Consider the following 72,089-nt stretch of genomic DNA (forward strand, 5'->3'; position numbering starts at 1 on the left):
ATATTAGAAGAAATTTCCCTGAAGTTCAGAGTGCCCAAGGTATTTGGATCAGACAATGGCCCTGCTTTTGTCTCTAAGGTAAGTCAGAGATTTGCAGAGAAACTCCATTTTCTCCATTTCAGAGCTCAGGTAGGTAGGGAGAATGAACAGAACCCTACAAGAAACCTTGGCTAAATTGACCATAGAGACTAGTTGGTGCCCTTCCTCTTGGCCCAGTTCTCAGCCCAGAATACCTCCTACCATTTTAATCTGACCCCTTTTGAGATCATGTTTGGTACTCAAACTCCCTTGGTGTCCACTGGGCCCGCCCAGGAGGTATCCTACAACATAAGACTTGTCCCAGAATGTCTTCTTAAATTCTCCTGGGATGTCAGAGGCCCCTCACTGCTTCCAGACTGGTGACTGGATCTATGTAAAGAGGCATTGGCACAGTCGCTGAAACCCCGATGGAAGGGGCACTTCCTGGAGCTGCTAGCCACTCCCACAGTCTTCAAGGTGGACCATATTGCAGCCTGGGTGTGTGCTTCCCATGTGAAACCTGCAGACACCCTGCTCCCCAGGGAACCCTGATGACAGTACAGAAGACAGTACAGAAGATGGACAATCTGCTTAAGCTCATGATCATGATTGCCTGGTGGTACCTTTGGATTCTGGTTCCTTCTCCTATCCTATGTGTCCATCCACCAAACCTGTTACAGAACTCACTGTCTCCCTTCTCTTGGGGTTGGGGATAGCTGGGGCAGCCACTGGGACCTCTGCTTTGGTCTTAGAAGGGAAAAACTATGACAGTCTGAGGGCAGCCATTGAATTAGACATAGAGAGAATAAAGTTTCCATCATTCATCTCAGAGAATCATTGACTTCATTACTACAGAATAGGAGGGGATTAGACTTAACTTTTCCTCTAGCAAGGAGGGCTATGTGCTGCCTTAGCTGAAGAGTGTTGTTTTTATATAGACCATTCTGGGGTTGTTAAATATTCAATGGCAATAGCTTCAGGATTGAAGCATGCACAAAGAAAAGGGGGAAAATTAAGAGGTCAGTTCAGGATCTTTGGAAAATTGTACCAGACACCTCCCATGCTGGAAGAGAAAGGTCACGGATCACTTAGGCACCCTTCACCTCCGGAAGGGAGAAGCTTAATTACATTACTCAGACCAAATAGGAGGGGTGACAAAATATCACTAGCAAAATATCATTAGTAGTATCAGGGGTTTTCTCTCTCTCCCATGGGATGGGTCTCAATTTGGGCAGGTCATTGGTTGATCATTCCCTCAATCTTTGCTTCATCTTTATCCTTGCACATCTTTTTGTTGTTGTTGTTGTTTTTTGTTTTGGGGTTTTTTTTGTTTTTTGTTTTGAGACAGGGCTTCTCTGTATAGTCCTGGCTGTCCTGGAACTCACTTTGTAGACCAAGCTGGTCTTGAACTCAGAAATCTGCCTGTCTGTGCCTCCCAAGTACTGGGATTAAAGGCGTGTGCCACCACCGGCTATCCTTGCACATCTTATAGGTATGGAAAATTTGGAGTCAAAGGTTTTGTGTGGGGGTTGGTGTTCCCTTCCCTCTCTCTCTCTACTGGCCATCCCACCTGGCTACAGCAGGTAGCCATATCCACTTCTCTATTCCCCCATCCCTGCTGCTATATCTTATCCTCACACCTCATTCATCCACACTGCTAGGAGTCTCATCTAGGGTCAGCCCCATAGACTCCTATGATCCTCCCCAATCACAGATCTCCAGCTTATCCCAAAGATTCCTCCTATAAATTTCCTTAGTCCAGTCCCCTTGTCCTCCTCTTCCCACACCTGATTTCCCCCCCCCCCAGCCCCTGCACCATTCAGTTCTCTCTGTCTCTGGCACATTCTATGTCCATTTTATTTCCACTTTTGAGTGAGACTCAAACATCCTCTCTTGGGTCCTCCTTGATATTTAGGATTCTTTAGGTCTGTGGATTGTAGCATAATTATCCTTTACTTCATGGCCAAGTTCGTATATACCATGCATGGACTGGGTTACCTCATTCAAGATGATATTTTCTAGCTCCATCCATTTGCCTGCAAACTTAGTGAGGCCTTTGTTTTGGGGAGTATACTTGTATTCCAGTGTGTAAATGTACCAAATTTTCTTTATCTATTCTTCAGTTGAGGGGCCTCTTTGCTTTTTCCTATTTATGACTATTAAGACTAAAGCTGCTATGAATATAGTTGAGCAAGTGTCCTTGCTCAGGAGTAGTATAACTGGATCTTGAGGTAGAATTATTCCCAGTTTTTCTGAGAAACCACCAAATTGATTTCCAAAGTGGTTGTCCAAGTTTGAACTCTCACCAGCAGTGGAGGAGTGTACATCTTTGTTTTGTTTTGTTTTTTGTTGTTGTTGTTGGTTTTTTAAAAAAAAAAAAAAAAAAAAAACATGAGCAGCCGTGCGAGGCAGTATGGTGCCACTGGACGTTTGAGATATCAGCAAGTGTTTTGTGGGTGGGGAAGCAGGCTATCATTATTTTTGAGACAGAAAGTCAACTCTGGAATGATGGTGGCTAGGGATGGGAAGATGAAAGACAAAGTAAATGGGAATCATCCACTCTGACGGTGGAAAAAGTGGCATTCATATCTTCCTTCCCCAACACATTAGCACGGAACCTCATTTAGCCTATGTTCTCTTTGTTCAGTCCCTGTTCATTGGTTTAACCATGATGTGAGAAAATGTGAAATTGTGGATATCTATTGTTTCTGACTGGTCCTCCCTCAGAGGCATTGTAGCCACACATACATCAGTATCTATACAGCAGATGCTCCACATCTGGAGTCAGTGTGCTGAGTGAGCAAAAGAGTGTTTCAGTGTGCTCTCTACCTACCACCAAGATCTTCTGATTTGGATTAACACATTCTACATTCTTTTTCCATATTACACCAACATAAGAAATGCTCACCTTAGCCCTTCGTCGGCAGTTCCATAGTGGTGGTGATTTTATCTATGACATGGGATTGAAAGTGACATTTGTCAGGTGAGTTATCTGAAAATTGGATTAACCGCCCCGGGCTTAATCACTTTCCAAGGAAAAACATTGTGCTAGTTGGTGTTCTCTTTACTTCCTTTCCTTGAATAACTGTGAAATGGCTCCACCGTGTGGTTGAAGTGTGCATCTTAGTCATTGAAACCCCACAGCAGTAAGGCACCACCACAGTCGATGCTAAACAAACACTTACGTTCAGAATGGGCCAAACTATATTTTCTGTAGTAGATATTCTGCAACCAAAACATACAACTCTTCAATCCCCTAATCTATAACCATCATTCAAATTTTCTAAGGCTAACCAATTCTTTGGCACATCAGACTAAATACAAAGCCAGACTTGATGACATAGGAGAAGTTGAAGCAGGGGAATTGCAAGGCCAAGAATTGTTTGTCATTTGATGGGATCCTATTTTAAAAATCTGAAAATGTTGCAATGTAAGGAGTTTGTCATTAGAGTACTTCTCTGCCATGTGAGGCCCTAGATTTTGGTAGTCAGTGCCATAAAAGAATGAGTGAATGAATGAACGAATGAATGAATAAAGTAAGTAAGTAAGCTAAAATTCCAATTGTTTTTAATAGAAATTATGTAAAATGATAATTAAGTTTTAGCTGTGTCATTGATGTATAAGAATACTTAGATGCACTGTATAGATTCTAGTTTTAATAGTTTTTCCAAGTAAGTGATCCGTAGCTTAGTAAACATATTAAAACCCTGGGATAATTTTCTCAAGAATTTCAAGTACCTATACTAACACATCCTGAGTAGAGGACTGTAGGCAGAGGAGAGTGAGATGCAGCCTTCTTGTGTATCATCCACAACCCCTATGTGTCTTATAGAGGAAAAGAATTGCACCTATGCTATTGGATTAAATCACTTCTAAGATCCCCTCAAACCATAACAAATTTTGAACTTGATGATAAGAAAACAGTTCATAGTCTGTCAATATTGTAATCTTGGAAGGAAAGTTTCATCACTGCCTTAGATTTACATCTTTAACTGTCAGAAGGCAGGACTCTCTTTACCAAGTGACAGTGTGACCTAACTGGTTTGAACAGATGGTTCGATAAGTGAAAGCACAATAATGCTTTTGCAGAGAGGGCAAAATTCCAGGAGAAATTTGTTCATTACAGCCTGCAACTCCGATTCTTTGGGATCTTTTGCCCTCTTGTGGATTGTGTGGGTACTGCATTCATACGCAAACCACTGAAATCTCCCAAGGCACATCATTATAAATAAAATAATTGTTTTTAAATGTGACACATTAGGAGGTGGTGATGCTTGCCTTTAATCCCAGCATGTGGGAGGCAGAGGCAAGGGAATATATATAAACTTAAGGTCTGCCTGGTCTACAGTGCAAGTTCCAGGATTGCAAAGGCTCTACAGAGAAACCTTATCCAAGAAAACACAGGAATAAATAATCCCAGACCCCATCAATCAAGAAAGGGAAACACACACACACACACACACACACACACACACACACACACACACATACCACTACCAACACCACCACAACCATCACCACCACAAAAATAAATAAATAAAAAAAACACTACTCGTTGGTATCTCTTAGCACCTCTCAACTCCTCAATAAAAAAACACAGACTAACAGAATGGATTGGAAAATAAGACTCATCCTTTGCTGCCTCAGAGAAACACATCTTAATATCAAGGATAGACAGCAACACCTCAGATTAAAAAAAAAATTTTTTTAAAAAGGACATACAAGCAAATAAACATAAGAAGCAAGCTAGTGTAGCCATTTTTAATATCTGACAAATACACTTCAAACTTAAACTATGGAAATATGGTAGGACACCACCTATTCATGGAAATTTCTTCAAAATTGACCACATACTTAGACGCAAATCAAATCTCAACAGATAGAAAACAAAAACAACAACAACAAAACCCTGAATTATTACTCTGCATCCCATCTAACCACCACAGATTAAAGCTGGATTTCATCAGCAATAAAAACACCAGAAACATTAGGTGGAGCTCGGGGAGTCTTGTGGAAGAGTTAAAAGAAAAACTGAGGGACCTAAAGAGGGCAAGAACTCCACAAGAAAACCAACAGAATCAACTAATCTGGATACTTGGGGGCTCTCAGAGACTGAATCACCAACCAAAGAGCAAGCATGGGCTGGAACTAGGCCCCTGCACATATGCAGCAGATGAGTAGACTGGTCTTCATGCAACTGGAACAGGCCCCTGCCCATATGCAGCAGATGAGCAGACTGGTCTTCATGCAACTGGAGCAGGCACTCTGCCTGAACCTTTTATCTGCCTGTTGATCCCCCACTGCTAAATGGACAGTCTTGTCTGGCCTCAGCTGGAGAGGATGTACCTAATCCCACAGAGACTGGATGTGACAAGAAGAAGGAGAAATAGGGGAAGGACTCGCATGATGGGCTAGTGGGAAGAGAGGAATGGTTGATATTGAGTTGTAAAGGGAAGAAATCAGTTTAATTAAAAAGCCAATAAATAAGTAAATAAGTATTTTTGTCTGTTCAAATAAAGAAAACTAGAGATATTGTATACTAGGAATTTAACAGCACACATGAAAGCTCTAGAACCAAAAGTATGAGCCCAGATGAATAGACAACAAGAATTAATCAGACTTTTTATCTATCATTTTTATTTTATTTTATTTAGATATTTTCCTTTTTTATCTTTTGCCCTTCAGGTCGCTTGCATATATAAATGACTCCCATTTTCGTATTTCTCTGGGATTCCTGAGTGAGGGAATTAGTCTCTGATTCTTGTGCCTTCTCTTTGGCACTTTTTCTGCTGTTTGTTTGTTTTTTTTTTCTTCCAGCAAGTTAAATATTATATTTTTATATTTGTATCTCTTAGATGCCTGTCTGTTTTGTTATAAGACAGAAATGGTATAAATATAGATGAAAGGGCTGATGGGGAGAAACTGGGAGGAATGGAGGTGAAAGCATAGTCAGGATACATTATATAAGAGAAAATTATTTTTTCAATACAAGGAAATATTGTAAAATGTGACACAAAAAAGCAATAATCTTTCCTGAAAATGATTATTTATGTCTAAAGAGGTAAGGGAAATAGAAAAATGGTGATTTGTCAGAAACAAACAAACAAAGGCTTCATTTTATTCTTAAGTTTGACTTTTTCAGCACTTGATTTATCATTTTTAAAGATGTACTAACATCCTCAAGCTTTGAATTCAACTACTCCCTGAGGCAGAGTGTTTTCTGTTACTATAACTGAATACTGTACACTGGGAAATTTATAACAAGTTTAGATTGTATTGAGCCCATGTTTCGATGTGCTGTGAATTCATTTCGAAAGCTGTGAATTCCAAGAACATGGTAAGCACATCTGTTAAGGGCCTCACTTCTTCTTTACGATATGTATTTGGAATATTTTGCTCTAGATTTTTAAAAAGTACTCTCTTTCTATTTTTAATAAAATGTAGTGTAAAATGTCTCTGTGCATGATGTGTGTGTGTGTGTGTGTGTGTGTGTTGGTGTGGTATGTGGTGTGTGTGTCTACATGAGACAGACTAGCATAAATATAGGTGTCCAAAGACATCAGAGACATCAAATTACCTGGAGCTGAACTTACAGCTCAGATCCCCTGAAACAGCCACAAGGACTCTCAACCTCTGAGCTGTACTCCAATTTCCCATAACTGCATATTTCTAGTTTTAAAGCCAAAACAACTGAAAAATACCACGTACAGTGTTTTGAATTGCCCCATAGTTCCCATAGTTTCATATATCTTAATGCTTGGTCTACAGTTGGTGGAACACTTGGGGAAGGAATGGGAAGTGTGGCCTTGTTGGAGGATATGGAGGTGTATCACTAGAGGTATGCTTTGGAATTTCTTTTTTTTTCTTTTTTCTTGGATATTTTCTTTATTTACATTTCAAATGTTTCCCCTTTCCAGGGCTCCCCTTTGGAATTCCCTATCCCACCCTCCCTACCTCTGCCTCTGTAAAGGTGCTAACCCACCCACCCACTCCTGCCTCCCTGCCCTGGCATTCCCTACACTGGGGCATTGAACACCCTCAGATCCAAGAACCTCTCCTCCCACTGAAGGCCATCCTCTGCCACATATGTGACAAGTGACACAGGTACACCACTTTCAATTTTGCTCTCTCTCTCTCTCTCTCTCTCTCTCTCTCTCTCTCTCTCTCTCACACACACACACACACACACACACACGCACACACACACACACACACTTTTAAATCAGATGTAAACTCTAAGCTACTCTTCCAGTACCAGTCTGCCTGTTTGCTGCAGTGCAAACATGATATTCCTGATATTTATGATATTCCTGAACTCACCCCCTGAAAACATAAGTTCCCAACCAATGCTTTCTTCTGTAAGTTCCCTTGCTCATGGTGCTTTGAAACACCAGTAGTGGAATAACTAAGACAAGCACTTAGAACTTTTCATTATATATACCAATCTGAAAATGTTAATTAAAAGTACATTGAGATTTTGTATCAGTCTAATGACCAAAATTAACAAAACAAACCACAGCAGAAAATAGAAGGGATTGAAAAAAAGGGGAAGGGGACATGTCAAAGATCAGCTTTGACATCCCGGGCAGGAGGGGAGGCACTGAAAGACCTGCAAAAAATTCCTTGGAGGCTGGTAAGAAACTCTTTAGGAGCTGGAAAAAAAGCAAGAAAAAGAAGGAAAAAGAAGGGGAGGAAAGAAACATAAATACCAATACCCTGGCTGAATGAAGCTCCAACAGCTTCAAAGATACCACACACACACACACACACACACACACACACACACACACACACACGTACATATGGCATCATCAGAACCCAGTTCTCCAATCACAGCAAGCCCTGGATACCCAAACACACCTAAAAAGCAAGATTCTGAATTAAATTCACATCTCATGATGATAGAGGACTTTAAGGACATAAGTAACTCCCTTAAAGAAATACTGGAGAACACTGGTAAACAGTTAGAGGCCCTTAAAATAGAAATACAAAAATCCCTTAAAGAATTACAGCAGAACACAACCAAACATGTGAAGGAAATGAACAAAACCACCCAAGATCTAAAACTGGAAATAGAAACAATAAAGAAATCTCAAAGAAAGAGAACCCAAGAGATAGAAAGCCTAGGAAAGTGATAAGGAGTCATAGATACAATCAACAACAACAGAATACAAGAGATAGAAGAGAGAATCTCAGTTAAAGGGCCAGTAAATATCTTCAACAAAATTATAGAAGAAAACGCCCCTAACCTAAAGAAAGAGATGCCCATAAACATACAATAATCCTACAGCACCCAAAATACATTGGACTAGAAAGAAATACTCCCTTCACATAATCGTCAAAATACCAACTGCAAAAAAGAAATAAAGAATATTAAAAGCAGTAAGGGAAAAAGGTCAAGTAACATACAAAGGCAGCCCTATCAGAATTACACAGTACTTCTCACCAGAGACTTGAAAAGCCAGAAGATTTTGGGCAGATGTCATACAGACCCTAAGAAAACACAAATGCTAGCCCAGGCTACAGGCTACTATACCCAGCAAAACTCTCAATTGCCATAGATGGAAAAAACAAGATGTTTCATGACAAAAACTAATTTACAAAATACCTCTCTGCAAATCCAGCCCTGAAAAGGATAATGGATGGAAAACTCCAGCACAAGGAGGGAAACTACACCCAGGAAAAAAGCAAGATATTCCTCTTCTTTCAATAAACCCAAAAGAAGATAGCCACACAAACATAATTCCATCTCTAAAAACAAACAAACAAACAAAAAATAACAGGAAGCATCAATCACTATTCCTTAATTTCTTAACATCAATGGACTCCATTCCCCAATAAAAAGACATAGACTAACAGACTGTATATATAAATATAATCCAGCATTTTCCTGCATACAGGAAATGCACCTTAGTATCAAAGACAGATACTACCTCAGAGTAAAAGGCTGGAAAAATTTTTTACAAGCAAATAATCCCAAGAAACAAGCTGGAGTAGCCATTCTATTAACACATAAAATTGACTTTCAACCTAATGTTATCAAAAACGACAAGGAAGGATATTTCATACTCTTCAAAGAAAATCTACCAAGATGCACTCTCAGTTCTGAACATCTATGCTACAAGTTCAAGTTCAGCAACATTCAAAAAAGAAACTTTACTGAAACTCAAAGCCAGCCTTGCCCCTCCCACAATAATAATGGGAGAGTTCAACACCCCACTCTCATCAATGGACAGATAGGAGAAGAAACTAAACAGAGACACAGTGAAACTAACAGAACTTAGGAACCAAATGGTTTTAACAGATATCTATAGAACAATTCATTATATATATATATATATATATATATATATATATATATATATATATATATTCCTTTTTTTCAGAACCTCGCAGTACCTTCTCCAAAACTGGCCATGTAATTGTTCACAAAACAGGCTTCAACAGATACAAGAAGATTAAAGTAATCTTATGCATCCTAACAGATGACCACAAACTAAGGCTGAACTTTAATAAAAACAGAAACAACAGAAAGTCCACATACACATGGAAGGGAAACAATTTTCTACTCAATAATAACTTGGTCAGGGAAGAAATTAGGAAAAAATATTAAAGACTTTTTAGAATTTAACGAAAATGAAGGAACAATATGGCCAAATTTATGGGACACAATGAAAGCAGTGCTAAGAGGAAAACTCATAGCTCTTAGTGCTTCCATAAAGAAATTGGAAAGAGCCTATACTAGCAGCTTGAAAGCACACCTAAAGGCTCTAGAATAAAAAGGAGCAAACACCCCTAAGAGGTGTAGACAGCAGGAAATAATCAAACTCAGGGCTGAAATCAACTAAGTAGAAACCAAAAGAACTATACAAAGAATCAACAAAACCAGGAGCTGTTTCTTTGAGAAAATCAACAAGATAGATAGACCCTCAGTGAGACTAAGCAGGGGGCAACCAATTCTACATCTGATAGATGCCTAATATTCAAAATAATACAAAGAACTCAAGAAGTTAGACTCAAGATAACCAAGTAACACTATCAAAAATGGAGAGCAGTGCTAAGCAGAGAATTCTCAACTGAAGAATACCAAATGCCCAAGAAGCACCTAAAGAAATACTCAACATCCTTAATCATCAGGGAAATGCAAATCAAAACAACACTGAGATTCCACCTCACACCAGTCAGAATGGCTAAGATCAAAAACTCAGGTGACAGCAGATGCTGTTAAGAATGTGGAGAAAGAGAAACACTCTTCCATTGTCTGTAGCATCACAAGCTGGTACAACCACTCTGGAAATCAGTCTGCTGGTTCCTCAGAAAATTGGATATAGTACTACCTGAGGATCCCAGCTCTACCACTCCTGGGCATAAACCCAGAAGATGCTCCAACATGTAATATCGACACATGCTCTACAATGTTCATAGCAGCCATATCTATAATAGCCAGAAGCTGGAAAGAACCCAGATGTCCCTCAACAAAGGAATGTATACAGAAAATGTGATACATTTACCCAATTGAATACTACTCAGCTATTAAAAACAATAACTTCATGAAACTCACATGCAAATGGATGGACCTGGAAAATATCATCTTGAATGAGGTAACTCAGGCACAAAAGACCACATATGGTATGTACTTCCTGATAAGCAGGTATCAGGCAAAGAGCATGGAACGCCCACTATACAATTCACAGACCACTTGAAGCTCAAGAGGAAGGAAGACCAAAGAATGGATGCTTCAATCCTACTTAGAAGGGGGAACAAAATAATCAAGAGAAGTAGATGACGGGAGCGACTTGGGAAGAAGAGCAGGGGGAACAGAAAAAAGAGAAGAATCAGGTATGTTAGGAGATGGAGGGGATGTACAGAGGGTCAGGAAGTTGAAGAGAGTTGTGTAACAATGGGGGATAGTGAACTTGGGGTAGCAACCAGAAAGTCCCAGATGCCAGGAAAGCAAAAGCCTCCCAGGACACCATGGGAATGACATTAGCTGAAATAACCCACAAAGGGGAGAAGAACCTGTTGAGCAGGTAAGGGGGAATGGGATAGGAGTTTTGCAGATTGGAAACCAGGAAAGGGGATAACATTTGAAATATAAACAAATAAAATATTTAATTAAAAAAATGTGTAAAGGGATATCAAAAAAGAAGAAGAAATAAAACTCTCCTTTGACTTAGTTGGGAGAATCATGAGTTCAAGATAAGCTAGGACACTGTCTCAAAAAAAGAAATTAAAAAATGATGAGATGAAAGAAAAACAAAAAAAGAAAAGAAAGAAATTAATCATCATCTTGATCAGCAGCCCAGCTTTAACAAGAGAGTCATGTTTGCCAGTGCTATTTGTTCTGCCATTATTCTTGTTCCTGACCTTAAAAATCCCTAGCTCAACTATTAAGAGTGTTCCTTTCTGAATGTCTGATTGTTTTCTAAGGTTTTGTACACTAGAGTCACTGACAAAAACATCTTAACCTAACTTTACTGACAAGCTACTTCTACAAATTCTTTCAAAGGATGGGGCTCATTGCTAACAATCTACATTTCTAAGTTCTTTCCAAGGGTGGTGAGTGAATCATTAAACTGCTCCAACAGCAATGCTTGAAAATGATAAAGTACTATTACTGTGAACGCCAATGATAGGTCCCAGAGAGGGACTGGAAGCCCCTTCAGAGTTTACACACAGCACATAGACTAAGAAGGATATAAGTGCTGGGAGTAGAACAAGCAGAGGGATGCTTCATAGCAGCATGAAGTCTTCAGGACACACAGCACTCAGGACTCTGTGATTGGGATAACTGATGGGCTGCATTCCACAAGTTCTAAAGCTGTTTCATTGTTCTTGTATAGCCCTTGACAGAAACATTTATTCAATGCTGACGGTAATACAAACAGGCACAGCCATTGTGGAGTCAGTGTGGAGACTCCTGAAAACCGTGAAAGAGATCTACCAGAAGATCCACTTATACTACTTTTGGGAATATACCTCAAAGACTCTACATCTTCTACAGAAACATTTGGTCATCCATGTTTATTACTGTCCTACTCATAAATATCCGTAAGTTGGAAACAGCTCAGATATTAATCCACTGGTGAATAGATAGTCAAAGTATATGTGTAACTAGATAGCAGGAACGCAAAACCAGTATCCTGAGTGAAGTTATTCAAGCCTGAAAAGTCAAACATTGTATGATTTCTCTTATAGGTGCATTGTCTTTTAAGTTTTAGATGTATGTGTTATATATCAAACATCTAAAGAGCTTAGGTATCTCATAAGGGACAGGGAAGGGGAACAGGGTAAAGGGGGAATATGGAGAGGGATAATATTAAAAGCCTTTTGAAAAGCCACATGCCAGGTATTATTCTTGAACCTTCTGAAATCTATATAAGATAATTTTAAATGGAATTTATATATAATAGGGAAGAGATTGTCCCACCTAACCATCATATGCTATGTTATGAAGCTACAAATACCAGGAGTGGGCTATATCTGGGAGTTGTTGGCCAAAAGGGAACCATAGTCTCCTCAAAACACTACAGTCTATTGGCAACGTTATTTATTGCCCTCTACAACCTATGCTAAGGCAGTACTACTGAATGCACCACTTATGTCATCAAACATAGAGATATTCGCCCAACTAGAATATTTAGCCCTACTGACTAGCGTTTATAGTTTGGGAAGGTACGATACATGCTGCCATAGGAGAAGGATAACCATCAATCTCATATGAATCTCCAGACCTACAGCAGTGACCCAACCACAAGATATACTGGTACAACAGTGGTATAAAGTTTATGGGTATAACCAACTACCTTTAAAAAATTGGCCTAAGGCCCACTCTATTAGACGGAACTTACACCTAATGCTGTTAATGAGGCTAAGACACTGAGACAAGATAGGACGTTGGCCCTAGGGTAAAACCCGTAACTGTTGTTCTATTAAAGAATCATAGCAATAAAATGACCCTAATCACATATGTCTATACCTAGAGATCAGTGCATTGATCTACCATCATCAAACAAGTTTCTTCTTATAATATACAGTACTTAACAAAGAGACTAGCAACTCCACAATGTGTAAACAGAGAAAAGACCTTGGAGCTCTTATCTCTAAATGGATTGATCAAGGCTAAGGGATCTAAGTGGAAAAGGGGATGAAAAGATTATGAGAGACAGGTATTACTTGACTCCAAGGAAACATTTTTCTGGTGCAATAGGTCTGCTACACATATGAACTCACAGAGCCTGCCAGTTGCAAACAACTGGTGAGAATTCAGGCCAGACAAAAATCCACTATGGAAAGAGAAAAACAGACAAAGTCCCATCCAAAACCAAATAGCCATTGCAAGTGATACCTGCTTGGGGAGAGAATACCAGTTATTTCCCAGGTGTAAAAGAGAATACCAAGAGTCCAAGGTTGGCTACATGCTCAGGAGTACCTTGCCCACACAAAACAGACTCCACAGTCTTTCCTCCTTTCTCTCCCACTGTTCCACTCTAGAATCATAGATCTACTTAGTTCTTGAAGCGTTTTATCTTAATATCTATTATTATATGACTTTGTAAGTAAAAATAGGTTATTCCAAATGGTGTAAGTCTGTTGATGCTTAAAGCATGTGGCGGGACTGAAATAAAATTTCAGAAAAAAACAAAAGAGTGTTGTATACTGTATGAATCATTTACATCCATTATTATGTATGGGAAGATGTTTTTCTTTTTTCTTTTCTTTTTTCCAATTTTATTAGGTATTTACTTCATTTACATTTTAAATGCTATCCCCAAAGTCCCCTATACCCTCTCCCCTCTCCCCCTTCTTGGCCCTGGTGTTCCCCTGTACTGAGGCATATAAAGTTTGCAAGACCAAGGGGCCTCTCTTCCCAATGATGGCTGACTAGACCATCTTCTGCTACATATGAAGCTAGAGACACGAGCACTGGGGGTGCTGGTTAGTTCATATTGTTGTTCCACCTATAGGGTTGGAGACCCCTTCAGCTCCTTGGGTACTTTCTCTAGCTCCTCCATTGGTGGCCCTGTGTTCCATCCAATAGCTGACTGTGAGCATCCACTTCTGTGTTTGCCAGGCACTGGCATAGCCTCACAAGAGACAGCTATATCAGGGTCCTTTCAGCAAAATCTTGCTGGTGTGTGCAATAGTGTCTGCATTTGGTGGCTGATTATGGGATGGACCCCTGGGTGGGGCAGTTTTTGGATGGTCCATCCTTTGGTTGTTTTTCTTAAGGTGTTGGGGGAAGTGCATTTAATTTGAGCAATTAAGGAATGGGTTTTGTTTTTCTTATTCAGAATAATCTCATCTTTCCTAAATATAGGAGGGAAAAATAACAAATGTAAAAATTTTCTCCCCTCCTCTCAAACACCTCTCTTCACATACTGATTTCCTCAGGGTACCCCTCTAAGTGATTCAAGCCTAGGAAGATCCCTGTACACTGAGCCAAGTTTAGATTCAGAAATGATTTATTGAAAACCAAGAATCTGTTTTGCAAGGAAGGTGATTAGTTACTTGACAGTTATCTCATCCTGTGATTTAAGGTTTACTTTGGTTTCATGGGCTCTAATACTATATCTTTGATCTTTCATATCTTCTTTTCATTATTTTTTTGAAGGATGACATTAATTTGTATTGTTTCAAAGAAGAATTTTGATTGAAGTATAAAACTAAACTAGCTTCTTTAATACTGGTAGGAAATTATTCATGGGTATTCAGATGATAGACTGGATCCTGAATTAACAGAAACTACATAAAAGGGAAAAAGAGAACAACCCTCACATAATGAAAAGAGTCTGTAGAAGGAATAACAAATCATGCAGGCAGGACCAGGAAGGCAAGAGAGTATGGAAAGAGTTGGAGAGAGAGACTCTGAGAAGGCACGCCAGAACTGGGGTGAGAAATCCCAGCCCTGGGGTTTCTAAGATGCTTTCCAGACAGAATTGGAATTTTACTTTGAAAACCTTTCCAAATATACCATTTTCCAGCTTTTAGTAGAAACAGTCATTGACATCAGAAGACACATTACATTTAGGCAACAACTGCTTCATAGTAGTCAGATTAAGAAACCTGCACATATTCATAAACAAAGTAATTGCTCCACTTTCTGAATATTGTTTTAGTGATATTACCTCTTTATCTGCCCCATCTCCATGGCTCCTCTGTAACTCTGTAGAATATACCTTTATAAAACTGTGTTAAAATGAATGCTCACAGCATCAAAATGATACAGAGACTAGTACATTTTGGACAATTCTTCTGTTAGATATTTCAAAATTCATAAAAAAATGATCTGAGTCTGACTTTTCCATAACAAAAGCTGTGGAAAGGGACTAAAAATTGTTCCGTGTATCACAGGAAATGAATACTTGTACATCCTAAAATGTAATCTACCATCTATCCATAGTTTTGTATCATAAAATCATAAAATCTGAATTAGCAAGGACCTTGAAAGCCCCTGGACAGTGAATGACAAGTTTTTTTTTTTTCCGCGCGCTCGCACGCGCGCGCGCGCGCGCGCGCACACACACACACACACACACACACACACATACACACGCACACGCACACGCACATGCACACACACACACACACACACACACACACGCACATATAATTACCCAGATTTAAGAACCACCAAGCCATCTAGAGATTTCCAAATAAGCAAAACAAATATAAGAGATTATAAACAATATTATTTGGTTATCTTAAGACATATAAAGGTGATTATTTTAATAAGTACCATCTCAATTAGTATAATAAAAATGGATAACTTAAAGAAATAGAAGATAGTGGAATAGCTGGAAAGGTGTAAGTAACCGCAGCCAAATCTAGAACAATGTCTTTTTTTCCTCACATGAAAAATATGTCTAAAGGACTGAAGACACAAGCAATGAATGTGGACAGATTTCTAAGCTGCCCTCTGATGATCTGGAGCAAAATTAACACAGTACAAGTATCTTACAGATATTAGCAGAACCTGCATGCTGAGACAGGTTTATAGAATGCTTATGGAAAACACCAAAATGCAGTCTTGCCTGGAAGTAACTCTGTTGCTTCAATATCTAATCTACTTTATACCTTCTAAATGTTCAGAAGTCTGAGTTGTATAGCTATTTAAATAGATCTGCCACAGATGACACCCTAACAGGAACTAAAGACCTACTTACTGGGTATGGGAACAATTCCATGATTGTGCATCTTAGCATATAGAGAGGAGAGTAGAACAATAATGAAATGATACATATAGTAAGGAATCTAGAGGCTCCTAGGAACCTCTAGATGCAAATTACACAATCTGCATCTTCAAGCCTTGCCTGTTGAAATTTTAGGTGTCATCTTGAATCATATCTTCTTTTGTAAAGGGGATAACTGCATGTTTCCCTGCATGTGTGTATATGCACTATATGTGTTCCGTGGAAGAACAGGCCACAAGAGAATATGAGAGGTCCTGGAACTGGAGGTACAAATGATTGTGAGCCACCCAATCATTTTAGATTAAATGTGGGTGCTGGAAACTGAACGTGGATCACGGGAAGAGCTGTCAATGCTTTTAAGCTCTGAGTCATCTCAACAGCTCCCATCTTCTTACTTTCATGACTTTAGCAACACAGAATTTTCACACACTATTACTGTGTTGCCTTCCTTGTTAACTTGTTTGGGACTGTTCATGGGGCATCTGATCAGACTTTTCCAACCTAAATGTCTGTAATATAGAAGAGTTCTCCCATTGCATGTGCTCTTTCTTTTCTTACTTGCTAAAAGTATCATTTGTGATTGTTTCAATAATGCCTGTGTTCCTTATCACATTTTAGACTTTGTTCTCAAAACACACTATAATTAATTGTGTGTTTGTCTGTAGGTTTCATATCAAGTGTTTTGAATAGTATTGGGCAGTGACAATGACTATTTGGTAACTAAATGATGATGTGTACAATATTAATCCAACAAACCACACTGTGCCTTGTAATAGATAGTAGAACTATTGACTAGAGAAAATTGATATTTTGATAGATTTATCTGAGTGAATGCAGATGAGATAAATATTATTCAGTAGGATTTTCTGAGTATAATCTCAGTGATATTTCCACTATGTGAAAATGCTTCTTCTTCCAGGATCATGTTATCACGTATACTTCTAGAATTAGTGAACTTTTAGCAATCTATCCATTGACAATTCATTTTGGCCCAAGCTTTCAGGAAGATGCTAACACTTAGCAAACTTGGTTTGTAAATACAGCACAGTGAAGAAATTATAGCTCCTGAAGGATAGAACATGGGATCTCCTGATTTATTTACATAAGAGGATGGCAGGTAATATGTGTGGCTGGATTTAAAATTCTATTCGGAGGAATATTGAAAGGGAAGGCTGAAAGAAGTGGGTGTTTCAGAAAGAAGGTAGATATGTGATAATGCATATTCATAAGGTTCATACACTCACAGAATAGATTACAAAATGATGAAACATGAGAAAAAAACAGCTCATCCTTTAGGGCAGAAAGGTGTTGTGGATTTGGTCTAATGGTAGTTAGGTTAGTTAGGTCTCCAAAATTACATGGACGTCCACATGTCTGCATGTAAAATGGTGAAGGACCCTGCTCCTAGTTCGTTTTGATTGGTAAATAAAGTTGCTGGTGGCCAATTGCTGGGCAGGAAGATAGCTGTGGGACTTTGGATACCCAGGAAAGAAACTGAAAGAGGAGGAAGAAAACAGAACAGATATGTAGGTAAGGAATAAGGTCCATGCCTGAGCGTTACAAAAGAGAGAGCATACCAATAATGTAAGGGCTGGGGAAGAGAAGCCCCAGCCCTCCTCCCCATTTGGTCTAGGGCAGCAAAGATGTAATATTGACTTTAGTAAGTAGTAACTCAGGAGTAACAAAGGGGAGGTGTTGGCCATGTGGAAGTCAGGGAGTGTTCCAGCCATTGAGCTGTATAAGGCATACTAAAATATAAGGCTGTGTGTGTGTGTGTGTGTGTGTGTGTGTGTGTGTGCATGTGTGGGTGTGGGTGTGGGTGTGTGTGTGCATGCATCCATGGGTGTGTGTGTGTGTGTGTGTGTGTGTGTGTGTGTATGTGGTGAGGAACTCCTGCTGCCACCACTGGGTCAGTTTGAGTAGAGATTAATTGGCAACTACAACAGAAAAGGAAATATTTTTTGTTTTTTTGTTTACCAGGCATACCAGTGACTTTTTTCTTTTTGAAAATTTCTATTTCAAAAAATGATGAAGTACCCTAGTTTCTATTTATTTTATTATAGTGTCAGCATAATGTTCTTTGTAATATTGTTGAGATTATTTTTATAAGCTGATATGATAAGCTGCGGATGTTTAAGAGCCAGGTCATTTTACAAATGGTGGGACTGTTTTTTCTTCCAACAAGGGCTTCAAAAGTAAATAAAGATAGAAAGAGAGAGACACATGGAGAGAGAATGGAAATGAAGAAGAATGAAAGAAAAGTAAAGGCTCAGAAGAAGAAGGTGTAGGGAAACATTAAAGAATGAAATTACACATTTGAGATGAGTATTTTCAAATGAGTGCCCCTCTCTTGGCAAAAGAGAATAGTAGGGTAGATGTCATTCAGGTGCTAACTATTGCATATCATTCACCTCTAAGGGAGTTTATAGAGTATACTATAGTGGGTCCTCAGGGCATTGCTATCTCCGTCATCATTGCTATCTTTTTCATCTGGGAACCTAAACAAGTTCATGAGGAGTCATTATCTACTAAGATCTCTAAGACACAGCATTTGGGAAAATGAATTTATTTCTCTTATATAGAAATGCTATTATAATAACATTTTTGCTTGTCAAAGAACTTGTGTAAGCTAAAAAGGATAACCTAGCACAAGGACATGTGAATTTATCCGAGTAATCTGTCTTCAGTAATTGATAAGCAAGTGCAAATAAACATGGGGTTGTGCCAACCCCAATCAAGATATTTTTGAACTATCATTTACTCATTCTGAGTCCATTCCTTCTCCACAGGATTTGATACCAATTATCTCCAATGTATATTTGATGCATTAACCACTGTCTCAGAGGAGGCTTTGTAGTAAAACTAAACTGAAAGAATTGATGACAGAAGTAGCCAGAGAGTAGACATGGGAATGAGATCAGAGAACTGGATGTCTCCCAAACAAGCTGCAAACGATGGCCATGGGCAAACAGAGGACAGATCCCTGGCACACTGAAGCAATACAATTATTTAACTGTTATAACTGTTGCAGTGGTGAGCTGGCATGTTATACAGGAGCACTCATTCTCAACCTTCTTATGCTGTGATCCTTTGAAACAGGTCCTCGTGTTGTGGTGACTGATTTTTCTTGATACTTCATAACTGTAATGGTGCTACTATGAATCTCACTTTAAATATCTGATATATAGCTTATCTGGTGTGCATCAGTCATTTGCCTCCCAAATAGCTCATGACCCATACTGTACTAGACAAAGGCAACTTCAGTGATGTTTGTAATGTGTGCCAGACCACTATATGTTGTAGTATTCTGTCCAATAGAAAACACAGAGACATACTTAGACTTTACTCACTGAGTACTAGTAGTGTAATCACCACCAACTGCTTGCCTATGAGTAATGATACACTAAATGTGTTTAGATTTGTCCAGAGTGGTTCCTAATTTTTCTTCCAGACAATTACTCATAAAAATCTGCAACCTCAATGTGAATCCTTGATTTCTTTCTATTGACCTGCTGATTTTCTTTCAATCTTTTGTACAAAGACATTCACCTAGGTTCTTGATTGATATTTAAGATATGGTGATTTTCCTGTGTCTCTATTATATATGACCTATTTAATCATAATTTCCTAAGGCCTTTGATAGTCTCAACTGCATTAAAATCTGTTTCATTATAACAGAAGACTTTCATATGCTTTTATTATAAGTATTTCAGAATTCATTAGTTGCCCCCTTTGTGAATTCTCATGAAACTCGAGAGTCATTTCTTTAGTCTTGACTACTTTTCAGTGCTTCTGCCACTTACAGATAAATTCAACACCCATCCCCTCTGAACTTTTTACTTACCCAATATCCTGCTTTGGGGAACATGTGCTTTCTCACCCCCTCCCCATATCCTGCTTCTATTGGGTATAAAACCTGCCAGGGAAAAATAAAATTTTTCAGCTTGATCAGTCTTTTTTAACTTGCTGTTCATTCTTTGCATTTCTTGTTCCCCCATTCTCTTTCAGGTGGTTCCCCAGTCCTCATTCATGATCCTGTGAGTTGGGACAGCCAGGGATAAGATCCTTCTATTTACCATCTGTGACCCAGAGCTGACTCTGAGCAACAGCTCACTGTACCCTAATCCTACCCAAATAAGTCTGATTTCCCAGGAGTGCTGACAAACCTAACATCACAGGCTCACAGGCTCACAGACTCACCGGAGGGACAAGCTACAGCCAGAGACAGCAAGATCAGCTAACACCAGAGAAAACCAGACGGCAATAGGCAAGCACAAGAATCTAAGCAACAGAAACTAAGGCTACTTGGCTTCATCACAATCCTGTTCTCCCATCATAGCAAGCCCTGAATACCCCAACACAATTGAAAAGCAAGATTATGACTTAAAAATCACATCTCATTATGATAATGAAGGACATTAAGAAAGACATAAATAACTCCCTTAAAGAAATACAAAAAAAGAAAGAAAAAAGAAAAAAAAACAAAAAACAAAACAAAACAACAACAAAAACAACAACAAAAAAAACAAACCCACAGGGAAACAGGTAGAAGCCCTTAAAGAGGATAAACATAGATCCCTTAAAGAAATAGAGGTGAAGGAATTGAACAAAACCAACCAGGATCAAAAATGGAAATAGAAACAAAAAAATCACAAAGGGAGACAATCCTGGAGATAGAAACCCTAGGAAAGAGATTAGGGGTATAGATGCAAGCATCACCAACAGAATACAAAAGATAGAAGAGAGAATCTCAGGGGTAGAAGGTACCATAGAAGACATTGACACAACAGTCAAATAAAATACAAAAAACAAAAAACAAAAACAAAAACAAAAAAAAACCCTCCCAACTCAAAATATTCAAGAAATCCAGGACACAGTGAAAGTAGGAAACTTAAAGATAATAGAAATAGAAGAGAGTGAAGATTTCCAATTCAAAGGGCCAGCAAACATCTTCAACAAAATTATAGAAGAAAAATTCCTTAACTTAAAGAAAGAGATGCCCACAAATGTACAAAAAGCCTACATAACATCAAACAGATGGGAACAGTAAAGAAATTCCTCCAGTCAAATAATAATTAAAACAGCAAATGCAAAGAAAAAGAATATTAAAAGCAATAAGGGAAAAAGGTCAAGTAACATATAAAGAGAAATCCATCAGAATTACTCCAGACTTCTCAACAGAGACTTGAACAGCCAGAAGATCTTGGGCAGATGTCATACTGATCCTAAAAGAACAAAAATGCCAGCCCAAGCTACTGTACCCAGTAAACCTCTCAATTACCATAAAGGGGAAAAACCAAGATATTCCATGACAAAACCAAATTTAAGCAATATCTTTCCACCAATCTAGCACTACAGAAGACAATAGGAGAAAAACTCCAAAAATAAGGAACTACAACCAAGAAAAAGCAAGAATCTAATCTCACAAAAAAGCCAAAAGAAGAGAACCAGAGAAGTATATTCTACCTCTAACAGCAAAAATAACAAGAAGCAACAATCATTGGTCATTAACATCTCTCAACATCAATGAACTCAATTCTCCAATAAAAAGACATAGACTAACAGACTGAATACATAAATAGGACCCAGGATTTTGCTGCATGCAGTAAAGTGACAGACATTACCTGGAAGTAAAAGCCTGGAAAATATTTTCAAGGCAAATGGTCCTAAGAAACAAGCTGGAACAGCAATTCTAGTATCCAATAAAATAGACTTCTAACCAAAGATTATCAGAAAAGAGAGGGAAGAAGTTTACATACTTACCAAAGGAAAAAAAATCCACCAATAGAATCTCTCAATTCTGAACATCTGTGCCCCAAATGCAAGGGCACCCACATTTGTAAAAAAAAAATTACTGAAGCTTGGGGCACACACTGAACCTCACACAATAATAGTAGGAGACATTAACACCCCAATCTCACCAATAGATAATTTCACCATGTCTCTGTTTAGTTTCTGTTCCCATGATCTAACAGAACTTATAAAGCAAATGGACTTAACAGATATCTACAGAATATTTCACCCTAAAACAAACTAATATAGATTCTTCTCAGTGCCTCACAGTACCTTTTCCAAATTTGATCCTATAATCAGACACAAAACAAGTCTCAAACAATACAAGAATATTAAAATCATCCCATGCATCCTATCAGATCAACACAGACTAAGCCTAGTCTTTAACAAAAACAAAACAACAGAAAGCCCACATACACATGGAAGCTGAACAGTGTCCTACTGAATGATAACCTGGTCAAGGAAAAAAAATAGAGAAATTATAGACATTCTAGAATTTAATGAAAATGAAGGCGCAGCATACCAAAACTTATGGGACACAATGAAAGGAGTGCTAAGAGGAAAACTCATCGCTCTAATAGCCTCCAAAAAGAAACTGGAGAGAGTATACACTAGCAAGTTTGACAGCACACCTGAAAGCTTTAGAGCAACAAGAAGCAAATACACCTAAGAGGAGTTGACAGCAGGAAATAATCAAATTCAGGGCTGATATCCACCAAGTAGAAACAAAAAGAACTACACAAAGAATCAACAAAATCTGGTTCTTTGAGAAAAATCAACAAGATAGATAAACAGAGGGCACAGAGATAGTGTCCAAATTAACAAAATCAGAAATGAAAATGGAGACATAACAACAGAAACTGAATTAATTCAGAAAATCATCAGCTCATACTACAAAAGCCTATACTCAGCAAAACTGGAAAATCTTAATGAAATGGATGATTTTCTAGATAGATACCAGGTACCAAAGTTAAATACGGATCAGATAAACTATCTAAACAGTCCCATAACACCTAAGGAAATAGAAGCAGTCATTAAAAGTCTCCCAACCAAAGAATCCTTAGGACCAGTTGGGTTTAGTGCAGAATTCCATCAGACCTTCAAAGAAGATCTAATACTAATACTAGAAACAGAAGGAACACTAGCTAATACATTCTGTGAAACCTCACACTGATACCCAAACCACACAGTGACCCAACAAAGAAAGAGGACTTTAGAGCAATTTCCCTCATGAATATTGATGCAAAAATGCTCAATAAAATGCTGGAAAACTGAATCCAAGGACACATCAAAATGATCATTTACCATGATCAAGTAGGCTTCATCTCAGGGATGCAGGGATGGTTAAATATACAGAAATCCATCAATGTAATCCACTATATAAACAAACTCAAAGGGAAAAAAATAACCACATGATCATCTTGGTTGATGAAAAAACCTTTGCTAAAATGTAACACCCCCTTCATGCTAAAAGTATCAGAGAGATCAAGAATTCAAGGTCCATTCCTAAATATAATAAAATAAATATATAGCAAGCCAATAGCCAATATCAAACTAAATAGAAAGAAACTTGAAGCAATACCACTAAAATAAGAGACAAGCCAAGGCTGTGAACTCCTGTCCATCTATTCAATATAGTACTTGACATTCTAGTCAGAGCAATTAGGCAACAAAAGGAGATTAAAGGGATACAAATTGGAAAGGATACAAAATGTCAAGATTTCACTATTTGTGGATGATATTATAGTATAATAAGTGACCCAACAAAATCCAAAAATAGCTCATACAGCTGATAAAAAAAAATCTTCAGCAATGGGGCTGGATACAAAACGAACTCAAACAAATCAGTAGCCTTCCTCTACTCAAAAGATAAATGAGCTGAGAAAGAAATTAGTGATCGACAATTCACACTAGTCACAAATAATATGAAATAACTTTGTGTGACATTAACCAAGCAAGTGAGATATCTGTATGACAAGAACTTCAAGTCTCTGAAGAAAGAAATTGAAGAAGACCTCAGAAGAGGGAAAGATCTCTAATGCTCATGGATTGGCAGGATTAACATAGAAAAAATGGCCATCCTGCTGAAAGCAATCTACAGATTTAATGCAATCCCCAACAAAATTATTTTTGCTATCTCCAATTTTAAAAATGTTTTTAGTTATTATATGTATTTACGTTTCAAATGTTATCCCTCTTCCTGGTTTCCCCTCTGAAAACCCCCTATCCCACCCACACCAGCAACCCTCCTCACCTGCTTCTATGAGAGTGTTCCCCTACCCACTGAATCACTCCTGCCTCACAGCCCTAGCATTCCCCTACCCTGGGGCATCAAGCTTTCAAAGAACCAAGGGTCTCCCCTCTCATTGATGCCAGATAAGGCTAGACTCTGCTACATATCCAACTGAAACCATGGGTCCCTCAATGTGTATTCTTTAGTTGGTGGTTTAGTCCTGGGAGCTCTGAGGGATCTAGTTGGTTGATACTGTGTTGCTCTCCCTATGGAGTTGCAAACTCTTTCAGCTCCTTCAGTGGTCCCTTAACTCCTCCATTGTGGTCCCAGCACTCAGTCCAACTTTTGTCTGCTTGCATCTGCTTCTATATTGGTCAGGCTCTGGCAGAGCCTCTCAGGGTACAGCTATACCAGGCTCCTGTCAGCAAGTGCTTCTTGGCATCAGCAATAGTGTCAGGGTTTGGTATCTGCAGATGGGATGGTTCACTAGGTGGGACAATTTCTGGATGGTCTTTCTTTCAGTCTTTACTCTACTCTTTGTCCCTGTATTTGCTTTAGACAGGAACAGTTCTGGGTTAAAAATTTGAGAATGTTGTGTGACCCCATCCCTTAACCAGGGGCCATGACTATCCTTTGGATATGGCCTCTACAGGTTCCCCCTCTCTTTTGTTGGCATTTCAGCTAATCTCATCCCTGTTGGGTCCTGGGAGCCTCTTGCTTTCCTGGCATCTGGGACTTGCTGGTAGCTATCCCAAGTTCCCCAAACCCCATTACTACAAACTTCTGTTCAAATTTGTGACACTGTATATCATCACCATCTCATTCCATACCTGATCCTGTCCTTATTTTCCCCCTCCCCTTCTCTTCCTCAGTCCCACTTGGGAGAGAGAAGAAAGAAACCACAAGAGGGGATGGAGGGACATGGGAAGGAGTGGGGATGGGGTGGGGAGAGGGGAACATGATCAGGTATTCAGTGGGGAGAAAGGATTCATGCTCTGAGGGCAGGCAGAAAGAATGGAGGGAGAGAGGAGGGGAAGGAGAAGGGGGAAAGTTCAGATATGGGAGGAGATGGGGGAGAAATACAGAGGGTTAAGAATTTGAAAGGAGAGTAGCAGCTGGGGAGAGAGGAAATAGAGGAAGTCACTAGAAAGTCCTGGATTCCAGGACCCCAAGAGGTTCCCAGGGCCCAACAGGGAGGACATTAGCCAAAATGCCCAACAAAGGGGAAATAGAACCTGTAGACACCATATCCATTATATAGGAACAGTACCCAGTTGAGGGATGGGGCCAACCACCCACCTCAAAAATATTAATCCAGAATTCCTCTTGTCAAAAGGAAATGAAGGGACAAGGAGTAGATCAGAGACTGAAGAAAAGACCATCCAGAGACTGCCCCACCTAGAGATCTATCCCATCTGTAGACACCAAATCTGCCACACCCACTCCAGTGAAGTCTGCTTGACAGGCTGAGAGACCTGGAAGCACTCACTAGGCAAAGAGTTTCAAGGGAAATCAGCCTCCTGGAACCTTGGCATTTTCATAACCCATATACTCAAACCCTATCCCCACGTTAGTATGGTGTATGCTCTTTTTCAGTATTATAAGTGCCTTTAAAGATTGAATTTTAAAATCCTTGAAGCGGAGCTTGAATCCTTGAACTTGCAATCCAGTAGGAATTCAGTGAGAAGGTTACCTATTCATTAACATTCAAATTTACTTCTAGTAGAGACCAGGTGAAACTAATTAGGCATTACAAAGAACAGAGCTAGGGCTAGTCTGCAGAGTGATTACTGAGGACAGGGAATATACATTGGCCTGTGGGTTTTAAATGAAAGAGTTAGGGAATCCCCCTGAAACAGGTTTTTCCACTAGGCCCAAAGGAATAGCATAATCAAGCATTTACTGGGAACCCCTAGTGGTAGAGTTTAACAACTGATTAGCTTTACACCTGCCTGATCCCCGCCATCTTTTGATGTATACAATCTTTTGTTTTGTGTCACTGTATCTCTGCAGATGTGTCCCACCTGGCTTTTCTTGTTTGTTCTTCTGTATAAAATGTTTGATGCTCGATTTAGAAAAATACACTCAGATTCTACACACTCTCTCATGTTGGGTCTGTGTGTCCATTCCCATACAAATCCATGCCCATCTGTCCGAGACTCTGATTCCCATAGATTGAGGAGCCCCAGTCCGTAGCACAAATCCAGACACTATTGCTGATGCCAAGAAGTGCTTGCAGATGGGAACCTGGTACAGCTGTCCCTTTAGACGCTCTGCCAGAGCCTGACCAATATGGAAGCAGATGCAAGCAGACAAAATTTGGACTGAGTGCTGGGACCACAATGGAGGAGTTAGAGGGAGGACTGAAGGAGCTGAAGGTGTTTGCAACCCCATAGGAAGAGCAACAATATCAACCAACTAGATCCCCCAGAGCTCCCAGGTACTAAACCACCAACCAAAGAATACACATGGGGGGGGGGCATGGCAGTAGCTGGATATGCAGCAGAGGCTGGCCTTATCTGGTATCAGTGGGAGGGAAGCCCCTTGGTCCTCTGAAGGCTCAGTGACCCAGGGTAAGGGAATACTAGGGTGCTAAGCCAGCAATGGGTGAGTGGGAGGAGTACCCTCATAGAGGTGGGGGAGGAGAAGGTGATGTAGGTTTGTGGAGAGGAAACTGGGAAGGGGAATACTGTATGGAATGTCAGTAAATAAAATATTCAACAAAATGAATACACAAACCTAGCATTTTTAAAGAACACATATCGAATATGAGATTATATTTCTCCTGTCTTATTATGTGGAAGATACATTTAGAAAACAGTGGCAAATGCATTACATAGATTCTACATTGGTGAAGGTTGTTCAATAATTTCAAGATATCATATTTTTAATCTCTTTGACTTAAAGGATATTTATTTTATACATGCTTCCTGGTGAATCTCAAAGATATTCAATTTCTAATTAATTGTCTTTTCATCTTAGCAACTTTTCTACTCTACGTGAAGACAATATAAACCAAGGCAGCATACAGAAGAGGGAGTTTATTTGGAGATTCCAGTCTCAGAGAATGAGTCTATGACTTGCATTGCGGGGAGCATGAGAGCAGGAAGTCGTGGGAATAGAGAAGTAGATGAGGTAGATGAGGGCTTATTTTTAAAGTATAGAGTAGAGTTTATTCGGGGTATGGTTAGGGGAGTTGAGAGACAGAGACAGAGAGACCGAGAGGAAGAAGAAGAAGAAGAAGAAGAAGAAGAAGAAGAAGAAGAAGAAGAAGAAGAAGAACAACAACAACAACAACAACAACAACAACAACAATAACAACAACAACAACAATAACAACAACAACAGGAGGAGGAGGAGGAGGAGGAGGAGGAGGAGGAGGAGGAGGAGGAGGAGGAGGAGGAGGAGGAGGAGAGAGACAGGACATGAGCATGTGGAGATAGAGCAGAGAGGGGAATTCAAAGCAGGAGCAAGAGGACAGAGCAAGATTAAGAGAGCAAGAGGAAGGCTTACATCTTATTCACAAATACTAGCCACAGAAATCTATCTAGGAATGGTGTGGCTTTTGAACCTCAAAGCCCATCCTCAGTGAAACACCTTCTCCAACTAGGTCACACCTTCTAACCTTCTTTTAAAGTTTTACTCACTGGTAATCAAGTATTCAAATATATGAGTGCATGCCAGCCATTCTTATTCAAACTACCACATTAACAGAACTTAACAGTTATAAAAGATTAGAATATTGAAATTTCAAAATTTAGAATTTCTGGTTTCTACACTGCAAAAATAAGTATTCTAGAATGTTACAACTTGGTCATGGCTTTGGCTAGAATCTAGATCTTGTTATGATCAGGATAGGTTCCTATAATAGGAAAATTACAAAGGGACCCAAAATATCTGGATACCTCCTTTGACCAATGAAGTTAAGGTTGGAATATTTAAAGCACATGATATATGAACATTAGAGACAGACTAGACATCTTATTTCAAAATTTGCTTACTTTATTTAAGGGCCTCTGTGATATTTAAGGTTGTTTTAACTGAACAATTTTCATTGGGTCTAAGCAGTGAAAGAATTATTAAAGGAAATGCTGAGAGCAGTATTTGCTTTCCTAGTTTCTCCTCTGAGTAAATAGAGATATAAAACAAGATCATGCATTTTTAATGCTGTATATAGCCTATCTTTCAAGTTGACTGATATTAAAAACATAGCTAATTGTGGCTATTTTCATGTTGACATTAATGCTAGATATGAACTATGTAATTCCACATGTATTTGAGACTTTGGTTTTGTATGATCTTTGACATATATACCTGATTTTGAGCATATATTGTAGGCTTTACAAATTTGATGACTAGTAACATGAATACTCAAGCTTTTAAATAATCCATTTGTATTAAACAGGATTTTCTTGAGGAACAGGAAATACACACATATATGGAATTTATTAGAATGATTTACAGGCTGTAGTTCATCTACTTGAACAACGTCTGTCTACCAACAGAATCCAATAGTTGTCAGTCCATGAGGCTAGATGTCTCAGCTGGTCTTCATTATCCTCCAAAATCCAGAAGTAGGTGTTAGTGAGAAAATCAACTTGCCAATGAGAGCTAGAGCAAGCAGGCAAAAAACACAAGCTTAATTTTTCTGTGTCTGTTATATAGGCTGCCATAAGAATGTGTGGTTCAGGTTAAAGGTGCATCTCCTCACTTCAAATGACCTGGACTAAAGATATCTTAACACTTCAAATGATACAGGTTAAAAGTGGATCTTCCTAGTTCCTAAAATGATTTACTTAGAAAAAAAAATAACTCACAGGTGTACCCAACTACTTGGGTTTTAGTTAATTCCTGATGTAGTTAACTTGACAGTAAAGATTAACCATCAAATCAACAAAAAACACATATTAACACGTCTGGACCTATAAAGTAATCATGTTCTCATTTTTTTTTTGAAAACTCAAAATAACAAAAATAAAATACAATAAATACTATGTGATGGTATTCTTTAGAGTAATAAGATTATTTTCCTAAAGAAAATTTAAATTTTATTTGATTGGGAATTAACTCATTCAATTTTCTTCAAAACTATAATGTATTGGTAAGTAGTTTCCAAGTGCCAGTTAAATAGTATGATATTTACAAATTTATTTGCTAGTCTATTAACACAAAACAGAATAGCATTCCCAAAGAAATTTTATATAATATGGAGTCTTTGAAGATAGTGATTCAGAATCTTCCTTTATTTCTTGTAATTTTGACATTGATAAACTAGTGAGAAGGAGAAAGTTTTAGAAAAACTTGATTCAAAATAATTCATATTACAATTAGAGGTGTCTTTCAGAAGATTTATATACTTTATTTTTACCAAAAAAAAAATCTCTTTATACTGTTTCTATAGATATAACTACATTTATCCCATGTCAAGGGAAGGAAAAAAGATATAATTTGAACATTTAAAAGAAGTAAAATCTATTTTGAATATAAATTTTCTTAGAAGACAGTAATGCTGTCTTTGTGAAGTACAATTAATCTGAACATTTTTGTACAAAAAAAAATTCCATCCAATGGGCATCAAAAAACAGGCATATAGCACTCCTGACTCTCACAGACATCTGTCATTCTTCAACAATATACTTTGTAAATGAAGTCATTAGTCAAGTTGCATTTGATTCATTTGATGGATATGTAACCTCAACACAACAGACATATTTGATTCTTTTAAGATGAATTTGTCTGACTCAGAACTCGAGCCAGACACATTACCTCCTCTCATTTTTCTCTTCTCTTTCTTCTACTAAAACTGACGTCACTTGGAAGGAAGATGAGTATTTAAAATGATTTTCATGCTATTTTAAGTTAATATGTAATTTACTATATAAATAGCTTTGTATTCTTAGCATAAAACTGTATATTTCAGGCTACAATCATTTCTGTGATTAATGCCAATTTATTATGGAATAAGTATGGGAATTATGAGTGGGAGCAAACCACATTGCATCAGTTTCTTTGCATCAACCTAGTATCATAAACAGCATGGAAAAACTCAAACAGGAAGTGTGTATTAATTGATACAAAATTGAATTTCTTCTTGGCTTTTTCAGGGTGCATTTATGAAGAATACTTAAAATAATGAGACAAAAGAGTGATTAGTGGACAAAATGAATAAAAACTCTCTCTAAATAAATTCTAGATAGTCTTAATTTTTTAAAAAAGGAATTAGAGATAAAATTAAAGAGAACTAGAGGTTGCATTTAAGCACTATGTCCAGAATAAATGTCACTAGTCATGGATAAATAATATAGTGTTTGTCATACATAAATGCTAAAGATAAAATGCTCCATCTGAGTAGCTGAATTAAAGAACAATTTAAATTAAAGGACTCAATTTACTTAGATGTAATAAGATAAATTATTCTAATCTTGACTCTTTAACATTTATAGCCTAGACTTTTAAAATTTTTAATTTTTTTTTATTTTAAGAATTTAATACATTTTTATATATACAATGCAATTTAATCCTTTCTAGATCTTTATTACATTGAATAAGTTAAATTTTAATGAATAGACCCAAGGAAGAAATTGTTTTCCCATGCAGGGTAATTTTGTTTGAACTCATTTTTAAATTGCTAACCAGTGCATTTTGTATGGATTGTTAGTCTTAATGAACCCACCTATTACCACCTTTCCTTTTTATCTCCCACCCCCCTGGTTTCCTAATCTTTAACTCTCTGTTTTCCCCTTAATTTCATTTCACACTTTTTCTATTACTCAACTTAATTTGTTTAAGTTGGCTTGTGAGAAGGTAGGCTTCCATTGGCATGATTATATCCCATTCTTTGGGTTAGACCTCCACTCTACCCCTTTGGCTTTTCCCATACTTCCACTCTCCTTCCTACTTAAGCATTTTGGCCCACAGTATTCCATATCACTACTTTCATTTTACCTATACTATATCTCTCTTCATCAATGTATTCCCATTTCTGCAAATAGGCCCCTTTCTAATTCCAGGCTTCTATCTGTGTTCAAAGGAAAACATAGAAAACACTAGATCTGAAGCTAAGATCCACATTTGAGTGATAACATACAGGACTTTTGTTTCTGTACCTGAATCACCTCACTTAGGATAAATTTTCAAGTTCTGTTAGTTTTGATGCAAATTTCATAATTTATTTTTTCTTTAGATCTGAACATATATGCCATATTTTTCTAATCTAGTAATTTCTTGATTTATATCTAAGTTGACTCCATATCCTATTGGTAATAGGGCAGAAATGAATATAAATATTCAAGTGTCTCCATTGTAGGATACAGTCTGTTTTGTGTATACTCTGAAGTTGTATAGCTTGTTCATAAGGAAGTTCTATTTAGATTTTTTGAGATTAATTTCCAAATTGGCTACACTAGTAAACATTTCCAGCAACCATGTGCAGAAGTTCCCATTTCTCCACATCCAGGACAATGATGTCTATTATCTGTACTCCTGTTCATTGGTCTAAACAAACTTAAAGCCTGAAATCCTGAAATGTAAAAGGAAAAAGAAATCCAGCAAACCAAGTTAATGAAAACATTTTTAGTTCCCTTATATTATAACTTATAGCTGCCATCATGAATAATATTTTCCATTTATTTATTTATCTGTTTATTTATTTATTTATTTATTTATTTATTTATTCACTCATTCATTTTACATCTGATTGCTGCCTTTCGAATTCCCCTCACTTCCACCTGCTCACTCCCCTCCTCCTCTGAGAGGGTGAAGACAGTCACTGGGCATTCTCCCATCCTGGTACATCAAGTCTCTGCAGAGCTTAGCACATCCTTTCCCTGTAAGACTAGACAAGGCAATCCAGCTATGGAAAAGGATTCTGAAGACAGGCAACAGCATTAGAGACAGTCCTCACTCAAGTTCTTCAGGGACCTGCTTGTAGACTGATCTGTACATCTGATACATATGTGCCAGGAGCCTCAGTCCAGTCCATCTATGCTCTCTTGTTAGTGGCTCATTCTCAGAGATCCCCCAAGGGTCCAAGTTAGTTGACTCTGTTGGTCTTCCTGCAGAGTTCCTATCCCTTCCAGGTCCCTCAATCCATCCTCCAACTCTTCCTTAAAAGTCTGTGAGCTCCATCCAAAATAGGCTGTTGGTATCTGCATGTGTTTCTGTTCTCTGCTTGGTGCAGTATTTCAGAGGACAGTTATACTAGGATTCTGTCTGCAATCCTAACAGAGTATCATTAATAGTGTCAGGGATTTGTGCTCTCTCATGGAATGGAACTTAGGTTAGGCACATTATCAGTTGGCCATTCTTTCAGCCTCTGCCCCATCTTTAAACTTGCATTTCTTGTAGACAGGGCACCACTCCTAGGCATGTACCAAAATGATGCTTCACCATAACAGAAGGACATGTGCTCTACTATATTTGTAGCAGTTTTACTCATAAGAGCTAGAAACTGGAAACTATACAAATGGCCCTTAACTGAAAAATGGATACAGACAATATGGCTCCTTTACACAATGGAATACTATTCAGTTATTTAAAACAAGGAGGACATCATGAATTTTGCAGGCAAACTGATGGAACCAGAAAATATTATCCTGAGTGAAGTCACAGATGATGGTTGTTCAGACAGATAATTACTCCTAATGGATATGCATGTAAACATTCACTGTTGTAAACTTCTTGTTCAATTGATGATTTGAATTTATATGTAAACTTGTGGTGAACTTTTTACCATGTGATCATGTATTCTTAAAGACATATAAGTTCTGAAGACAAAGAAAACAAAAAAGCTGGTCTCAAGAAGAACATTTTTTTTTAGACAGAACTGAACAGAACTGAACTCAAGAAGAACTTAGAAGGCATAGCACTGGGAGTAATGGTATTGAGAGCAATGGCATTATTGTGACATCAGAGCAGGAGGGAAGAACAAGATTAGAAGAGAATAATAATAACTTTTAATAAAGAAGTTTTGGGAGAACTTTTGTAGAAACTTTTTGGAGAACTGAAGAACTTAGAAATAAAGGCTAAAGTCACTTTTCAGTGTGTCCCTTTTTCTTTCTGTGACTTCAACTAGCAGGCTGGAAGTTAGAGCCCTGCACTTCCTGCAGAGATAGAACACAGACTACTTTACTTAATTCCCTGAATTTTAAGATAAGATCCTAAGTGTCAGATAATGCAGTCTTGCCTAAAAGAAACTCAAGCAAGTCAGGCATAGTATCAAAGTAAATTAGACTTACGATAGTTAAACATTTTGCTATTATATGGAAACCCTAAATATTTCCTAAGACCAACTCTTATTCCCACCAACACTTTTCCCCCTCTGCTGCCTCAAGAAAAACCAAGAAAGAAGAACAGACTGGGCTGGCCCCCAGCACAGCCTGAAGAGCAACTACAGATTTTGTTGAAGGACAGTGTTGTTGTTTTTAGTGACAGTTCTCAGTGGACAAGATACACAACACACTGCAAATGAGCATGGCCTCTGATAATTTTTTTGTGATATCATGGTGTCTACAATGACAAACAGGTCAATTTTAGGGAATTTCTAATTGAAAACTCTCAATCAGAGTTTCAAAGATACCTGAGACTGGGAAGATGGCCTCATCAGTCACTTCCTGTGTAAGCATGAGGACCTGAGTTTAGATTTCCAACATTTAGGTAAAAACCCAAAAGCTTATGTGAGAGTGTGAATATATCATTCCAGTACAAGAATGATCCTTGTAATATGCTGGTAAACCAGCCTATTCAGATAGATAAGCCTCAGATTTGTTGAGAAGTGCTGTTTCAAATTCACACATATGATATATATAAATACAAATATATGTATATGTTTATGCATATGCATAGGTCTATCACATCTATTCATTCAGGACTTTCTTCACTAAATTTTCTGTCTAGTTCAAAAGCTGTATAGTATATAAGTCTGATGTTATTCAGGTCTTTAAGAGACTAGAATTTAGGTTCCATTTAATATGGTTGCTGTGTTGTATCTTCTAGCAAAGAATCATTCAAGTATTTGTTGAATAAATTAGTGACCATTGAAAAATAAAATAACATTGAGAATTACTGAAAGACAAATGAACATACACATGCACACACACACATATATTTATACACCACTGCAAACACAAGAATATGTTTATACATAATGTGTTAGTAGTTTTTTGTTTGTTCGTTTTGCTTTTGCTTTTGTTTTTGTCTTGTATTCTTTGTCAACTTGACATAACCTAAAGTTATCTAGGAAGAAGAATCATCAGTTGAGAAAATACATCAATCAGATTGGCCTAAATACAGTCTGTGGGGCATTGTCTTGATTAATGATTGATGAGGATGTGCCCAGTACACAGTGGGTATTTTACCTCTACATAGATGAAAAGAAAACAGGGTTGTATAAGAAAGCAGGCTGAATAAGCTATGGAAAGAACACCAGTAAGTAGCGTCCCTATGTGGTCTCTGCTTAAGTTCCTGCCTCCGGATTCCTGCCTTTAATGCCTACCCAAACATCCTTTCATGATATACTGTATGCTGTAAGGTGAAATGAACCTTTTACAATCCAAGTTAATTTTATCATGGTCTTTATATGGAACACAACTCTATCTGGAAAACACAGCATGCATGTGTGCGAACACATGCACATGCACAAACACACAAGTACATGCACACACACAAACACACATCAATAAAACAACTTTTCCCAATCTGTAGGTTGCCAATTTGCCTTATTGACTACGTCCTTTGCCTTACAGAAGTTTTCCAGTTTCATGAGATCCTATTTATCAATTCTTGATCTTAAAGCATGAGCCATTGGAGTTCTGTTTAGGAAATTTCCCCATGTGCCAATGAATTCAAGGTTCTTTCCTACTTTTCCTCTGTCTCTGGTTTTGTGTTGAGCTCCTTGATCTACTTGGACTTGAGCTTTATACAAGGTGACAAATATGGGTCTATTTTCATTTTTCTACATACAAACAGCCACTTAGATCAGTACCATTTATTGAAAATGCTTCCTTTTTCCATTGAATATTTTTGGCTTCTTTGCCAAAGATCAAGATTCAGTGACAGACCCAAAGTGGGATCCAGTTCAAGGGGAAGCCCCAAGGCCTGACAATATTACTGGGGCAATGGAATGCTCACAAAAAGGGATCTAGCACAACTGCACTCCGGAAGACTCAACAAGCAGCTGACAGAATCAGATACAGATATTTGCACCCAACCAATGGACAGAAGCAGCTGACCCCTGTTGTTGAGTTAGGGAAGGCTGAAAGAAGCTGAGAAGAAGAGTGATACTGTAGGAGGAACTGCAGTCTCAATCAATTTGGATGCCCAAGATCTCTCCAACAGTGGACCACCAAACAGACAGTATACACCAGATGATATTAGGCCTCCAACACACATACAGTAGAGGACTTCTGAGTCTGTGTTCATTCAAATATGATGCAACTAACCCTCAAGAGGCTGGAGGCCCCAGGGAGTGTAGAAGTCAGGTGGGTTGGAGGTAGGTATATCCACATGGAGACAGGTGGTTGTAGAGGAGTTATGGGATATAAAACAGTTGGAGGGTAGATGAGGGAGGAATAAAATATGGAGTGTAAAAGATGAATTAATTAATTAATTAATAAAAATAATTTAAAAAGAAGTATTACAGGTATCATATTCTTGACAATAGAATAAAGGAAAAAATGATCAGAAATTGGGAAGGTAGATAAAACAACATGAAGAACTTGTTGATAGAGTATATGACTACATTTATTAGTGATCATGCTTAACAACATTGAATCACACAAATAAAAAATAAAAATTGTGAGTAGAAAGGACTTTTAAATTATTATTTTATGTATATAGATGTTTTTCTTGCATGGATGTAATATACCAGGTTCATGTCTAGTGCCTGCACAGAAAGGAATGGAACATCAAATCCTCTGTTGCTAGGGTTATAGATGGTTAGCCACCATGACTTGGAAGCTGGCAATCTAATTGTCCTCTGTAAGAGTAGCCACTGTTTTATCATTGAACCATCCCTACAGTCTTGAATATTAAACATGGAGCCTTGATCAGAACCTTGTCTTGGCTTCATCCTTCCCTTACCCCCACACCCCTTTTCAGGTAAACTAAGTTTGTCCATAGCTACTGGACAGCTACAATCTAATAGGCAGGTCACAGGGTTTACTGCTGGGTGATAGAGATAGTTATCTTACTCCTTTGGTAACCTATACAATATCTTTAAATACCATGAGCAAGTAGTGAAGAAGCTTCAATGGGCACGAGCTTTATAACTTAACTCCAGCCAGTGCTGAAGCTGAAGTGGGGTTTTTTCCAGTCTGTTTTTATATTATTCTAGAAACACACAAAGAATACTGTTGGTCATATGGCATAAACAAAGTAGTCAAAGAATGAACAAAGCACAAACAAAGGACCCATGATTACTGTATTCAGGTTCTTAGCAAGACCCATCAATATTCAAAGAACACATCATCAGCTGTACTCATCACAATGTTAAAATCCTGCCAAATTCCTAAGAAACAGACCCAAATGCTCTCCACATCTTCCTCTTTTTTATTTTATGAACAAGACTGCATCTGTCTTAGGTTGTTCTGAAAGAATGCCTTCCTTACCTGTCATGGAATATGCATTATCAAACCAATGCAATTCTGTCTTAGGTTGGTAAGGCTCTGTGCAGAATTGACTGCCAGCCTGTTAAATTAATAATCTCTGGAGATCCATTTTTGATTTCAAACCATGTATTTTGGCTGCCAACATGTTGATGTTGTTAAAGGAAAGTTTTATCAAAATAGGTGGGAATAAAATTATTCCCAGGGCAAGAAGGGCCAACATGGTCGAGTTATACAAGCCATTCTTGAAGCTTGATGAAGAGGGTAATACTGACCTTAAGCCATGAATATTTTATGAGCATCTGCTTGATTAAAACTCAGTGGAGCAGAGTCCTTTAAATTCATAATCTTGTTACACAAAATTAAAATATCCAGAGAGGTGTTAGAATTATGCCAAATATCTGCAAGTGTCTGAATTTTCTCCCCATTATAGTGACTGTCATTGTAAATTTTAGAAATGACACAAATCCATTGGTGTTGGGGTCTCCCACCTCCACTAATCACTCTCCTTCAAAACACCAGCCCCTTACAGGTGCTGAGGCCCACCAGAGAGTTGCTGTGTTTCCACCGCCTACCGAGAGGACCACCTCAGATCTCCCAGAATGCAGCATCCTTGGACCGCCTATGTCAACAGACACTCATCCTTGCCTCAATCCTTGGACCCGCCTACGATCCCTTGGACCCACCTACAATCAGACAGCTGCTGGCAACTTCAAAAGACTAAAGATGGGGCTGGGATTTTTCCACATTACTTAAACAGAGTTCGGTTATTAAACTTCTAGCCTTGACCAGTATGAAATTGCCTTGGCTTCATTTCCTTTTCGCAGCCTATTCCCTTTTAGGATATTCCCGCCCTTCAGGACGAGCCTAGACCGGAGTGTTTCCGTGGGCGGGAACACTCACATTGGTATTTAGCATGACACTCGAGATGGCTTCTTATCCTTAAACTCTGAACTTCCTCTCCAATAATAGGAATTGTATCATAAAGATCATCAATTCATTGCTCCAAATGTCTATCTAAATACTCTTGAATACTCAGAGCATTAGTAAAATTTTTTGCTAAGTGATTAGCAAAAGTAGTTGTCTTAACTTCTTGTATTCATGCAATTGTAAAGAATGTCACATTCATTACCCTCTTGCTTCTGCTTAAAGCCTGAATAACTTCTTCCACTATTTGTAATCATTTTTCAGAACATCAAAGTCCTGTCATACTCACAGACAATAAAACAAAAATTGATTGATAGACTACCATAACAGACAGGTAAGATTTCAATTCACTAATATCATTAGAAAGCACACAATCAACATAACTTACATTAAATACCATAGAAGAATAGAAGTAATTTTAACATGATCAATTAATTAAAGATTAAGGTCATTAACACATATACTAACACTTGTTTGAATTCCAGATCTTGTTCCAATTTTGCCTATTGCTAACATAACTTCATAGAGAACTACAGCTAACTTCCAAATATGTCTCTGAGAATGTTCAGAACCTGATTGCCAAAGACCTGTGGTTATCTCCTTTTGTCCAATATTTGATTGATTCCCAGACCATTCCATGAATGAGTCAGAATAACTGGTCACATTAAAGGAAAGAGAAGGGTCTATTTGATTAATTTTTCTAAGGTAGTTTCCCCAGTCTCCACGTTCTCTCTCCCACAAGGTCTAAAAACTTAAAGCAAGGCAGCTTGTCCAGTCTTGGATATAGGTAAGCAAAGGTGGGTCAGGAACATATATGCCCAATACAGTTTCCCTGGCACCATTGCCAAGGCACTCAACAAGCTCATGATAAGCATCATTCTTTGTTCCAGCCTCAGCATATCTCATCAATTTGCTCTGGAAGCCACCATGCTCCTTCAGCATCCCATGTGAAAGAAACACAAACATACCCTTTTCCACATATTAATACCAGACTGGGACCTTGGCATATGCCAGTAAGTAGATCCTTCCATTTCACCTCAGCATACATATACCGAGTTATAGGGTGCCATAGACACTCAGCAGATAACTCCTTGTCATCCAAATTTTAAAAATCTAAAAAAATTTAAAATAAAATACTGTGATTTAAATAAATTTGTGGTGAATGGGGATATAACTTCTACATTTTTAATTTTATGATGATATTGTTCTAAAGTTCTATGGGCCCATTCCACAATCCCTTAACCTGGAGTATAATAAGAAGCCCAGTAATATGGGTAATTACTAATTGTTGATAAAATAGATCCAACACTTGAGTGCAATAGCCAGTTCCATCATTCGTCTTAATCTTATTTGGAACACCAAGCATAGAGAAACAATCTAGGCAGTGACTAATTACATTTTTTGGTTGCTCCTAATGTTAAAGCAGTTGTAACAAGAAAGCCCGAGGTGTTAATAGTCATATGTACATATTTTAATTTTCTATAATCAGAAATATGAGTAACATCCATTTGCCATAATTGATTATGTCCTCAAGGATTAGCATCATTATGTGATAGAAGAAGACACTGAGGACAAGTCTTCACAATTTGATGTGCATATTCTCTAAAAATACCAAACTGTTGTCTCAAGCTATTACTATTTTGATTATGTAAAGAATGAGATTGTTTGACTTCCTATGTAAGATCTATCATCTACCTGGAATGGAAATCTTTTGTGGCATTGGTCTTACTAAGGGATCCAGGCAATCCAGTATGAATTCTTAAATGTCCTATAAAGCAAGGAATAGTAAGTTCTCTTAAATTAAGTTGTATTTGCATAAATAACTACAAATTTTTAGAATTTGTTGTATCTAAAAAAGGAACAGTTTCAAGCAACTACAATCCACGAGCTATATATTATCTATCAGTATACAAATTAAAAGCTTGATTTTTCAACACTTCAAAAATATAAGCTACTGCACATAGTTCAATTATTTGTACTGAAGTTGGGGGGGGGGAGAGTCTCAGGAGAGTAAATATGTGTTCCAACTATATATGCTGCCCTCCCATTAGATGAGCCATCTGTAAACACAGTAAGCACATTCTCTATAGTCTGTATGCACAAATTTATAGGAAATACAAAACCACACATGGAGGCAAATTGTAATAACTTGTCTTTTGGATAATGCTTACTAATTTCGCCTGAAAAGTTTGCACATGCATTAGGCCAAATGTCAGTATTCTGCAATGATCAATTTAATTGCTGTTTGGAATAAGGAATAAATATTTCCTTAAATTATATATATATATATATATATATATATATATATATATATATATATAATTTTTAAAACTTTCTTTTGCAATATCAGAACATAACTACATAACTACAACTTTGGAAGGCAAACCCAATTTTTAACAATGTGAACAATCCAGTCTCTCTAAAATCAATTCCAAGTGCATTACTTTCATGTTACAAAGTTTGGCTTCCAGTTATTGTTTATGAATGCATGATGGTGTAGTTTTTAATACTTCATTAAAGAAACATTGTATTAAATCCTATCTTTTACAAATCTGGTTTCTAGAATAGGAATTTCATAAAATATTATCCCAATGTCGAGGTATCTTTAGACCTGTTTTCCTGGGTTGGCTCATGCTATGTGTTGTTGCCCAGAATGTCTCCAACCCTGAGTTACCAGTTTTAAGCCAAATTTCTGTTATCAGTGCAACAAAATTTTAACCATATCCAAAAACTTATAAGCCAGTCGTATATAATGAAGACATGCAGAACATATTTGTATATTTAATACCATTCAGTAACAAACATGAAGTGGCTACACTCATTTACTTATTTAGACTAGTTAGCTGTAATTGCAAGGGATGAGCACCTTGTCACATGCTGAACTCAATAATCACAGTTACAGAGATTTTTGTAGGAGAAATAGTCATCAGCTTCCTGTCCAGAGAAGCCAAGAAGCTGTTGGGCTGTTTAAGAGTGACTTGTACTGATAATCAGCCCCTGAGAGGTCTTCTCCAGCTGTTCTAGACTCCTAGCTACAGGTGCAGGGCTCCAAAGTAGTTCTTTCTCTCCCTCTCCCTCTCCCCCTCCCCTCCCCCTCCCCTTCCCCCTCCCCATTTCCCTCCCCCTCCCCCTCCCTCTCCCTCTCTCCCCAACTCCCTCTCTCTCTTTCATTAAAATTCAATCAAGAATTGAGTCATCAGCAGATAAAGTTTTAACCTTTTGTTTTCTTTTTAATATAAAGCACAGAGCAAGTATTAAGCAATGAAATGAAACTGCAGACATAAACTGACAGACTTGGACAAACTGGTGCACTAAGGACAGACAATAGACAGAGAGGGAAGAGAACTAGATGTCTCACCAAAGGGAAACAGATATCCTACCTAAGTGACCCAGAACTGTAGCTAGGCATTCCTCCAGTGGGAACCAGAGAGGAAGCAGGACATCTTCTGACCTCCTCTTGTCCCTAGGAGACCTCTCCTTCTCTTTTGCCACAGCATCCCCAGATATTCTCTCTCTCATGTCTAGGGTCTAAACTATCTCTCAGAATCCAAAAACTGAAAGCATCTATGTAAATTACCTCTACTCTTCCAGATTTTAGCATATCTTTAAGCACATGTATAAAACACATTCTACCATTAACCTGTCCCATTTTTAGAGGGTTTACTCACTGTTGGCCCAAATTTTCTTTATTTTCCTTTGCATGAACTTCCTTTTCACTTGAGCTTCAACACTGAGGTGCCATCTGACCAAGACAGCTCAGTCACTGAACAGAGTCTCAAGGGAGGGAATGAGGATTTAAAAAAAGAAAAAACAATTAGACAGCATTGTAACATGTCTTTAGTCAGTGTTGAAGCTGAAGTGGGTTTATTTTTTTTTCAGTCTGCTTTTATACCATTCTAGGTACATACAAAGAATACGGTCAGTCATTTCTCTTTGGATTCATTTTTCATTCAGTAGGGAGTTTTTCAGTTTTCATATTTTTAATATGTTATTGTTGGTATTCAGCTTTAATTCATGGTCACTGGTACCTACAAAAGATGTGAGCAAGTAAGTGTACAGCTGTTGAGCTGTTGAAGCACTAGAGAGGAGACTAAGGGTAGACTTTAGAATACTTTAGAACTTAGATCTTGAGCTGAGTTTTCGAGATCCTTGTTGTCCTTTCTCCTTTCTCCTCAGCAGTGTATGATTCTATTTATACTATAACTGGAGTGAGATAGAATCTCACTGGTACCTTGATCTGTATTTCTTTGTGTAGCTCATGATATTGATTGGTTTTTGAGCCTCCTAACAGTGAGGTATTTGGATCCTCAAGTGGCTACTTCAGGTAGCCATGCATGATGCCCAGTGGAGAGATAAGGAAAACAACTCACCAACAAAACCTTTGACCTAAAATGTGTCCTGCCTACAAGATCTACAGGGACTCAGAGCAGAGACAGAGAGAATGATCAACCAGTGGCTGTCCCAATTTGAGACCCTCCCCATGGACAAGAACCAATGCCTGACACTATTATTCATAGTCTATTATGCTTGTAGACAGGATCCAAGCATAACTGTCCTCTGGAGGTTCCACCCAGAAGCAAATGAAAATAACGATATGCAGAGACCCACAGGCTAACATTAAAAGGAGCTTGGGAAGTCTGGTGGAAGTGTTGGGGGAAGGATTGAGGGACCCAAAGAGGATAGGGTCTCCACAGAAAGACCAACAGAGTCAACTAACCTGGACACTTGGGGTCTTCCAGAGACTAAACCACAAACCAAAGAGTGAGAACAGGCTGGACCTACCACCACCTCCCTGAACATATGTAGCAGATTGCAGCTTGGTCTTCAGGCAGGTCCCCCAGGGGCTGTTTCTTAATCCGATGCTTGCCTGTGTATCACATTCCCCTAACTGGGTTGCCTTGTCAGGATTCAGTCGGACAAGATTTCCTAGTCCTTCAGTGACTTGGTGTGAGGGCAGTAGAGGTTGAGAGGGAGAATGAAGTGATACCCAGATGGGGGCTTGCCTTTCTCAGAATAGAAGAAAAGGGGGACTAGAAGAGGATCTGTGTGAGGGGGTACTGGGAGGAGAGAGGATGTAAAATTAATAAATAAATAAAATTTAAGATAATTTAATCTGAATATCCAAAATATTCTATTTCTCAGATATCTTAGAATGGTGGTGTTTACAAAATAACAGGCACTAAAATGTTGAAGAAAGGGGTGTATAGGCTTGTAAGTAGAAAGACCAGCTAAAAACAACAAAAACAAAACAAAACAAACAAACAAACAAAAAACACAGTAAATGTCATATTGTTTCAACACCATCTCTTTTTATGTTTATGAGGTTAAAGTCCAGGATAGCCTTTATGATGAACCACTGCTTTGTCTTATTAAGATGTCTCTCCTTGTTTTTATTGCTTTTTTATTTTACTACAGTCATAGTAGTAACTAATTGATTCACTTGAGCATCATGTATCTTAATTTTATTTAACCATAATCTTTCTTCATCAGCCCATACTTTCCCTATTAAAAACAAATATGTCTCATTAGAAAAAAAACATTTTCTCAAAAAATATAATATGTAAATAGTCTTACAAAATTGTTTGCTTTTAAAAGCTAAAAGAATACATAGTTGGATAATTTAAAAGAATATTTCCGTAGTCATGCAGCACCTTTCCCACCCGAGGAGGGGTATCTGCCCGGGAGCAGTCTCTAGGCCTGAACCAGTAGGAGGGCCATCTTTGCTCTGGTGAACTACCAGGGAGAGGGAGGCCTGCAGAAGTGACACAGCTTCTGAGAAAGATCCTGTTTCTGGCTCCAGTCACCTGGCAACTTTCCTGCCTGAGGAGAGGTGTCCGCCAGGGAGGAGTCTCAAGGCCTGAGCTGGCAGGAAAGCCATCTTTGCTCCAGTTCGCTTAGGGGGCTGCAACCCTGTAGGTGCAACAACAATATGAACTAACCAGTACCCCCTGAGCTCGAGTCTCTAGCTGCATATGTAGCAGAAGATGGCCTAATCGGCCATCATTGGGAAAAGAGGCCCCTTGGTCTTGCAAACTTTATATGACCCAGCAGATGGAAGGCCATGGCCAAGTAGTGGGAGTGGGTGGGTAGGGGAGCAGGGGCGGTGGGGTATAGGGAACTTTCGGGATAGCATTTGAAATGTAAATAAAGAAAATAACAATAACAATAAAAAAATAGATAAATAAATAAATAAATAAATAAATAAATAGACAAAAAAAGAGAAAAGAATATTTCCTAAAGTATGTGATTGGTTTTACCCTTTCATTGCCCTGTGGATCTCCACTCCTGTCTGTCTATTCTGTGCTCTTGTCTTTTGGTGTGACTAAATACAGTTTTCTAACATATTTTTCATAATACAACTAAGTCAAATTAATGAACACCACAAAACAAGAAGCAATGTCAGCTTAGAAAGTAAGAAAGGTCAATTGATCTGATATGTGTGACAGACAAACCACACAAGGCAATGTACCAGTAGGTGGTTGTGGATACATATAGACATGGGACAGAATAATCAAATACACTGGAGCACTCTGTGTGGCTCTCATTGGTTAGATCTATTTCTTCCAGTTGGTGAAATGCAGGCATATTAAGTGATTGCACATATTGCCAATCCTGAGTTTTCAACTATAAGGCTTCATACCTGAAAGATTAATTTAGCTCTATACCTAGATTCTAACATGGGCTTTTAGACCAGCTACTTAAGACTATGATTCTCCATCATCATGAAAAATAATAGAATATGAGACATTTCCTGTCACAAGGTTACATGAAAATGGTCTTAAAAGGAGACGGGTCTGGAGGAAAATTTGAAAAATGTGTGTAGGAAATATGTCGTAAAAGTAGGGAAATGCCACAGTTTGAGGGACAGTTTTTTTACTTATGCTGACATTGCATAATATGTCTTGAACTACTTAAGAGCAAATGTGATTCCTCTAAAACATAGATGCAAAAAGTTTATTTTTTTTATTAAACTGACTTAGCTGGGGTAATTCTGCCCATTCATCTCTGTATTTCTGACTGAGTTGTTTCACTCCCATAAGATTTTATTGCTATATGAAATATGAAAAAGATTCAACGACGTTCTTAGAGTTTTGATACAACATTAAACTGTATAATGGAGACACTTTATAACAGTATTAGGCTGTACCATTTGGGGTTATTATTCTTGTGTAAGTATGGTAAATGTAAGATAATCAATGTCATCACAACGAGTTTGTTGTGCTAGCGGGTCTTCAAAGAAGTGGTTGTTTCACAGAGACCGTGCGGATAAGCAGCAAGATGAATCAGCAGTCAGAAGAGGAGAACTGGATGAGAGCCTTTGTTGCATTTTCTGTGAGGAAATACAAGAAAAGCAGGATAAGCTAGTTTATGGAGAACTAGTATGGGTAATTTCAGTAGGCTCTGGAGTTTATATTCAGTAAGCAGTTCTGTGAGGAGAGAAGAAAAAATATAATAAAGAGGAAAATACCAAAGATTCTCTGCCTCATCTATGTCTTCCCCTTATCCTGCCCCCCCCAAAAAGTGTTCATAATTTATTTTTCTATATATGTCCTTCAGCCTATATGTTACTATTTTTGCTTGTTCTGGACAACACATTAAACTGTTGCCATGTTAACACAACTGTACATGTTATTCTTCATCTTGCTATTTAGGCTCAACGTATTTCTGAGAATCCTTATATTTTTATGATGATCCCTTTCATTATTTACCAGTCTATACAGGAGCTTGTATAGCCACAATTCATTACATTATACTTTATTGTCACTGTAAAATTCACCAATTATGTTCACCAAAAATGTTCATTTTCATTAAGATTCTTATTTACTTTATGCAGATGACTTACTAGAAAGAAGTTTTTAGATCAAAGTATAAGAATATCAAGTTTTTGAATACTGTTTTCTCTTTAATGGCCTTATAAAGTCATATCCAAATGATTCTATATGATTTTTCACTGGTCTACATTTCAACAAAATACAACCTTTCCAGATTGCTCAGATTTAATGGTTGGTTTGATTTCTGATGAGATTGAGCATTGTATAACTTGTTTGCCAGCCACTTCAGTCTCTTCTCTGTGAAAATTTATATTGGCATTTGTCCTTTTCTCCCAATGCCTTGTCTCTTTCTCATGGATTCAAGCATTTGTATCATTTTAAAGAAATCATATGATCATACAATATGTTTAATCCATCTGGAATTTTATATTTTTTATTTAAGAAAATAGAAGTAAAATTATGTTTCTAAGTCAACTATTAATTGAACAAGAGCTACTTATTTAGTAGCATCTCTTTTTCCCTTCTAATGTAAAGTAACCCCACTTGGATATGTTAGTTGCTCCCATATGCTTAGACCTATATTACATTGTTATATTTCTTTTCCTTTCAGCTACCCTTGCATTCATTTCAAATGGTTACTAGTTGCTTATTCAACATACTGTATTTTATTTTAAGATTATATTGTAATTACATCTTTTACCCTCCCATCCCTCTTTCCAAACACTCCCATATACCATTTTCCACTCTTTTTAAAGTCCTTGGATCTTTTTGCATTAATTGATATTGAATGCATGTAAGTATATTCCTAAATATAACATTCTCAGTCCATATACTATTACTTGTATGTGTGTTTACAGGGTTTCCCTTTGGCACTTGGACAACCAATTGGTGTGTTTCTTCAGGGAAAGAGCATCTTTTTTGCCCACAGCTTTCCTCAGTTGCTTATGATACTTTGTGTAGGGTTGAAGATTCGTGGGCTTTCCTAATCTCGTTTGACATGTTGGTAGATGTCATCATTGTTCAGTTCAAGCATATATAATCATTTTGATGAAGCGTTCTGTTTGTAGCTTCTGAGATTAGCAGGAGACAATCTCACATCAAAATCTCCAATCTTTACATGCATTCTTCTTCAATGTTCCTTGGATCTTAGTTCAGGAGTGTTTTGTAGATGTATTGATTTGGACTGTGTATTAGTCAGGGTTCTCTAGAGTCACAGAACTTATGGATAGTTTCTATATAGTAAAGGAATTTATTGATGACTTACAGTCTGCAGTCCAATTCCCAACAATGGTTGGTAGCAGCTGTGAATGTAATTCCAAGGATCTAGCAGTTGCTCAGTCCCATATGGCAAGCAAGCGAAGGAGAGAGTGACTCCCTTCTTCCAATGTCCTTATATGGTCTCCAGCAGATGGTATAGCCCAGATTAAAGGTGTGTGCCATCACACCTTTAATCCCAGATGACTTTTGACTCAGAGATCTCCCTGTCTTAATCTTCTGGAATCCATAGCCACTATGCCTCAAGCTCTCCATACCAAGATCCAGGTCAGAAAATTCTATCTCCCAGCCTCCAGATTAGGGTCACTGGTGAGCCTTCCAATTCTGGATTGTAGTTCATTCCAAATATAGTCAAGTTGACAACCAGGAATAACCACTACAGACTGGCTCCAGAACTCTATATGTCCATTGTTTTCTGTAGTTATACCCATATATTTCAAGAGAAGTTTTGTTGATGAGGGATGAAGGCTACACTTACCTGTGGGTATGATGACAAATCTTACATTAAGGATTATGCTGATCCAATATATAAAAAGTTGTAGATTCTTTCCCAATAACCATGACTTTGGCATTGAGTAGGTAGCTCCATCTGCAGGGCAGCTATAGTTTCCCTCTTGTTGAGTGGGTCTTAAGTCCAATTAGAGAGCTATAAGTTACCACCAAAGTATGTGTGTCATTACAGCACACCTGGAGTCATTGTGCATAATGTTTTTGATGTGCTTCAAAGCCATCATACCTGTGTATGACCATTGATTATCCTCTTCCTTTAGAAGCGTGATGGTTACTATAATTAATCCTCAGGTAGGACACATCCTGGGCAGTTCCAATTCAGGATTCTCTGGATTATGCCAGTTTAATATATAAGAATTGGTTGATTCTTCTCTAATAACCATGACTTTAGCACTGAGTAGTTGGCCTTCAACAATAGGCTGTATATTTTGGGAGTTTCTTGAATATAAGGGGATATATGTTGTCTGGTATTGGGTATTTTGTTAAGTGGTCTTTTGTTGTTGAAGGGAGCACAATCAGCCCAGCAGAGAAAAGATCATTAAAACTCTCTCTCTCTCTCTGTGTGTGTGTGTGTGTGTGTGTGTTTAGGTAAATAGTATGATCTCTTGTGGCTTTTCAGACACCTGTATTATTATTTTACCCTCATCCTGCCTTCTAATGTTTTTACCTCCATCACTTTCCCACAGATCATTCTTTTTCCCCATTTCCCTAACAGAACACTTACCCTTCTCACAACTTACACTGTATTTACGTTACTTCCCCTGCCTAAAGTGACCGCCTTTCCAATTTCCCTGACCAGGTCACCTTTCTAATGTACATTTAGTTAATTGTTTTCCTCTTAAAGATATTTTTAAGTCTAAAAATTTTTAACAATTGTATGGAAAATTAAATTGTGCTTTCAGCATTTTACCTTCAATAAGTCTAATACAAGTACTCAAATCAGTAGATTCACACTGTTATCATTTTAGTTGATCTACCAACATTTTTCCAGTTCAACTCTGTTTTGACCTGATGTTTTTGCTTTTCTAGGAACATCCCTGACATTCTGTAACATGTATTTGCATAGAATGTCTCCTCTATTTTATTATCTTTCTTTTTGTGTTTTATGAAAGTTGGTAGTTTTGTGATTGCTCATCAATCATTTTACAAAATGAATCTCAAGTTTGCCTGACATTTATCATTATTCAAAGGTATGGATTTTTGATTTAAGTAATCTATACATGTAACATTTTACCCTTCCTAATGTATTATATACTATTATAATTTTTCAAGTTTACAATAAATACACTGATTTTAATGTCTCACATATACATTTCATTGATTTTCAATACAAATTTATTTATTTCCCTGTGCATTCAATAAATCCTGCTTCTGAACCTGCCTAATTAAATGACATGGTTAAGTTGAAACTGCAGCTTACTTTAGACATTACCTCAATATTATGTCTTTTACACTGTTTTTGAAACTTTCCTGTTCAGTTATAGAAGAAAAAACAAAGAATAAAAATGAAAAAGCCTATGTACCTTTTGGAAAACTACCACATGTATCAATGTCCATATTACCATAATTTTAGAAGGAAAAGAAGAGAATCATGCCCACAAAAAGTGTATTTAAAGAAACAATATGTGGGATCTGGGATGCTGTTAGTGTTTCTGTCTAGAGGAGGGATCAAGAATGCAAGGCAATGGTGTTTGCAGCTAGCAGAGGTGGATGGAGTTGACTGCAAGTGTCTAGGAGCTCTGCCTAGAGAGCATGGGGTTAGCAGTTCCAGTCTAGGGTCCCTAAATGAAGGGAGTTCTTTAAGAGGTGTTGGAAGGTAGACACTGGACGTGTGTTTTTCAAGCAGGATACATGTGTCAAGCATGTTATAACACTAACAGTAGCCTCTGGGTGTGTGCTAAAGTAAAACCTTATGCTGCAGGTAAGACGTTCGTTCAAGGAATGACTCCTTACATCCGTCCATAATGTTTTGCTTTAATTATCTTTAAAAAGGCAGTAGATGATGAGATAGAGGCTTACTTGTAAGAAGGTTATCCATTTTATTGTTATTTTTATTGTTTGAGACTTTCATACATGCATAATGCATCCTTTCCCTACACCTCAGCCCCTCTACTTCCCTACCAATTTCCCCCCATCAACTTCATGTACTATTTTACTTTAAGCACTGAGTATGCATAATACCAGTTATATGTTCATGGGTGTCAGAGCAACTACTGGAACAGATACTCCCAGAGACTGTGTTCCCCAAGAAAACCTGCTCTCCCTCATCCTGTAGCTCCAGTTGCCAGTGACTCCTGGGCTACATATGGATTCAAGAAAGTTTATTTAACAGGGTCCTCTTAAAGAAGACGAGTAATAATGAAGATGAGAGATTAACCCAAGGACATAACAGCGATCTGGCTCTCGTGTAGAAAACTGTGGCTATGTATCCAGTGGGTTCAGAAAAGCACACAGAATGCCTTACTGCTTTTATCATAAGACTCTGGAGATGGGAACTTGTGTTTTCTTCATTTCTTCTCTCCACAGATAACCAGAATGCCATTTTTTGTTCGAGCAAGTTCAAAAGGGCTTGGTTCATTGAAGCCCCCTAAAATTGTAAATTCCTGTTTTGTGTGTCAATATTTAAAGTAAAAATATACATTTATGAAGCACACAGATGTTTGAAGAAACACAATCTGAACAGTAAAGACAAACACTGCAAATGAATCAACTTTTTAAGACACTTTAAGGAAGACAGACAATTCTAAAGTCACCATGTGCTGTTCCAAGTAATATTTAGACTAAAAAGATTCAGCAAACTAACTTTCATTATTTTCCAGGTCAGGAGCCATTGAGTTAAATCTAGGAAAACATACACATGGGTATAATTGAATTCCTAAGCCTTTGCTTCACATGTTTCAAACTAGACATTTTTCATTTATTATTTCAGCGTAGAGGCCAGTCCAGCCATGTGTCCTTAAGTAACCTAATAGTTAGGTTCTTAAGTAATCTAATTGCAGCCTGCTTTGTCATGTCTACCTCCTTTCATCCCCAGATTTTCCCTTCCCTTCCCTTCTCTTCCCTTGCCTTCCCTTCCCTTGCCTTCCCTTCCTTTGCCTGTTCTTAGTGCATTTCACTATATTTTATAAATCTCCAAATGTAAAACAAGGGTGAAGCAGAACACCAGAATGGCTCTCATTAAATAAACCAAATATAAATTTTCTCACAAAGGAAATTTCAGTCATAGCTGCTTTCATTGGTTAATGCTATCAAAAGTTTAATAAAACCACTCAGAATATATATTTTTTTCACTAAGTAATTTATTTATTCATGTTACATCCTGATTGCAGTCACCTTCTCCTAGTTTTCCTGACATAGCTTCTCCCCCTCCCCTTTTTTTTCTTATTAGGTAAACACTCCCCCACCCCTCACAGACAGATACCAGCCTACTTTGGCGCATCAAGCCACTGCAGGACTAGGCACATTTTTTTCCACTGAAGCCAAACAAGGCAGTCCAGTTAGGAGGAATGGACAGCCCTGCTCCAGTTGTTGGGGGAAGAACAACTTCTTGTTGCATGAAGACTAAACCTCACATCTATTAATATACATTTTTAAAAATGAATTCTTATAAAATAAAGAGATTTGTGGATACAGTTCAGTGTTAGGGGTATTTACCTCTTGGTAAGCACTTATTTCAATTTCCTAAATTGCATACAGAAACAACAAAGTTTGTGTTCTCCACCATGTCTTATGAGAATATTTCTGGCAGCAAAATCAATGAAGAATATTATTGAATAGAAGAGTTGATTGTAGGCCAAACCATGGTGAGAGAATTTTGCCTTTCTTACTAGTAAGATGTTTGACAATATTTTCTATTTGTTTCCTGTGATAATATACATATGTGTTTAGTTTAATTAAGAAAAGTTTATATTTCACACTATTTTACAGTGGGTTTTGTTTGTTTGTTTGTTTGTTTTGTTTTACATCATGACCCTCTCACCTCTACCATATCTACCTATTTATTAAGCAGGTATCACTGTTTTGTTGTATTTTTCATATTCTTAAAATTTTGAATATAAGACAGAAATAGTGTAATAGTTAAGTCAGACATAAATATAAAGAATACTTAACAACATGCTTCACTGTGTTGTAAAGGTTTCAAATTATGTCAAAAGCAGAAAATTGTCATGTACTACCTCAGAGGTATCCCGTGGTTAAACCAAAAAAATATAAAACTTGAGTGGTCCTCTTTTGTTCTGTTTTTCTAAGAAATGTAAGAGTCTAGTCATTTGAAATATTAGCTCCTAGGTAAGGGGGTTTGCAACCCCATAGGAAGAGCAACAGTATCAACCAACCAGACACCCTCCTCCAGAGTTCCCAAGGATTCATTCACCAACCAAAGAGTACATATGGAGGGACTCATGGCTCTAGCTGCTTATGTAACTGGGGAATGCCTTAACTGGCATCAATGAAAGGGGATGCCCTTGATCCTGTGGAGACTGGATTCCCCAATGTAGGAGAATGCTAGGGCAGGGAGGCAGAAGTGAGTGGGTGAGTAGGGGAGCTCCCTCATAGAAGCAGGGGTAGGAGTATGGAATAGGGGGTTTCCAGAGGAGAAACTGGGGAGGAGGGTATCATAAATTAAATAACCAAAAAAAAAAAAAAGAAAAGAAAAAAATATTGGCTCCCCAAATATTTCAAGAGTGCGCTGTGTATCTTAACAACCTATGCAGAATTTTGAAATCGTTTGGGTATGAAGTAGTTAGAACTGGTAATTACTTTATCTGGGTATTAGAAGATGGGGAGAAGTCAAAACTGTGTAAGTTGTCACACTTGTGTAAATAAAAAGTCACAGATCATGATTAGAAACAGAACTAGTAATCTTTTTAAAGAGATTTAAAATAGATTGCTTAAGTTCTTTGGAAAATAATTACAGATTAACTATCATGCCATCCTTTAAAGTGAAAAGTACCCCCAATTCTTCAAAAGCTTTGTATTTGTCCATTATTAAGCATAATGACAATGATGCTTGTTGTGAGCTTGTCTGATCGACTTTAAGGTAAGAGATTAAACTTTTATTACCAGTACTGTACAAACTAATAAATTACCCATGAGTATATATTGCTCATGTAAAAATAAAAGAACATATTAAATGATAGCTAACTTTTTATGTGTATTATATTTACTTCCTCTCTAAGGAGTTTCAAAACAACTGCTTTGATATACCTCATTAATAAAATGTTATTTAGCATCAAATTTAAAACTTGTATATAAAATAATCTTTCTATTTTGTTAATTCATCATAGACTTCAGATGCCCTTTCATTTTGTATATTGGTATACAGTGGAGTGAGAAAAATCAAGACGGTGCTTTGTAATTTGAGTTCATTATTGATTATGAATTCTGAAAAACAATTCCCCAATCTTCATTGTTGATGAGACATGAATATATATTTTTCATAAAAAGCTTAATAAAACATAACTTTTAAAATGCACCACAAAGGAGAAACAGCTGTGAATGCTAAGGTTTGCTCTGACTAATGTAATGCTAGCCTATAATCATAGACTCCATTTGCCCCCAAACAAATTGCACTGTGACAAAAACTGTCTGCAAAAGAAAAGTCAAAATGAATATAACATTGGACTCAGCTTCAGTGGAGCGATCCAGAATAATAGTCAGTGCAGATTAAATGGGTTCTGACAACAGGGTAAGATATGACTGCTGGCAGCAAAGAACCATCGTGCTGCCAAAACGAAGCTGGAATCCTGTTCTGAAAAGAAGGGATGTCCAGAAGGAAACCACACTGGGATTGAAAGCAGCCTTTTGCCCATAATGGTTAGTTATATTAAAACCACAGAACCCTCAGATTTTCAGACTGGGCAAGTCAGTGTTCCAGAGTGGCAGGGTGGGGTGATCTGCATGGTTTTGCTGAGTGGCAGAGAACTCAACACACTGGAGAGAGACATTTGAGGTTCCCTTCCCAGCCCTGATTCTCACTCTCCAACAAAATCAATTAGCCAATTAATATCCACTGTCCCAGTTTTCTTCAAATATATCCACATAAATAGGTTTACTACACAGAATTTGCAAGGATGTCACCTGCTGGTATCTTAGAAGAGAAGCTAAAAGGAGAACAGAAGTTGCAGAGCTGTGGAGGCTTTTCAGACACATCGATGCGACCAGATCTTAGAGACAAACTTCAAATCACACACGTACACATTGCCAACGAATACTTCAATTTGACACAACAGACTAAGAATTATCTCTTTATTGTTTCCTTTTCTTTGAAGTTGGCTAGATAAGTGTTACGTTTTGTAGAGTTAAAACTTACATTGTAGGTACTGATGTGAAATTTTATATATGCCATGATGACATTTTTATAAAGCAATGCCTCCAATGTAAATAATTATAATTAAAAATAAACATATGCTTATATGCTTACAGGAGAAATACAAGAGAAATGTGTCAAATAGGAACATTAGTCATGTCTATGATGGTATTATATCTTAATTTTCATCTTTTGATTTATTGCTGATTTCTATTATAAGTAACATATGTATGGAATTTGTGCTGGATAAAATATTACACATTGTCTTAAAATGCTCTGTGTTGGGAACTAAAAAAGGGAGCCCAGGGGAAGAGGGGGAAGGAAAAACCCACACCCCACCAGAGTTTTACTTATTCTCTGGCTGTCAGGCATGGGAAGGTTGCTAGCTACCTTTCAAGCCTCTGACCCACTCTGTCATGTGTGGGAAGGTTGCTAGCTACCTTCCACTCATCCCTGGGTGGGCATTCAAGCCTCTGACCCACTCTTCAGGGGGTGGCCAAGGGGCAGACCTACCTGGGAACCCTGGAGCTACTTTGCTAAAGTCACCAGGATTATAGGAGAGAGGGATGAGGAAAGAAGTTCCCAACACCTGTAAGAATGTGTGCAGAGGATCTTGATGAGAAGACTATGGTTGTAGAGCTTTATTGTAGAAAGGCAGGGGGGAAAGAGAGAAGGTAGGAGAGAGAGGAGGGGCTAAAGAAAGAGTAAGAGGGAGAGAAGAGAGGAGAAGACAAAGAGAGAAGAGGAGAGAGGGGTTGAGAGTGAGGGGTAAGAAGCAAGAGAGACAAGTAAGAGGTTAGAGAGTAAGAGAGCAGAGAGCAAGCAGGGGCTGAACACCCCTTTTTAACAGGTTCTTCACTGTTGCTAGGTAACTGGGGAGGAGTTAAGCCTGAAAGTCAGAAGCTTGGGCCATTGCCTACATGACTACTGACCATGCTTCTCTTGTGGGGGCTTTGGGGGGTGGTAACTTAGGCAGGAGCCAGAGTTCCAGGCACATAAGGCAATGCCTACTGTGTAATTTAGGTGAATTATGACCTCGGGGTTCAGACCTCAGCTCAACTGGAGACCAGCCTGTCTATGCATAGCCCAATGCCCCACAGCTCAGTGTACACAAATCTGAGAATTTAGGTTTCCATGATTTACATCAATTACTCTTTCAGTCTTAGATCAGCCATACTTTAATTAATCCCCACCAGTTCAGTCATCCCACTATAGAATGTTCAGTTCACACCACAACTCCCTCAGGAATTCAGTAGAAACTCAAAATCTTTATCTTATTCCCTACCAACCTCTACTGCTTTTCATTCAGCAATTCTCAATACTATCTGCTGGATCAGTGACACTACATTTCCTCAGTTCTTTAGGACAACTCCCATCTGCCTGCTTCCTTAAATCAATCCAAAAGGATGTTATCTTAAAGTTAAAATCCAACAGAGATAGGTCTCTAGCATCTACGTCTAAACAAGGTCATTGCTATTATTTAATTGTAGTAGCTTATTTATTTGTAATCTTATCCATCTTTAAAATAGTTTTCACATTCCTGTTGATGTATACTTCTAAAATTTACATATATTAACACTCAGAAGGCTCAAGCAGAAAGACCTTGAGTTCTGGGACAAAGTGGGCTACTCAACATATATTCTGAAAAACCAACGATTAAAAAAATAACTGAAAAACATAATTTGCTCTTTTTTATTAAAATATATATTTCCACTGTTTGTAAGAAAACTTCAAAAATCCTTAGTGAGGTCTTGTCTAGTATGTTTTCTACTTAATTTTACAGTGTCATTTAATGAACATCAACTCTATAAAATTATAACAGGACAAGAACTATTCATTCGATTTATAGTTGAATTTTTATTCTGTGACTATTTAAACTCCCAAATGCTTAGAGTTTGTTAGAATTAAAATTCTTAGCAGATTAAGTCAATTTATCTTCTTCTGGATATATCCTGATCTCTACAATTCCAGATTAAAATAAATTCCAGATTAAAAAAAAACACATAGTGGGCATCATTAAAATGAAACAATATTGTAATATAATGACTTCTTCCAGAGATAAAACAAAACTCTGTTGAAATAAAAAGTGAATTACTAGTTTTTTAAAAAGTCTAATAAACCCTAATAAACAATAATAAGTATCCAGGACAAAAACAATATACTGAGGTCATAAGAAAATTTCTTTAGAAACATGTAAATCCTACTAAATCTGTGACCAACTGGTAAACACCCACTTTGAGAAATGAAGACACACAGTATTTATCCGGAACAACATAAGAAAGGTGTTAAAATTTGCACCAGGCTATCTACCTTGAGCGATTAATTTTACAAAAACATTTTCAATATGTTATTAAGGGCTACTCTAAAGTTAAAGGAATAACAGAAGACGGGCATTATGACTCACAGGCAAAGAAAGTCCCAGCCTTTCACTTATTTCCCTATATGTATTTGTACCATGTCACCTCTGTTGACACTTTTGAGACTGGCTCCTACCCACAACTTTCTAGTCTCTCCTGCAAATCGATTTATGCATCATTTTCCTTCTTCAAGACCATATTATGTATTGAATTGAACTGGTCCTACAGAAAGCTATAAACCTCTGACCATTTATACATCACTGACCTGGAGTAAAAGGGTGAGACTTCCCCATTATTAAACCTTTGTAGTAAAAGTAAATCAAAACAGTGAGCCATGTATAGCAACTAAATGAAAGATAACAAGAAAATGTTTAAACAACAAAGATTTTGATTCGTATTATACATTACCTTCATAAAAAGTAACAACTAGACATTGGATCTAATGACCATTATACAAAACTATTTTTTAGATAACTTTTACTTAAAACACAACCTATGTTTTAAATTCACAGTTATATTTATTATTGTCACTCATAAAATATTTCTTGTAATTTTCCTTCCTTATGTGTTATAAATATGCCAAAATTATATATTCTTGCTAATTTTTCCAGTAGAATTTATGAAATAAATAAGATTATATTTAAATATTTGACATATAATCCTGGGTTTGATACTGTGACCAGGAACCCTAATATCCATTTTTTTCTTTGAGCCTTCAGAGTACAGAAGAGACAGACAACAGCCTTCTTTTGAATATGTGGGATATTTGTTAGAACAGCAGTGCTGGAGAGATGCTGGGTTAAATGTAAAGATATTTGACCTACTAAATTAAGTAATTTAACACACTACAATAAAATCATCAGTTCTAAACTATGAGGTATGTACTGTGTTGCACTAAGGCTATCCTTTGTGAAATATTATCGCTCTAATTTACATGGGAAGGGTCCTATAAAGCCTTGAGCTTTTATCCTTAGAATTATTGGACAAGGATTACAAGAAAATTAACTATTTTAAAATTCCTGTCTGAAAAAAACAGAATTAATAAAGCTTTGTGGTGTGTGTGTGTGTGTGTGTGTGTGTGTGAGTGTGAGTGTGTGTGGTGTGCATGTGTATGTACATAATTAAAATTTTCAGTGTACCTACGCTTTGTTCATTATATGGAAGCGCATGGACCTCATCAAGGTGCACACCTTAGCAACAGTTGTACCTTCACAACAGTCAATATATAAAGGAAATCTAGAGTTCTTTTAAGAATTACGAGAAAAAGAGAAGGGTGCTTTTGAGTTCTTCATGATGGTGCTGAAGTGGAATTTCGTTTGGATGAAATATCTTAGAATTGGAAGAAAGACTTGTATTCCTCTAGTGACACTATACCAGCCTCATTATGAAGATAACCTCAATTTAAAGTCCAGTGTCTGTGAATCTGAGAGGGGCAAGAGAGGGTCTGTATTCAATGTTGGAAGGAGGAAAAAAAGTGAGAACTGGCTCGTGTGACTGGACCACAACTGGCTTTGGCAAATCTTTAGCTGTGAGGCCTTCAATGGCTCTGAGGCTCTTACCACAGAAAAATCATGGGTTTTAAAATACAAGAATTAAAGAACACATTGATGTAATTTTGGTTCAGGAACATTTAGAGAAATGTATGTTTGTCTTTCAAGGTTTGCTAACCTTAGGAACACTTCAGACCTGTAATGAGACAATTTGCCTAGGAGTTTGTTCTACTGTCCCTAAAGATTCTTGAATATTAACCACACCCAAATGAGCTTTAGTCATTCCCAAGGTTCCATGGCCATGTGCATAAACATCTTTCCTAAATTAAGAGAACTTTTATATACAAACTATTCACATGAAAGCTGAAGTTATGGGAGTTTTGATTCTCTTAAATTTCATTGAAGAATTTTCCTTTAAGTAGTTACATTAACTCTGATGAATAACTACTTTAATTTTTATGATGTGTGTCCACATAATAATCAGAGGTTTTTATTTCTAGTTTCATCAATTCGTTCTTCTCTTTCTTTAAAAGCTGGAAAGAGTTATTCATGAGCATACATGTTCATTGTTCCTATAATCACAAAAACTAGCAATTGTAATAAGCACAGGCATCCACCAACTGATCAACACATAGTGAAAATGTGGTGTATATACATAATGAAATTTTAGTCAGCTGTAAAGGAAAATGAAATTACAAGAAAGAACTAGACATAGTAGCAGGTTCCTCCATAGGGTCCAAGATCTTGCTAACCAGACGCTCTTGATCCATCAATACTATTGTCTATCAGTTTCCTCTCAGGTTAAAACCTCACATTGGAGGAATGTTTCCTGAGACATAGGAAGTAAAGACAATGGGAAACAATAAGATAGTTTAGGATGCATTGTTTCCAAGGAGGTGAAACAACAGGTTGTTCTCTGGGGAGGTAAAGCATGACAACCTGCAGGGAAAACATAACAACACAAAAGATAAACTCAGCCTCAGAAAGGCCCTGAAACCAATCAGATTTTCCAAGCCTCTCCCCTACTTACATACTCAGAGGGGCAAAGTTGTAAAGGAAATTTTGAGATAAACCCAGCAGCTTAGAAGAAGCAGGAACCATCGAAAACACCTAAAAAATGTAGACAAGGTAGAGACCAACCAAATTAACCAAAGGAAATAAAATCTAGTTGAGCTACTGGACTAACTGAGCCACTTGATAAAGATGTACTCGAACTTGTTGAGTCGCCATCAGATGGTGAAGTGCACTACATATTTAACTTTGTGAGCTCTCATTCTTGCTGAGATTATCATCAGTGATGCAGCTGTTTGTGAGACATTTCTAGTTTTCAAGAAACCCCTTACCTGCAATTCCATGAGTAAACCTAATAAAATTCATTGGCTCATCAACTTGAACTTTGATTCTTTATATACTAATAGCAATCCATTTTTTTGTTGTTGTTTTACAACATGAGTATTCTACATCTGGAATTCACTGAAACCCAAGTGTCTGGGTAAATGGATGAAACACATTGTTTTTCTTAAGTAAATCATTTTAAGTAGGAGGACACACCTTTAATCTGGATATTTTGAAGTAGAATGCAGTAGGTTGGTCTGATGTTGCTTATGTTCTAAAACTAAATTGTGACCCCTAAACTGCACCAAAGATGAGAGAGTCTGTCTTTGAGGTTGCTGTGGGCTTAGAGAGAGGAGACCCTGATGAGAGATACCAGCAGAGGGAAGCATTCATTGGATAGAAGAACGTGCATGAGAGGATAAAGGAGAGCCACCGTGTATTAGCTAAGAGATAAAAATGTGGCCATGTGGTCTGGCCAATTGGAGCTGAGAATAGTCAAGATGAATCAAAGTAAGTAATAACTTGGGTTATAGATTAAAAGGTTGAATCTAGCAACATGAGGGTGGTCAGTTGCCCAGCTATTGTGCTGCCAAAGGCATATTTAAAATTGTAATGGCTGTATGTGTCTTTCATTAAGAAACATAAATGGTCTATGGTGGGAAGAAACACTGCAGCAGGATTTATTTTTAATATTTGTTAACTACAAATGATGCCCAACTCAGGGCTCAAACCCATAGCCCTAAGATCAAGAGCCTCATGTTCAATCAGCTCTGATTCCTGAAGATCTATAAGATTTCGTTTACCAAAAATTCAAAAAGAGGTAACTTATTACTGGCATTGATATTTTTATTTGCTACCATGGATTACATCTTTGGAGTATTTTCACCCTGTTGTAGAATAAGTCCATTACATTTAAGATTTAATAATAATAAAATCATTTTTCAAAAGCAATGCTGCACATATTTGCCAATTATACCTCACCAAATCTGATGTAAACACTACTGACTTAAATAATGCACATTTTCTTTCTCTACCAGTTTCAAATTTTGGTATTCAGACTAAAGACAGTTTCTTCATTCATTTGGGGATAGGTTTTTCTTCACCTGCTTTCAGTAACCTAGACTGTTCAACATTGCATCCTTTATGACTGATTTCTCAGATATTAGAATTTGAAGGCTGGGAATTGTCTGCATTATAGGATCTACTGGATGGTGTCAGAGTGGTTCCTGTTTATTTCTGAGACCTTAGGTTTTTTTTCCTTCTTTCCATTTATATGTGTCTCCTGAACATCTTATTTTGTGTTGCTATCCATCTCCAGAAGAAATGAAAACCTAATTACTTGATATGTAGACTCATTCACACAATCCACCCAAAATAAAAATACCTTTGAATAATACCAACTAGGAAAATAAACAATTTCTACATGAATAAAAAAAAGGTATGAAGAAAAACTGAACACACTAGGAGATGTAAATATGTCCTACATTATCTCAAAGGTAGGATTATTCTTAAAATGTATATGTTACTAAAATAATGGAAAGAGTCAAGGGTATGTCTATCAAAATTCTTCACAGAAATGGGAGAAAAATTCCTAAATTTTATGAGTAAACACAGAAGATAGTGAAAAGCCAGAATAATTTTTAGCATAAGGCACAATGTTGAAGTATCACCATATTGATCTCACATTTTGCTGTATAACAATAATAGCAAAAGCATCACGATATTGGCATAATCTAGCCATGTGTGCCAATGAAATAGAGCACCCACACACACAAAAAAACAAACCTGCACTGGCACAGCTGTCCACTTATAGGTACACAAGAGTGCCAAAATGCATGCTGTAAAAAAATAGTCTCCCCTGACCGTAAGCTGTACTACAGAGCCATTGTGATTAAAAACTGCATGGTACTGATACAGTGACAGACAGGTAGATCAATGGAACAGAATTTAAGACCCAGAAATGAACCCACATACCTATGGTCACTTGCTCTTTGACAAAGGAGCTAAAACCATCCAGCGGAAAGATGACAGCATCTTCAACAAATAGTGCTGTGTCAACTGGCAGTTAGCATGCAGAAGAATGCAAATTGATCCATTCTTATCTCCTGAAACTTATAGAAGAGAAAGTGGGGAAGAACCTCGAAGATATGGGCACAGCAGAAAGATTCTTGAACAGAACACCAATGGTTTGTACTGTAAGATCAAGAGTGGATAAATGGGACCTCATAAAATTGTAAAGCTTCTGTAAGGCAAAGGACACTGTCACTAAGACAAAAAGGCAACCAACAGATTGGGAAAAGATCTTCACCAATCCTAAATCTGATAGGGGACTAATATCCATTAGATAGATAGATAGATAGATAGATAGATAGATAGATAGATAGATAGATAGATAGATACATACATACATACATACATACATATATACATACATAGATACATAGATACATAGATACATAGGTACATAGATAGAAGTAGTTGGACTCCAGAAAACCAAATAACCCTATTAAAGATGGGGTACAGAGTTAAAGAATTCTCAACTGAGGAATATCGAATGGCTGAGAAGCACGTAAAAAATGTTCAACATCCTTAATCATCAGGGAAATGCAAATCAAAACAACCCTGAGATTCCACCTCACACCAGTCAGAATGGCTAAGATCAAAGATTCAGGTGATAATATATGCTTGAGAGGATGTGGAGAAAGAGGAACACTCTTCCATTGCTGGTGGGACTGCAAGTTGTTACAACCACTCTATAAATCAGTTTGGCATTTCCTCAGAAAATTGGACATAGTTCAACCAGAAAATCCAGCAATACCACTCCTTGGCTTATACCCACAAGATGTTCCAACATGTAATAAGGACACATGCTCCACTATTTTCATATCAGCCTTATTTATAATAGCGAGAAGCAGAAAAGAACCCAGATGTCCCTCAACAGAGGAATGGATACAGAAAATGTGGTACATTTATACAATGGAGTACTATGCAGCTATTAAAAACAATGAGTTTATGAAATTCTTAGACAAATGGGTGGATCTGGAGGATATCATCTTGAGTGAGGTAACCCAATCACAGAAGAACATACATGATATGCACTCACTGATAAGTGCATATTAGCCCAGAAGCTCAGAATCCTTCTTAGAAGTGGGAACAAAATACACCTGGAAGGAGTTACAGAGACAAAGTTTGAAGCAGAGATTGAAGGAATGACCAGCCAGAGACTGCCCCACTAGATGAATCCATCCCATAAAAAACCACCATACCTAGACACTGTGGCAGATACCAACAAGAGCCTGATGACAGGAGCTTGATATAGCTATCTCCTGAGGGCCTTTGTCAGTGCCTGGCAAATGCAGAAGTGGATGCTCACAATCACCCATAGGATGGAACACAAGGTCCCCAATGAAGGAGCTAGAGAAAGTACCCAAAGAGCTGGAGGGGTCTGAAGCCCAGTAGGAGGAACATCAATATGAACTAATCAGTACCCCCAAGGCTCCTTGGAACTAAACCACCAATCAAAGAAAACACATGGTGGGACACGTGGCTCTAGCTGTATTGTAGATGAGGATGGCTTAGTCAGTCATCAATGGGAGGAGAGACCCTAGGTCCTGTGAAGGTTCTATGTCTCAGTATAGGGGAATGCCAGGACTGGGAATGGGAGTGAGTGGGTTTGGGGAGCAGGGGGAGGGGGGAGGGGATAGAGAATTTTTGGAGGGGAAACTAGGAATGGGGATATCATTTGAAATGTAGATAAAGAAAATATGTAATAAAAAAATAAGTAAATAAATAAGATAGTCTCTTCAACAAATGATGTTAGAAAAATTAATGTTTACCTCTAAGTAAATGAACATAGATACCTTGTCTCTCACCTTGTACAAGTGCCAATTCTAGATATATCAAATATATCACTATAAATCTCAAAACTTTGAATTTATTATAAGAAACATGAGATAAGCATTTCATGGTATTGGCATAGGTACAAATTTACTATGCAGTAAATTCTATTACCTCAATAATAAAAACAATTGACATGTAAGAATACACCACATTTCAAAAGCTTCTAAATAGCAAAGGTAACTAAGAGACACCCTAGAGTGGCAAACACCCTTTGCCTAGTATTTGTCTTACAGAGGACTAACATCCAAACTATATAGTAAGCTAAAAAAAAATTACAGCAAAAGAAGAGATAATCCAATCCTAACTAGTCAAAAGCTCTAGACAGACATTCCCATTCCCAAAAAAAGGCAAATGCCCAATAAATATGTGAGGAAACATACAAACTTCTTTGTTAGCTATAGGAAAATTAAAAAATCAAAAGTATACTGATACTCTATCTCACCTCAGTCAAATCTGGCATTATAATAAATAACAATAATAACAATGATGGTAAGGGAATGGGTGTTGTCCTTATATGAATGCAGATTCAAGCCAGTAGAGTAACATAGAAAACAGTGTAAAGGTTTCAAAATTGTAAGTGCCAAATGATGCATCTGTAGACCTCCTGAATATGTACCTTAAACAAAGTCAATATACATAAAATTAGCACAAGTTCTGTTTTAACTGCTTAGCTAAACACAATATCCATGCAATGCTCATTGATGGATATATTGTGTGTGTGTGTGTGTGTGTGTGTGTGTGTGTGTGTGTGTGTATACATATGTTCATGTATAATATACATACATAATTTATCATATGGACATGTAATAAATGTACATACATCCATGAATAGCATTGTACAGATACAGAGAAAAACAAATCATATAATTTGCATAAAAGACATAGTAGAGATCACCATACTGAGAGAAGTAACTTATATAAAGAGGAATTTCCCCCTTTGTTTAAACAGGGATTAAATACAAAGTAAATTAAAGATAAATCTGTACAATCACACAGTAGAATAATTGTGCCTTTAGCATTCATTTTCAGTACCAACCTATAATGATTTCTTTCAGAACTTACCCTAAGAAGTTTATTTAACAATTCCCATTTGAAACCTGCCAACATTCATTCTGGTTGCCTTCAGTAATATTACAGTAACAGCTAGAAAGCAAAAGTGTGGGTCTTCCTCATATTTGCTGCTGGTAGCTCTCTATTGCTAATGCTATGGCATATTCTGCACTATTTAGCACCTTTCTTTCATTGAGGCATACCAACATTGCACCCTTGATTATTCCCTCCATTGCCTATAGTCTTTATTTCCTCCAGTTGTGGGGCAATGGGCTATGCACAGACAGCCTGGTCTCCACTGGGCTTTAGGTTTTGAATCCCGTGGGACCCGGTGGGTGGTAATTTCCACCTACATGGGACGGAAGGCATTTGATCATGTGTCCTGGACCCCTAGCTCCTGTTGAAGTTACCAACCCCACAGTCCCCACAGGAGAGGCATGTGACTAGCAGTCACATAGACAATATCCCAAGCTTCTGGCATTCTGACTAGACTCCTCCCCATGGTTACCTAGCAACAGCAACATAAGCGGCCCACTATAAGAGGGACTGCTTGGCCCCTCCTCACTCTCTTTAAGCTTTCTTACTCTCTAGACTTTCCTCTCTCTCTCCCTTCTCCCATCTCTCCTCTTGGCCATGGTCAGCCTCTCCCTCTCTCTTTCTACCTTCTCTCTTTCCCCCTGCCTTTCTACAATAAAGCTCTAAAACCATAGACTGTCTCTGATCATGAAGGCCCACTATGCTTGAACGATGGGATGATGGGATAGGCTTTCTCCTAATGAGCCATGTCTAACCTCCCACCAGGAGGCCTTCTTATGTTGGAGCCACGGACTGGACTAAGGACTCTCTCCTATGTGGGAACCACCCAGAGCCCCCTCTCCCCCTGCCCTCTTCCCTTATCAACAGGGCCGAGTGCTGCCCCAGGTCCCCTATTCTGTTCTCAGCTCCTCTGCCGTATCCAACATATGATGCCGGAAACTGAGAACCTGGTACCTGGGGCTGCCCCTTGTTCACCATCCACCGTGTGGGGTCAGTGGCCTAACTCAGCCAGATACCCACCCGGTATCTGCTTCCATGTCTGCCTGCCCAGAGCACCGGAACTCTGGCAGGATGCGGGCACTCTCTTCTATTCCCCTCTTCCTCTTCCCACAACCACAGCCCCACATCAAGTTACATGTAAAAGCAGTTTTCAAATAATATGGCATTTATTGTTGAAAATAAAAATCACATCTGATATTTGTGTCGACTCTTCATCACTCCTGCCAAATGGTGCTTTTGATGTTCATATAATGGGTCTTTAGTTTTTCTGTAAATTATCATATTCAATGACTTTTACACATAAAAGTTGCTCCACATGCATTTGAACAGATAAGCAAATGAAGTGACCATGCACAAGATAGCAAGCAGATGAAACACAATCAATAGAATGAATACCTTGTATAACTGTTGCTATTAGTGCATTTGCATTGCAAAATGATAATTTGTAAAACTGGGTTTGTGGTAGTAATGACACAGCGTACTTCCTGCATTAGAAGCAAAAACTGTACTTTAGTTTTGGAGTTGTGGAAAACTTCACTGTCCTCTCCAAGATAGATTTTCTATTTCTATCAAAATAAATGGATCACCATGCCAGTTTCCAAGACCTCATGTTATTTGAGATGCTCTTGAAATCCATTGTTTGATTTCATTCAGACTTTACCTAAAATGAACTTGAACAGCTGGATCATGTCTACAGACAGGAGACAAGGATACTGCAAAGTCTAGAGCTACAAATTCTATTTAAACAGGTCCAATTACTCTTTCCTGCATCTATACACATAAGTCTACATAAGAACAGAGTCTGACTCCTAAGCTCACATTAACTTAGAAATTATCTCCTTGGATTCATTTTGCTAATAAATTTTTCTGCTTTAATAGATCTCTATTTCTCTCATATTTCTGCAGTACTGTTACTTAAAACTCTGCTCTTAAAATATATAAAGTAAATGCAAAAATCTAATTCACCTCCTGGTAGAATTTTTGTATAACTACATTAGTGTTTTGGACATTCAATAATGTTTATTTACTAATTGAAAATGTTTTGAGGTTACATTTCTTTAAAAGCCATCCTCTCTGAAATAATTGTGTCTGTTGAGATAATATACACATTGAATAGTTTCCTTACAATTATTCTTAAGAGAAAATGCTTTTAGTTATGATATAACACAAAATCAATTTATTCTATCAACTGAGTATTCATATTTTTAAAAGCAGAAGAAAATATGGGATATCTAACTTATAACTCTAAACTCATCTTTTTGAAGATACTAAAATTAAAAATGTCAAGTTATTGAACTTTGGTAGAATCATTAACATACCTTTTTTGTCAGCAGATAGTTAATCTGGATGACTTGAAAATTTTATTGAACCTTTTCATATCTATGGCTTCATATTAGTCTGATAAAATAATTTTTTAGACCTAAAAGCATTAGCTAGCCCACACGGAAACCACCCAGCACCTTCTTCCCCTGCCCCTTTTCCCTTCAGCCCTGGGGCAGACTTATCCACCCTCGAGGCTCCCACAGGTTCTCAGGTCTTCTGCCATGTCCAGCAATGTTCTGTGATGCCCAAGAGTTAGAACCTGTCATCCCTGGGCTCCGTGAGGCCCAGGGACTCCGGATTAACCCCTCTCTACTGCCACAGGGTTCCAAGGCTTTCCACAGCCAGACGCCCGCACACTCAGCATGGAGAGCAAGAGTCAGTCCCCTGCATCTGCCCACCTAGACCCCAGGAACTCTGGTGGGACATGTGTCATCTCTCCCAACCCTTTATTTCCCCACATCTGGTGCCCCACAGTAAATTACCATTAACTCTTATGGCATTGTCATTAACAGTAAAAATAACTTAAGCTTATAATAGAAATGCCTAATGGCAAGATAGCATATATGAAAATACAAGATTGTAAAAGCTTCTCTCTTAATTCCTACTTCTCCAATTGTTAAGAATGACCCAATTTTAAGGTTCATGCTTTAGAACAATGACATTTTTATGCACGTTAATTCTCCCCCCCCCCAAAGAATGGTCTGCCTTTCTTTAGGACATCATCCCCTGAAAACAAGAAAGTGATCATTTATTTCTCTTCTTGTGAAGCATGTCATCTCATTGTAGAGCAACAATAAGCAGCTTGTGGATTTAAGTTGAGAGACCATTCTTTGAATAAGGACTCTGTAGCCTAGTTTTTCTCTGGCTATCCCTTCCCATATGTGAGGGGTCAGAAGAATTAGGGAAAATGTATAACCAAAACTCTACCTGAGGTCCTCCAAATCTTGGAATTGTTTCCTCAATTAGCTTAGGTTCACTTGAGTTTCCTCCGCAGTCCTACCTCCAAAGAATGGATCATGCATAGTGTGTCGCTACAGAGACAGGTAGGATGCATTGACTTGGCTGTACTGATTTATATAGCAAAACAGAAACCAATGGAATTATGTGAAAAGACAGAAAAGATGGTTATTCAAATGGGACAGTTTCTTGTATACTAGTAAGTTTCAAATAATAAGACTTTCTAGAAAAATGGAAAAACAGTATCCCATTCGATGTTTTCCCTTTCTCTGAATTCCCATTTGGGGCCCGGAAAATGCTTTGAGAAATCTTGTATTAAGGTGTAATGTCCACAAATATGCTGAAAGAAAAGACAAATCAAAAAGGTTTTAAATCAAATGGGTGATTTTAAATGTACACAACCTTTGAAGACATATATTTTAGTGCTTTTTAAAAATATTCCTAGCCGGGCGTGGTGGCGCACGCCTTTAATCCCAGCACTCGGGAGGCAGAGGCAGGCGGATTTCTGAGTTCGAGGCCAGCCTGGTCTACAAAGTGAGTTCCAGGACAGCCAGGGCTAAACAGAGAAACCCTGTCTCGAAAAACAAACAAACAAAAAAATTCCTATGTGTAGCCATGTTAACTTAAGTGTGGTTTCCTGAAAGATGGCCCTGTAGCTGGAGTTACAGGCAATTGTGAGCAGTCAAATATGAGTGCAATGAACTTAACTTAATTCTTCTACAAGTTCAATGAGTCTTCTCAGCAGCTCCAAACTTACACAAAGTTCTAATGCATGAACTGGTCATTCTTTATTAATGTTTGCATAAAGTACTTGAGGTTTTCAGAATACAGATGATTTATTTTTTCTGCCTTTGTGTTCTAAGCTAAATCATGATTTTTTTTTTTTTTTTTTGGTTTTTCGAGACAGGGTTTCTCTGTGTAGCCTCTGCCTCCCAAGTGCTGGGATTAAAGGCATGCACCACCACGCCCAGCTAAATCATGAATTTTATAATGTTATTTTGGAACACAAATAGCTCCTTCTCTGATTTTCTCCTAATTGTGCATGTCCTTTGAATATTAAGATCATGTTCTACAAACACCATGGATATATTATTGAAAAGTTTTCTCACTGTGCTTGGAATTAGCATTTTCTTAATGTTTAATTTCAAAGAATTTTTGCTATTTTGAAATTTTTAAAATATATTTACTGATAAAATAATTTCTCTCCTAGAAACACTGGTAATCCTTTTTAAGTAAACTGATTGTTAGACAATGTACACTGAAATATCGTGCATTTTAAATACTCTCTCACTATGTCAGATGGTATTATATAAGGGATTTTGAATATATTTCTTAATTATTCATTTTTAATATTTTATGCTTTTTTTTACTATGTTTAATTCCCAAAGAATATTTTGTACATTTTGCAACAATTTAGTATTCAATATTAGATATAGGATACTCAGTTATGGGGAGTCTTAAATATTCATTAATGATATTTTTAGGGAATGAAAGGATATGAACATGAAAGTTAAATTTTTATGTATTATTTGATTCTCCAAACACTCAATATTATTAATATGTTTGATGTATAATATTCATTTAAATAATAAAAATTTAAGAAAAAAATTTTCTGCCAGCATTTACCATTTTGTCTACTCTCTTACACTTTTTAGTGTTCTCCTCTAGTAATAAAATCTTTTATTATTAACTTTCAGCATTCCCTAGAAGCCTTAATACATCATTCAGTTATTTCCATGTCTTGAGGATATTCAATATTCTGGTCTTTCAAATTTTAATTTAGTTGGCTATAAGAACACACTTATTTTTCTACCCATTCCCTTAATATCCCCTTGATTATGACATAGGACAGCCACTACGTCTGATCAAACCACCAAGGAAGTTTCTGTCACACAGCACTTAGTGAAGGAAGACATTGTCCTACTTAAATCAACCATACAAAATGAAGTTCTGCAGTACAATGATAAAAGTCATATCAAGAAAGCACTGGCAGACTGCTTGAGTTTTGATTTATGTTTGTTTGCTTGTTTTTGTGGTTATGTTTGGTTGGTTTGTTGGTTTTTAGGTTTTTGAGACATGATTTTCTTTGTGTAGCACTGGCTGTCATGGAACTAACTTTATAGACCAGGCTGTTCAACTTCTCTAAGAGATCTCCTTGCTTCTGTTTACCAAGTGCTAGGATTAAAGGCCGGTGCAACCACCACATGGCAGAATACTTGAGATTTTTTTATACCTAATTTTAATGATGAAAGTAGATTAGAAGCTAGTCTGTAGGAAGTGGAATCATTTCTTGTGTAACAGTGTAAAGCAGAATGTCAAACTAAAATCTTTAACAAAAGCTGATAGAAAACTAGTAATCAAGCATAAAAGACCTTAGAATGGAAACTCATTTTTGATTGGCCTTTCATTGTTTCCAGAACTGGTGTCTTCAGTTTCAAATGTGTTATTTTAAGATCTGAAGTTATCCTGAAACTGCTGAATTCTCTTTTTATATGTCTGTTTGCTTCCCATTGCAGCTATTATTCATTTATTCAGTTTCCATAAAAACCCTAATAACTATTTAAGATATTTTTCTGTCCTTGGCTCTTCTGACCATCATAAATATGGGTTTGAAAACTAAACTTGATTTCTGTGCAAATAGTTCCCCACCCGTGCCCATCTCCACTAATTGCTAAGGAGCAGCAACTGTCTCCATCATTTTATTTACAATGTACTCCTATCATTTCCCCTAGAAAAGGAAAGAACTGCTATTGATCATTGTATTGAACTATTGTTGCTAGCTCCACTTCAGGCTAGGCCAGTATTACTTAGTGAATGTAAGAGGGAGAAGAGTTTAGCCTTTAAAACAAGTGAATTCAATATGATTTCACAAAGCTTAGTTAGACCCACTTTGCTTCAGTCTCAAGTAGTTAATATTATTATAATCCTGAGTCACCATGAAAGACCTTATTTTTAAAAATGAGGAGGAGTATGAAGACTAGATGAGAAAAAAGAAGGAGTTGGGATAGAAATATATCAAATAGCAGTGCTCATGGATATGTTGGGAAAAAGGAAGAACACTTATTCACTGTTGGTAGAAGGAAAAACTTACACAATCAGTATGTATGTCTGTGTAGATGCTGCAAAAAGTTAAGAATAGAACTACCATAAGACCCAGCTCTACTGTTCTTTGATATATCTGCAAAGGATCCTACTACAGTTTTACAATTATACTTGCTTATCCGCATTCACTGTTACTCTATTCACAGCAGAAAGGCAATGGAAGCAGCCTAGATTTCCATCAACTGATCAATGTATGAAACTGCAAAACAGATATTCAATGGGATTCTATTCAGCTGCAGAAAAAAAATTTCATACCGATGAGAACTAGAAAAAAAATATATATTGAATGAGGTAACCCAAGTCCAAAAAGAAAAAAAATAATAATATCTTATGTGCATGCTAGCTTTGAATCTCTAACTCTGTATTATCTACTTAGAATACCAATAAAAGAGTTATTAAGGAAAAACACCAGTGCCAGACATGGAACATCTCAAAGTCATGAATCGAAAAGGGACTGACAGGATGTGGGGATGTTGACAGTAATGGGCAGGAGTTAGATAAGAGTAATGAAAATATATTGTGCCTTTTCAGTTAGTGCAGTTTGCTGACTTACTATTACTTTAATTTCTGTTTATCTCATTACTATTTTATTTAGGCACTTTTGTGGCTATTTGTATGGCTTTCCATTTCTGTGGCTTTCTGGTATATTTTTGAGCCTTCTTTAAAACGTTTTTCTAACCTGAATAAATAAATATAGCCTCTCTTATACTCTGTATTGACTTATCTTTCATGATTATGTCTGGAGCTCCCTTGAACTTAACAAATTGCAGTAGAAGGCACAGAAGTTGGTCAAATATCCTTTTTATTGGTTATTTTATTTATTTACATTTCAAATGCCTCCCTTCCTGATTTCCCCTCCACAAAACCCCTATATGATCTCCCCTCCCCCTGCCTCTATGAAGGTGTTCACCCACCCACCCATCCACCCACCCACTCCTGCCTCACCACCCTATAATTTACCTATGCTCAGGCATCAAAGCTCCATGGGACCAAGGGCCTCCCCTCCTATTGATGCCAGATAAGGCAATCCTCTTCTACATATGCAACTAGAGCCATGGGTCTCTCCATGTGTACTCTTTGGTTGGTGGTTTAGTCCATGGGAGCTCTGGAGGGTCCAGGTAGATGACATTGTTGTTCTTCCTATGGGGTTTCAGTCCCCTTTAGCTCCTTCAGTCCTTCTCCTAACTCCACCATTGGAGACCTGCTTTCCAAGTCTCATGTAGGGTTCTGTCTCACAAAACACTTAGTTATTAATTGAAAATGGTGGGACAAACCTAAATACTGCAATGACTGCTTTTTAAAACACAAGCTAACTTGCTTTGTGTCCTAGTGTTTTATCTAATATCATCCTTGGATGGAATAGATTTATGGTTTTTTTAAATCCACAATTTGGCTAAATTGTAGGGCCTAACATCAGCATATATCTGTGTGGTTTTGAGACAGAAAACTCTGAATGAGCTCCTTAGCCCTCTAAACATTGGAAAGCAAGCTACTGCATGGTGCCCATGAAACAGTCTGTTATATTCCTCTGTTGCATATTAAAACTCTGGCATGTGTCAGACAGCTCAGTACAATTGAGAACAGTGCAATCAAAATGAAACATGAACTTGTGTTTAATGTCACCTAGGTCTGACTCATTTCCCCTTTATACCCCTACAATTATTCTGAGGCTTATTATTTGTATGTCTTAAAACCATATACATTGGTAACTGAGTTTCATGATTTGAAAAGACTGGTAAATAGTGTTGCTAAATATACCATTCATTACTACATCAAATAATAAAATATTCCAAGCAAAATAAAAGCAAATACCTGAGTCCTTGTGAGAGAGAGAGCTGTCTCCCAGGAGTGCTAACATACATGTGAGCACAAGTAGGACCACCACTTCTTCTCTGAGTGACCTGCCCAGA

The sequence above is a fragment of the Mus pahari genome, chromosome 12 (assembly GCF_900095145.1).
Source record: "Mus pahari chromosome 12, PAHARI_EIJ_v1.1, whole genome shotgun sequence".
Taxonomy (NCBI): domain Eukaryota; kingdom Metazoa; phylum Chordata; class Mammalia; order Rodentia; family Muridae; genus Mus; species Mus pahari.